General features: G+C 49.6%; 1 protein-coding gene across 1 annotated transcript; it reads left to right on the top strand.

Moving 5' to 3' along the window:
- Positions 1-37,491: 37,491 nt before the first annotated feature.
- On the top strand, positions 37,492-57,388 carry LOC118594230. The gene is made up of 3 exons (XM_036204061.1): positions 37,492-37,545; positions 38,000-38,733; positions 55,878-57,388. Exons 1-3 carry the CDS (start codon positions 37,492-37,494, stop codon positions 55,942-55,944), a joined length of 855 nt encoding a protein of 284 aa, XP_036059954.1. The 3' UTR covers positions 55,945-57,388.
- Positions 57,389-71,578: the final 14,190 nt, after the last annotated feature.

Genomic DNA, 71,578 nt, shown 5'->3' with positions numbered 1-71,578 from the left:
ACAAACTGAGCCAGTTTTGGGCACTGAGGAGAATGCCACTGAGGAGGCCTCAGAAACAGGAGGCTTCCAAGAAACAGAAGAAAGGAGTTTTGGGCCAGGTGTCATTTGAGCCTGGATATGAAGCTAGGCTACGGCAGCTTAGCACTGAGTTCCGACCTAGAAGAAAGAATTACCTAGAAAGAAACCACTGAGACAGGAAGAAGGAAAGAGGGAAAGAGTGCCTCTTGTGGAAAATGTCCTGGAACGGCCCAGTCTGAGGTGGGTGTGGCCCTGGCCCTCCACACATGGACATTGGCTTCCCAAAGCCTGAGGATTCCAGAAAGATAATTCACTCTGTCTTGGACTAAGGAATTCAGGGAGTCCACGAATTTTCTGATACTGTAAGCAAAATTCTTGCAAGGGAGAGTCCCTGTGGCTGTCCTCTGTTCTCCTAAGAGTCATTCCATGAGGCTGAAAAATGATGAGCTAAAAGTGAACACAAAGGGGACTCTTGGGCCAGCCAGCATGGAGTGAGTAATGTCTGTCTGAACCAGCGGGGTGAATCAGGCTCAGGCATACGACATGACTGAGGGCCTGGTCTTCACATGTGTTTGTTCATCCTAGAGCAGGTGCAACCCTGGTGTCCACATGATGTGCTCACTGGGCGCAGGACGCTTGTTGCTATTTTCTGCTGGGAACTGGCACACACATCATTCCCCAGAGAGAAGGGACAGCAAGATAATGTAAGTGGAGCCTCTGTCTTCTGGCACACTGGGGATGTGTGCACAGTGGGCCAGGGCCTGCATCTTTCCCAGTGTACACATGGTTCATTAGTGCCAGAGTGAAAACATGACCCACTTTTCAACATGCTGAGCTTATGCCCAGCACCTACAAGGGTACCTCAAGGGAATTCTGGGAACATCACCAATGCCAGGGAGTGACTGGGAGCAGCGCAGAGCAGCTTGGCAACCAAGCAACCACCATTCTGGGGTCCCAGTTCCCTTTTGTACTAGAAGACCCCAGAGCATCTGAAGGGCCCTTTAGTGTTGTTATCTTAGGTTTTAAGAAACACCCTTCATGTCATTTCTCTGGAGCTCATTTTTGTGGGGGTGTAATGTGAACATCTCAAAATCCTGCGGGCTTCCCCAGCTCTCTCCCAGCTATTTCCCAAGACCACCCATCCAGACCTTTGGAGTGGGTCCCTTCCTCCCCAAAGTCAACTTCCCAGAGAATAAGCTATGTGACAGGGAAGATCCTTTTTGTATCTGAGCTTGCTGGTTTGCTTGCCTCACTGGAAGTCTCCATTCCTGTGGGGCAGAAAGTGGACAACCAGACTCATTGAGATGTAGAGGAGCATCCTGGCTCTGAGGAGAAGCACATGGAGCTGCCCTCTCCTCTAGACCCTCTGAGGCAGAGACAGACACTGCAGGTGTAGATACTAGGTAGGTCTGCTCTCAGAGCTGGAGAGGTCTAGGATGCTTTCTTCTACCGGGAATGTCCCTGTGTGGTTTGTACACACGCATGGGGGTGCAATAGATTGTACAAATGTAGCTAGGTGGATACGCAAAAGGGCGCATGATGTGGGTGCCATGCTACTGGCCAGCAGCCAAGCCCTACTGTCCTCCCCAGTGGGAAGCTTGGGTGTCTCTCCAGGCAGATTTGGTTTGTCCCTTCCTCCAGTAACTCCTTCCCAACTCCCCAGCATCAAGCTGTCGTCCTCACCAACTCCTCCCTACAGCCAGGCTGTTGTTATATCCTCACTCTTCCTCCGCAGCGCATCGACTCTGAAATCTGTTCCTTTCTTGGTCTCCACCCCCTCCATCAGCACCCCCCCCCCCCCCCACCCCCCGTTGTCCCCATCTCCTTCCACGGCCCCCTGTCTCCTGATCTCTGCCTCTCTTTGCTTTTCACTTTTCCGGCTCTGCGCTTTGCCCGCCTCACGGTTCCACTTGCGTACTGATTTTGTGTAGAGCCCTGCAAGTGTCTCCCACGGGTGCCTTTACATCTCTCTGTCTCCATGGCCTCCACAAGTAACAGAACCAGGAACTTCCTTTGGAGAGGGAGAATGCCTAGCCCATTTCCATCCCAACTGTGTACTCCTATGCCTGCCTGGGCTCTGGGCCCAAGCTAGAGACATCACAGGGTTGAAAAGGTCTCCAAGGCCTGCTGCTGTGTGGAGAACCTTGGGCCTTGGGAAGAACAGCAACTAGGCGGGGGAACCAGTGAAGCAGCCCTGCCTGTTACTAAAACAAGTGTTGGGCCTGGCTCATTTGCATGTTGGGTCTCTTTTACATAAATCTGCATGTCAAGCTGGAGGCCCTGGAGCCAGGTAATGTAAAAGGATGCAGAATAAATTAATCAGCTTGCCCAGCTGCAGGTGCCAGCCAGCCCTGTCTTCCCACTGACAGAACAACCCAGCCAGCTAGTGGCCCTTAGGGTGGGGGTGGAGCAGGGCAGGGTGCTAGCTTGCTCCTGGCAGGTTGCAGATGAGCTTCAAGCTGTGGATGGCCCAGAGGGCAGCCTCCTACCAAGCCAGGCTCAGAGCAGTCCTGCAAGAATGGAGGGGCTGAGAGAAGGCTGGGGACCTGGTCTAGAAAAGGCCAAGGAACCTAACAGCTCTGTGGGGCGTAGGAAGAGCCAGGTGCTTTCCGTGGCCCTGCACCTCAGCTGCCTGGGAGTGGCTGGATAACATTGTTTCATCCGAGGATCTCTGGGAAGACAATCTGTCCATCTTCACCCCAGCCCTCAGTGAACACTGCCTCTCCTCCAGACGATTTGGGGTGCTCTCCAGTGCTTCCTTACCCAGACACCAGAGCCAGCTTCCCTTCTGGAAAATGCAAGGGTGATACAGGTAGTGGGTGTCTCTACTTTAGGAAACTGTGACTCTTTGACTCCCCTGGTATTGGCAAATGGTTCTGGGAGCCCAAGACTCCAGAGAGACCCTTCCACATACAAAGAGGATGGGGTGGGTCACTAGTACCAGAGCTGAGACCTGGCTCCATTTCCGAGGCAAAGGTGACATGCCAAGCCTCCCACCCTCTCCAGACTCTTCCACAGTTTTCTTAGAGGGGATCCCAAACATATACCTGCAGCCAGTATGGCTGCTCCATTCTCCTCTGGCCAGTGGGCTGACCAGCATGACTGTGTTGCTGATGGGCCCGGACCCTGAGAGGAGCACCACCTGTGTGGGGGGCGCAGAGCAGCCCGGAATAAAACAGGAACTCTTTGAATCCCGGGACACTTCTGCCTGGGTCCTGGGCTAGCTACCTCTGCCAGCAGTGTGACCCAGAGCAGGACACCTGCCCTCTCTGAGCCTAGTTTGCTCATCTGTAAAACAGAGTTCCTCCTTATATTGTTCTTAAGAGAGACACAGCATGCCAGCACCCCACAATGCACCGGGTGCAGATAGACATCTCTAGCCATTTCAGCAATCTCTTGGACCCAGGGATCACTAACAGGTGGGCCCGGGGCTGAGAAAGGCTGGTGGGGAAGGTTCTCTCCTACCCTTCCCCTCTCTCTACCACCTGCTCCCGTTCATTCTCCACATCTGCTCCAGGGAACATTTTAAAACACAGTGTCAGGCCACTCCCTGCTCACACACACTGGCTCCCAGGCACAGAGCAAGCGGGGCTTCCCTGGGCTTTCCCGGGTCCAGTTAGTTCCTGGTATCTCCACAGTCTCCCATCTTGTCCTGTCAACCACCCGGCTTGTCATGCTGTACTGCCCATGGCGGAGTGTCCACTTACCTCTAGGTCCTGCACAAGCTGCTTCCCGATCTTGGCCACTCTTTCCCCTCAGTGGTACAGAAACGGCTTCCAGGGCATCCATCTGCCTTTTCATGAAGCCTGACAGAAAAGTCTTGAGGGCTTTGCATCTCAGGAGACTGCTTGTAAGTAAAAGAAGAACCCCAAAGAACCTAGGGTGACCCCCCTTCCCAGGCTCCTGGAAAGGATGTGGCTTCCTCCAGGCTCCTCTATGTGTGCAAGGAGGAACCAAGCCACCTTTGCCACGGAGGGTCTCACATTCTTGGCATTAATCACCTCTCCAAATGAGTGTGAATGGGCAGAAAGACTTGGGGATACCGAGGAACGACTTTCAAGCCACACAAAATAAGTAAGCCCCTACCATGCAAATATTTGGGGGCAAAGGCTATCTCATAACACCACTTACCCCCTAACTTACTGGCTCACTCTGTAAGACACTGACCTGTAGTATCTTTTAAGAGGGCAGGGCTTGAGCCTAGCATTTTGGGCATCAAAGCAGGGGGCCTCTGGGCAGCTGCAAATTGAAGGAACAGTCTGGTGAAATCTAGTAAAGGTCACCATTGACCTAAAGAGAGCACACACATTGTGAAGTCTGAACTACACAGCTTAAGGGCCTTTTCCTAGCCTAGCAAACAGGCACCTCCCTCAACAAAACAGCTCCCTCCTTTGGGCAAACACAGGCTTTGGGAGGTGATGGGTGTGAGGTGCCTCCTAACCGGGTCAACATGCAAACATGGGGACTCGGGGCTTTGCTTTTGTTGTTTGGAGACTAGGTCTCAAGTAGCCCAGACTGGCCTTGAACTTGCTGTATAGCTGAGGATTGCTTTCTAGTTCTGCTCCTCCTGTATGCACAAGCGGTTCTGGTTATAGACAGCGGTGGGGATGGAACCCAGAGTTTCAATGGTATCAGGCAAGCGTGCTACCAACTGACCTGTACCTCAGCCTTGCAAACTGTTTTTCGTTCTGTTTTCTTGGGCACTGCAGTGTAAACCTGAGCTCCTCTTGAATGCTAGGCAAGTACTCTAACACCAAATTATATCTCCAGCTCTCATCTTATACTTTGAGGCAGGGTCTTGCTGAGTTGCCCAGGTTGGCCTCGAACTCACTCTGTGGCCCAGGCACACCTTAACCTTGTGATCCTCCTGCCTCAGCCTCCTGAGTAGCAAGGATCACAGGGCTGAGCCTCCAGGCCAAGCTACACATGTTCTTAAGGATGTGGGAGGAATCCAGGAGTTCTTTTTTTTTTTTTTAAATTGAATTTATTTAACTTTATTTTATGTGTGTTGGTGTGAAGGTGTCAGATCCCCTGGAACTGGAGCTACAGACAGTTGTAAACTGCCATGTGGGTGCTGGGAATTGAACCGGGTCCTCTGGAAGAGCAGTCAGCGCTCTTAACCTCTGAGCCATCGCTCCAGCCCCAGTCCAGGAGTTAATGAGGAGGTGGGCAGAGTCCAGTGGGTTGTTCTGACTACCTCTGCCCTTGCTCACATTCTGTGTTCAACCTGCTGTGGACTGAAAGGTGGCAGGCTTACAAATATTTGTTCCTTATGGCCCGACTTTCATAAGTGCTATCAAGCTGGTTGATAAGATAACTTCCCTGCTGGCTGGCACTGGCACCTGGTCTCCTGTGTGGCAGGTCACCTTGTGCGCCACACTCTTTAATACCCAGAAGTCAATACATAGATTCTCAGTTACTGGTGGGAGAGGCACAGCCCAGGGGCCTCTGAAATTAGTTCTCTTTGTTCTGACTGTGATGTCTAGAAGTGACCCAAGATTCCAAGTTAGCACTTTTCATGCCAGGTGGTGACTAGCTCTGCACTCGCCCTGCAGAGCACTGAACCAAAAGGTTTTGGAAAGACTTGAAGTGACAGTCTCCTTTAATTATGCACAAAATCTCCAGATCTATTTCAGCCTTTGAAAAGTGAAACCCAGGAAGGCAGGTTCCCCAGCAGAGGGGAGGGTTCTGCCATGAAGTTCCCACCTCCGTTTCTCCAGTGTAATTTAATGAGCTGAGAAGGCTTATCAGTCAGGCTGCGCTGGCTCCAGACATGCGGCACCCTTCAGTCAGCAAAGGTCACAGTAGAAAGGCTGGCTGGTCAGCCAGCCACTGGCAAGGTGAGCCAGGTCCAGGTGAAAAGCGAGAATCCTGTCTCAGTCACCCCTCTTGTTCAGGTCAGACCAACACGGGGGTCCCCTGCATCTCCTGAACTGTCCCTGCCCTCCTGGCTTTGAGTCTGGGGCTCCAGTGGAAAGTGGGGCTCACTGTCTCCCACCTCTGATGGCCTCAGACTCTCTGACTATATCTCTTCATCTCTTCTTCTTCTTCTTCTTCTTCTTCTTCTTCTTCTTCTTCTCCTCCCCCTCCTCCTCCCCCTCCTCCCCCTCTCCCCTCCCCCTCCCCCTCCTCCTCCCTCCTCCCTCCTCCCCCTCCCCCTCCTCCCTCCCCCTCCTCCTCTCCCCCTCCTCCTCCTCCTCCTCCCCCTCCTCCTCCTCCCCCCTCCCCCTCCCCCTCCTCCCCCTCCTCCTCCTCCCCCTCCCCCTCCCCCTCCTCCCCCCTCCTCCTCTCCTCCTCCTCCTCCCCCTCCTCCTCCCCCTCCTCCCCCTCCTCCTCCCCCTCCTCCTCCTCCTCCTCCTCCTCCTCCTCCTCCTCCTCCTCCTCCTCCTTCCCTTCCTCCTCCTCTGGCAGTGTCTCCATACCCAGGCTGGAGTTGAATGTACCACAACTGAGAATGACTTTGAACTTCTGACTCTTCCAGACCTCAGAGAAGAAAGCCCGCTGCCTGAACTAGCTGGCTCCCCAGTGACCCCCGAAGATTCTCCCCAGCCAGCACCCCCAAAGCATGCTGAGGGAGTCTGATCACAAACAGCACAGTCTCATTCAGTCAGCCCCACTTGAGGTCTGTGAGAATGCTTCCTGGCTGGGCGGTTTGCCTTTCTCAGTGTTTGCCAGCCTCGTATCTGGAAGATGTACTTGGTAGACACAGTGGACCCTAATAAAATAGATTTTCCCAGTTGTCAAGATTCTAAAACAAAAATAAATCGCAGAGGTCAAGTAACCCAAACCCCTTTCAAATTAAGAAAAAAAAAAAAAAGTTGGTTTTCAAGACAGAGTCATATCATGCAGCCCAGGCTGACCTCCAAAGCACACCTTTTCTGTCTTATCTTACCTTCCTGAATGCTGAAGTTACAAGCCCACCTACCATACCGACCTGAATTTTTTGATTTTGGGGTGGTGGTACAGAACAGGACTCGTGTAATGCAGGCTGGCCTCTGGCTCACTTTATAGCCAAGGACTTGTTTAGTCTTCCTTCCTGTCTGCCTAGTGCTAGGACTATGTATGTGCCACCTCACATGGTTTATCTAACCCAGGGCACCTGCATACTAGGCAAGCATTCGACTAATCCCCACCCCCATCCACCCCCACTCTTTTACTGGGGGCTAGACCTGGAAGGGACTTGTGGACAAGCAGTGATCTAATCAGTTAAAACAGCTAAGACTCCCCAGTGAGGATATACGTAGGATGCAAAGAGTAGGGGACAGAGCTCTTTGGCTTTGGGAGGGATGGTTTATGGCAAGATGATGTAGGAAGAGTGCTCTGGGACTTGTCCCCTCTGTGGTCAACTCTTTCAACAGCTGAGCAAGGTACTGCTCCTGTCAAAGTGGAGGGAGGTGCAACTTTACATTATATCAGTTAGGAAGGAGCAGGGCCCCTGAGTCCAGCCTGAGTTCAAACCCAGTGTGGGAGAGTCAACCACGGTGTCCCGCCTTCTTTGTGGCCCAGTCTCATCAGCTGTATGGAGACAACAGCAGGTTAGTAACAGATCATGCATGCAACCTGCCTGGCAGTTATTACCCTAGGCCATCGGTTTTCAACCTTCCCAACGCTGCGACCCTTTAATACAGTTCATGTTGTGGTGACCCACAACCATAAAATTTATTTCATTGCTACTTCATAACTAATGTTGCTACTGTTATGAATTGTAATGTAATGCAGGATATCTGATATGCGACCCCTGTTGGGGGTTGTCTCAACTCCTTAGAACCGCTGCCCTAGACTCTAGGGCTGTGCTTCACTTCCTGCTGAATCCTGAGGGTCTCAGACAACAAACAGCATAGAGACAACATTCTGTTTGTGTTTATCGTTACCTGTGTCTAGTTATCATTCTTTATATGGCCTGGAGTTTTGCTCACTCTGCCTTGGTCACCTTTCCTGACTTTTTTTGGTCATGGCCAGTTTTGCCTAATTCCCTGATTGCGTCCGTCCGCCTGTGCTCCGGCACCCTGCAGACTCAGCTTGCGGGAGATGCAGGGCTTCCGCCTCTCCTACCTGCAGGGGGAGTGGGAGGACCACCCAGCCTGCCCATCCCTGGCTTCGCTGCCCTTCCCCTTCCCATGGCTATTCCCTTTTCTATATTTTGAAATCCTGGCCATCCTCCCCTGACTGGCTTACTGGGCTCTGCCTAATAAGCAAGGAGTGGCAAGAAAAAAAATCTACATTGCTTTTCCCTGAGAAGGTTGTCCACTTATTTTTGTTTTGTCTCACTCAGAACTTCCTGATGTAATTCCCTTTTCTGACAAATGGGACTCAGCAAAGAAGGACACAGAGCCAAGGCAGAAAGGGAGGGGCCGTGGCGTTCTGGAGGGTTAGGAGGCTCCCACCAAGTGCAGGCAGCTGGACAGTTCTCTTCTGTGTCAGGCAGTCGACCTCAGGAAGACAAAACGCCTTCTTCTGAGTGATTCTGGCAGGGCTGGCCCAAGAGTTTCTTCCCATCTGCCTTTGCTTCCTGAGGGTTCAGCACAGAGAAGGCATGGCTGCCTCCTTCCACCCGTGGTCCAGCACAGAAACAGGCCCTGGGGTATCTCAGACAACCTCTCACCTTGGATTTTCTCAGCAACTGAGGATTTGCATTCACTTTGATAGTGAAAATTAGTAGGATTTAGGAAAATATAAGATAAATAATTCAACTCCTGCAAATTAACATGAAGACTGGGTGTGGTGGTTGGTACCCTTCTGTAACCTAAGGCCAAGGCAGGAGAACTGCCACAAGTTTGAGACCAGCTTGGTCCATTGAAGTGCTTTCCTATATTGTTCTATTAATAAAAATAATAAGAAGAAGAACCTGAGAGTCAGATATTGGGGTAAAACCCTGATAGATCCACAGAGCAGCGGGGGAACGATCAGCTGACCTTGCCTCTCCACACTTCCCACGTCAAAAAGATTTCCAATCTCTCTAAATTCCTCCCTGTGTCTTCCTGTGCCCATGATCTGGGTCCTCCAAAATCTCTATGGCTAATTCCGGTCAGCCAATCGCTGACTCCACCTCTTGATTCAAGGTCAAGAGTCTTGATTCAAGGTATTAGCAGTCTTGGAGTGTCAGTGCAAACAAATATCCTGCAGCATCCTATATAGCAAAGACCCCGTATCAAACAAACAAACAAATCCACAGATAGGATAGAAATGAATAATTAAAATAAGAGCCACACCCTTTGCCACACTTCTGCTATCTATATGGAAACTGCAAAGTAAAATTCTCAGTCCTGAACATGTGCGTTGGTCTATGTTCTTCTTTATTCAGACAGGCGAAAACCCGATACTGTTCACTTTCCTGTCTTTGGTGGTTTGAAGGAGAATGGCCTCCAAAGGCTCATATATTTAAATGCTTAGTCACCAGGGAGTGGCACTGTTTGATAGGATTAGAAGGATTAGGAGGTCTGGCCTTGTTGGCGGAAGTGTGTCACTGAGGGGTAAGCTTTGAGGTTTCAAAAGCCCAAGCCAATGTTCCTCCGCCTCTCTCCCTGTCTCTGTCTTTCTGTCTCTGTCTCTGTCTCTCTCTCCTGGCCTATGGACCAGGATGTAACTCTCAGCTGCTGCTCCAGCACCATGTCTGCCTGCATGCTGCCATGCTCCCCACCATGATGACAATGAACTAACCCTCTGATCCTGTAAACCAGCCCCCAATTAACTGTTTTCCTTTATAAGAGTTGCCGTCACCACATTGACATTCACAGCAACAGAGCACTGACTGAGACAATGTCTTTGTAATGACAGTCAAACCAGGGTTCAATGAACTAAGTAAACAGGAATGTCAGGTCTGTGAGGTGCTTTTAACTTTTATTTATTGTTATTTGGAGGGGAGTGGGTGGACACCTGCATCGCAGCACACATGTGGAGGTCAGAGGTTAACTTCAGGAGTCAGTTTCTCTTCTTTTACCTCTATGTAGATGCTGAGGATGGAACTCTGGCCGTAGGCTTGCAGGACATGTACCTTTATCTGCTGATGTCATCTTACTGCTTTATGGTCGGTCTCCTGTTTGTCTGAGTGCAGATCTCCTCACCAGCACCCTGAAGGCCAGCAAGTGTCAAGAATGGCTCTGACCATGACTACAGTTGTGGCAACAGTGTCTCTACCACAGCCGCAGGTCTCTTGTAGAAACAGTGTCTCTACCACAGCCGCAGGTCTCTTGTAGAAACAGTGTCTCTATCACAGTCACGGGTCTTTTGTGGCAACAGTGTCTCTACCACAGCCACAGGTCTTTTGTGGGAAGAGAGGACTAACGTTCAGTCTGGAAGATGAAGAGGCAGGTCTTGGTAGTGACAGGCATGAGGTATTTTCTGAGGTGCACAGCCTCAAGACTAGGGTGTGAAGCTAGGGAGTCCTAGAGCTAGGGCCATCTCCACAGCCAGAGCCCAGAACAGCTTGGGGGAGCTGGCATTTGACTCCAGAATAGCCCATGCGTCAAAGCTCCATGCATGGGTTAACATTTTGTCCCAGGCCCTCTACCTCATCTTTACCTGACGTGGTGTGTCTGCTCTCGGCCTGTTTCACAACTATCTTCGAAATCTAAAAATGACCTCCTTCTCTGGGTACCAAAATCACCTCAGTTCCTGTAGCTGAATCCCACCTAACGCCTAGGGCACTCCAGCACCAGGACTGGTGGCCTGGGGACTGGTGCAGAGAGAATGGCTGGGAATGGGCATGTGAAGAGATGGAGGAGAGTTTGGATGGATCTTAGATAAAACTATACTCACCGGGCAGTGGTGGCGCACGCCTGTAATCCCAGCACTCAGGAGGCAGAGCCAGGCGGATCTCTGTGAGTTCGAGGCCAGCCTGGGCTACCAAGTGAGTTCCAGGAAAGGCGCAAAGATAGACAGGGAAACCCTGTTTCGGAAAAAAGAAAATACTACACCGTGTGCTGCCACACAGACAGCGTGATTGAGACACCTTACCGGAACTGGTTTACCCACCCTGTGGCATAAGCCAAGATGACCAGCTGTGAGCTTCAGTGCCCCCCCCCTTCAGTTCTTTTGACTTTCAGTTCCTGTGAGGAGTGAGAGCAGGAGGATGGCTCACAAAGAAAAAGCGTTTTTAGTTCTTCAAACTCTCAGCAGCCCCAGCCCGAGGCAGCCCTGACATTACTCCTCCACAGCCTGACTCCCAGGGGCCTTTTTCTTGCTTCTAGGAGGCTCAAGGCTCTGTGATCACCATCAGCCGGCCATGCTCTGACCTGGGAGTCCTGATACCTTATCACAATGGGCATTGCTGCTTTTTTGTGACATTCACTGTTCCGTCCAGGATCATTGTCACTGGGGCTGCACAGAAAACAATAGGCTCTGGTGACCTGAATGCTATCACTATTTGCCTTCCCGCCTGGTCATGGGTGGCAGACTCTGACACACAGGGACACTGTGTGGATCTTCACCTGACTACCCAGCCACTTATATCCCAGAAAGCCTCACCCTCATCTGCTCTTATGGATCCTAACAGAAAGTTCCCTTGGGAGTCCATTTATCTTTAATCCATCTTTCTGTGCAAACTGGGCCTCAGAAAATCTGCCAAGCTTCTAGAGACAATTGTTAACCTACCCTTGTAGGCACAGTCATCCAACTTCAGGTGCTACGGGTCGCAGTGCAGCTCCATGCGTGAGACCCCGGCTCCCACCCCTAGCATGGCAAAATAAAGTAAATATAGATTTTGGATGGTAAAAAAAAGTTTGTAGAGCCAAGCAATGGTGGTGCACCTTTAATCCCAGCACTTGGCAGACAGAGGCAGGCAGATCTCTGTGAGTTCAAGGCCAGCCTGGTCTACAGAGGGAGATCCAGAGCTACATAGAGAAACCTTGTCCTGAAAATAAAAAAACCTTTTTTTAAAATGTTGTAGAGAATCCTTAAGTAGGACCAAAGAATAAGATTTCAAGTCATCCTTAGATTGGAACAAGGAACTGAAATTCAAATCATCCTTAGATTGGAACAAGGAACTGAAATTAGCAAAATGAGATTTACTGCTGGCAAATATGAACTTCTGCCTTCAGATCAAACCCCTAACAATACAGCTGGGGTGTGGGGGTTCAGTATTTGGAGGATGGAACTCAAAGACCGCAAGCTCGGTGTGTGCCGGGAGTGTGACACACACTCAGCAATCACGGGGAAGGGGGGCTGGTGACGTGAAGTCCCCGCGGAGGAGGTGAAAGAGACAGTGTCCTCGGCACTTCTGGACCCAACATGGTGGCATCCACATGACCCAACCATGCATGAGAGAGTCGGGGGCAGGAGCGTGCGGGAATCTAGAACTCTGACAGATGCAGGCCATGAAAGAGCTAAGAATGTTTAGAGACCGAATTTAAAGACAAAGAAAATATTTAAAGGGAACACCAACACTATGCTTAGTGCTGGAAGGGCTGTCCTGTGCAGGAGACAAAGCAGCGCCACTCTAGAGGACAAAGCAGGCCCTGGAGCAGAGAGGAGGACTCTGGTGGCTAAGTAATGAGCTCCCTGTCACTGGGGGCATTCAAGCAGTCCCCAGTTGGGGGTGGTGCAGAGAGAACACTGGAGTTCAGTAGAGAACTCAGATACTCTGATTCAGGGGTGTCTGTCACAACTGGTTCTTCCCTACATGTGAGTGTCCAACACCCTTTGGAAAAGCAATAAGGCCACTGGACTTTGGCAGTATTTCTCAGCTGTTTTTAGACCAAGCTTTAAGATTTCAGATAAAGGGCTGGGGAAGACATCCCAGTAGGTAAAATGTTTGCCATGCAAGCCTGCAGAACTGAGTTTTATCCCCAGTTTTATTATTGTTAATAATAAAACAAATTTAATAATTAAAATAAAAGCTAGGCACAATGGTGAGGAGGGAGACAGTGGATCCCTGGGTCTTAAGGGCCAGCCAGCCTAGCCATATGGGTAAATTCTAGTTTCCAAGAGGGGTCCTGTCTCAAAAAAATAAGGTGGAGAGTGATTAAGAAAAACATTGGATGGCAACCCTTGGCCTCCACACACGAATATACACATGTTCACACATGTGTACACACACTCAGACATGCACACATACAAAAATAAAACAAAATTTCAGATAAAGGACACAGCTCCCAGGGATAACAACCAACCTGGGTCCAAATTGTGGCTTTGTTATTTTTTTTAGCTGTGTGACCTTGAGCAAATCACTTAACCTCTCTGGTCTCCATTTTGCTAGTCTACATGTTAGGGATAATTATAGAGATGTTATAAGGATTAAATAAATTAGCCTTTGGGAAGCAGTGGGAACACTGTGGGAACATCATGTTGTAAATGTGCTAGTTACATCCAATAGGCATATATAATGGCTGAAGACAGATGGTTCAAGGTCTTTGCTCTTAACTGGCTCCCTAGCATCAGCTCTAGCTGTAAAGTCAAGAGCCCAGAGGCAGCAAACAAACAAACAGACCAACTCCAGAAATCACAGGCACAGACTCTGCTCGCCCTAGAAGCAGAGTGACCCTCCCTGCTGTCAGGGTGGCCGACTCCCCTCCTTCCTCCGGAGCTCAGAGCAGCCTGAGTGCACCGGAGGGAGACATGGGGTCTGTGCCTCTCCTCCATTGTAACTGTTGTCCTGGCTTCTCCACATATTAGCCCAAATTAGTAAAAGGACTCGTAAAAGCGTTTACTAGGCCCAGACTGCCGCTTTCTCTGGCTGCAGGGCTTGGCAGCAACAGCTGCTGGTGCTGAGGACTGAAGGAGGTGCCCATTGCACCCTGAACTCAGCCAGGTTCCAGCCAGCCAGCCAGCTAGGCATCTCACCTGAAGGACCGTTGTGCGGGAGGCCCTGCCATGGCACATTGGGATGTGTCAGGCAGAACTCACACTGACTACAGGCTGCGCAAAAGGAAAAGGCCCTCCATCGGACTTGAAGATGCAAAGGGAATCATCGGGTCAAGCTGAATATCTGAGGCAGGACCTCTCTATGTATGAGCCTGGCCTGGAACTCCTCATCTTTCATCATCTGCCAGCTTTTCATCTTGCAGGATGTCTAGCCCATTTTGCAAAGAGGGGGAAAGGGAGCATGGGGGATTGGAGCTGGCTCACTTAGAGAATGTAGGGCACACGGCCGGAACTGACCAGAAGCCTACATTCCCCCCAACCCAGTCCCACAGGATTTGGGTATAAAAAGAATGGGTGAGGCCGTCCGTCCCCATGGGGCGGGGAAGAGCGTGATCATTGCCATCACCTCTCTAAATTATTATTGTTGTTATTATAATAACTAGTGGGTTGAGTTGAGTGGGTGGTGGATGCCAGATAATTACCAAGACCCCCAAATTAAAGTGTGGAGTCTTGGCTTTTCCACGGCTGCTCAAAGATGAAAATGAAAGCTGGCCTCAGGGAGCTGGGGAGGAGCCCTCATGGGAGACCAGGGAGCAAGACGGGAATGGCTATGAAGAAGGTCAGGCCCAAGGACTGGAAAGCTAGAGTGAGACCTTAGGATCCTGGGCTACAGAGTGTCTGCCCTGCCCTGCGATCCCAGGCTGCAGAGGGTCTGTTTTAGGAGCACTGAGAAGATGGTCACACCACCCCAGTGTCCTGTCCTGCATCTACTCATTGCCTGAGTCTTAGATTCCTTGGCCATGATGTGGGGACAGGAGTCACACCTGCCTTGAGGGGCTGCGGCCAGTAAGGTGAGGTTGGAGGAGGCCCCGAGAGGTCAAGAAAGGTGGGTGTTTGTCTGCCTCTTCTTCACTCAGGACCCTGACCGACTCCCTTGATATCTGGGTGACATTAGGCGGCAAGGCCCTGCTCTCTACCGAGTTCAGTAGAAGTGCTAGACTTAGTTTCCCTTTGTTTAAGACAGAGCAACGAATTCTCTTCTGTCTTTGGCCCCTCCCTGGCCCTGAGGACTGTGAGATGGATGGAGATATGGTCCTGGGAGGCAGGGTGGGAGCTAATGACAGTGGGCTCTGTTATTATTGTCATTACTGCTCTGTCCAGCAGGCAGCAGGAGGTGACTCACCGTCTGCATTCTGAGGCCTGTCAGGACCTGCCTGCCAGGATCCCTCCCCCACTGTAAGGCCTCATCATTCCTAGCTCTCTAGCAGCTAGCTCTCTGGGGCCCTCTGCTCTAATGGGTAGACAGAGGCATCAGTTTGGGGGAATCAGGGTGTTCAGCTTTGAGTCAGGAGCAGCAGCAACAGCAGGACTCAGGCAAGAGCAGGTTGGGGGGGACTGTGACCCTAGCTCCTAGGGAGATGGTGACTCCTTCCAAAGAGTCAGGGCGGGATCAAGAACCTGGGCCTGGTGGGGTCCTCTCTGTGGGGAGCCCATGCAAGGGTCAACCCTGCCCTGGCCTCCTGGCCCAAGGAGCCTCTAGACCAGTGGTTCTCAACCTTCCTAATGCTGCGACCCTTTAATACAGGTCCTCATGTTGTGCTGACCCCTACAGCCATAAAACTATTTTGTTGCTACTTCATAACTATAATTTTGCTACTGTTACGAATCATAATGTAAATATCTGACATGGAGGGTATCTGATATGTGACCCCCCCCCCAAAGGAGTCAAGACCCACGGGTTGAGAACTGCTGCTGTAGAAGCTGAGTAAGATGGTTCTTACCCTGTTCCCCTTGTTTCCTAAAATCCTCTCTGCTGCAGGAGGCAGCCCCCAGCCCCCACCCCTGAACATTAGGCACCCCTGTAGACACGGAGAGGACAGGGTTCCTCCTAGTTGGTGCTTGGGGAGGAAAGGTCTCAGGGCAAGCATCCAGACCATGGGTTGGGAGTTCACAACCCAGGAGCTCTATCCCCTGAGGGTCAAGGGGAGGGGGAGGGGAGGGTTGGTGCTGGGTTCTGACCAGATACACCTCTCCCTACCCCCCAGGTCTCTGCTGTGGTCCCTCAGCTGTTAGAAAACCTGACTTGAGTTTGCTTTTAATTGGAGCCAGAGGGATCAAGTGGGCCTCACCCCTGTACACAAGAAAACCAAGTCTGGAGAGTCCAGGGCAGAGTGCAGGTCCTGGCACAGACCCCAGGGTCTTCCCGGGTACCCACGTCCATTTTGATTCACTGAGAAATAACAATGGTGTCTGTAACTCTTTGCTGATGAAGTGGGGGAGACAGAGGAGGCTCTGGGCTCTCCTTCCAGGCTGAGGAACATTTCCTCACATGCTTTCCTGTCCATGGCTGTTCAGGCAGCACTTGCTTTATCTGTTGGAACTTTGTTTGTTTCTTTTTTCGACACAGGGTTTCTCTGAGTAGCCTTGGCTGCCCTAGAACTCTGTAGACCAGGCTGGCCTCAAAACCACAGAGACCTACCTGCCTCTGCCTCTAGAGTGCTGGGATTAAAGGCATGTGCCACCACTGCCCGCCTTGATCTGGTACTTTATACTGAGATTTTAATTAGGTCCTAGGAATCCAGAGACAGACTACAGCAGGATCCTTGATGGCTTATAGACCAGTGATCAGGGAGACAGAAGGGAAAGAAATGCTCCTGGAAATGGGGAAGGCTTCGATACAGTGACATTTAAATGGGTGTGAAGGGTAAACAGGAGTTTGCTAGAGAAGGCTGAAAATGACAGAGATGAAGTAAAAGCAGAGAAAACGACATGCAAGAGTTGGTAGAAAGAGGTCTACATATTCGGGGATAATTAATAGTTTGACAGGTTGGAAAGACAGCCTCCCAGTTAATCAATTATACTTGCTATACTTCCAGAGGACCCAGGTTTGATTCCCAGGACCCAAGTTCACGGCTCAGAGCTTTTTATCTCCAGCTCCAGGGACTCCGACACCCTCCTCTGGACTCTGTGGGCACCAGAACACATGCGGTGCACGCACACATACAGATACATTAATAAAAATAAAATAAATTGAAAAAAATTGAAAACGGAACAGTCCAGCTAGTGTCAGATGGCGTGAAAGAATGAAGGAACGGTGGGAAACAAGGCTGCAGGGTGGACTGAGACCAGCCCAAGGAAGGAGCAAGTCAAGCTTGGGTCCTCCTGAGGGTCTCACTCTTAGGAACAGCACTGTGTCATTTGCATCTAATTTGCATATCCCCCCCCATTGCCCACCCCTCCCTACCTGAGAACATGCCAGTCCTCTTGGTCCTCTTGAGACTAACGTTAGGCTTCTGGAGAGGCTAACTACCAGGTGTGGTCACCAATGCAAACTCTGCCTGCACAGGGGCCTCTCCCATACCCTTGGCCACCCCTCTCACTGTGTGGCTGTTATGGAGCCTTCTCACCCTGGCATGCAGCAGGGTCAGGCTCTGAAGCTGGGCACAGGACTACACACCAATCTCTTCCCTCCCCTCTCCTGCTCTGACCCAGCTCCTGGCCTCCCAGCTCCCTCAGCTGGCACTCCAGAGTGTCTTTAATCTCTCTCTCAGGTCAGCAAGCCTCCCTGTTTTCTGGCTGGTGGCTTGGCACCCCTCACCTTAGCCCCCCACCCCATTCTGGGAGCCTGGAGTATGGCAGCATGCTTCCTTTATGCCTAACTAGGAAAAGGGGACTCTCTGGCAGAGGACTGAGGTACATTTGGGGAGTGACAAGGCTTGAACTGGGGTGGGGTAGGGAGGGTGGGACTGGGAGACATTTTTATAGTTTCACCTGCAAAATGGGGACATCAGGCTTCTGTGTGCAGGGGCTAAGGGGGGGTCACACGTGCCAATCAAGGTAGGGCAAGAGTGGTGAGACACAAAAGCAGGAACACACTTCTGAGAAGGGACGGCTTAGCTTCCAGCTAGAAAAACAGAAACAAAACCCAGCAGTGTCTCCACCAAAGCTCCACACTGTGTGCTAATGACTCAGGAGTGAGGCAGGAGGGGAAGGTGTCCCCCCACCCCCACAGGTGGGAGGAGAAAAGCACTTCCAAGCCGGAAGGAAGGAAAGACTGCCATGTGGGAGGTCCCCTGAAAGCCTCAGACAGGTGACTCCTACTGACCTGGGCCCTGCCGACCTGTTTGCAGTCTTACTGCCCAGCCCGCAGGGTGGCTGTGGAGCTGGTTGGTGGAGTTGGCTCAGGAAGAGTCTTTTGTATCTGGCTGCTGGAATGACTAATGAGTGAGCTGGCTCCACTGCAGGAGAATTATGCCACTTAAGCAAAACTCGGCCGGGAGCTGGGTGGCTCTGAGATAGCGAATAGGAAACGCCTGTCAGGCTGATGCTTCAAAGCCAAATATACCCTCTGCGCGGCTCTCTCTCTCTCTCTATTTGCTAAGTTTACTTTATGCAAAATATAACTCAGCTGAAAATATGTAGATGGCAATGAGCTAGCTCCCTCCCCCGGAGAAGCCAGAAGGAGGGGAGTAGAGCAGTCCCTAGACAGCCTGTGAGCCTCAGGGAGGAGCAGCCAGGCTCTTCTCCAGAACCAAAAAACAGGACCTCTTCGATGTGGGACAAGTACTAGAGGAGAGTTAGGGAGCTGGGTTCAAGTCCAGCTGCTCCCCATTTTCCAGGTGTGGCCTCCAGTCTTTGGCCCAGAAATGGGGGGACTGGACTAGGCCACATCTACCCCCCCACACCCGCAGCACACAGACACAACAGAGGCAGGGGTATCTGTGGGTTACTGAGAGAACTGGGCATAAGGATAAGATCATCTCGAAAAAGACACAGATTTCTCCCCCCCCCCCCCAGCTGAGGACCTAACCCAGGGCCTTGCACTTGCTAGGCAAGCGCTCTACCACTGAGCTAAATCCCCAACCCCAAGACACAGATTTCTTAGTCCTTAATGCAAAGGATGTTCTGGGGCACCGAGCAAGAAATAAATGCAGGTCCTTGGTGAAGAGTCTGGACACAGTCACCCTGAGGCCCGGTGACAGCTCATCCCTTTTCCATTTCGGCTCATCCTTGGGGATGGGGCAGGGATATAGTGACTGCGGCTTCCAAGAAGAGCTGGAGGGTGGGACAGGACTCAGCAATCCTAGGAGGGTGTGTGAAGGTACAGTTGAGGCAGCTCAGCAGCCCTCCCAGAGCTCCCTGGGCTGCTGCACTTGTAGGAGACTGGAACAGGAACCCCACTGAGCTGTCACAGTGTGAGAAGTCCCAACAGATAGAGTTTTGGCCCTAGTCTTAAACAGGGACAGTGGTTGCCGGTCTTAGTGACAAAGGGGTGACATGCACCATGCCTGCCACAGTACCCAACATGCTTTATCCCCGTTAAAGGGAGCCGCTATAGCTTTATTTCCAGGGCCTACAGGAGAGCTCTTGACAGGTACTCCATGAGCTGGGACTAGATATAGCCGTCAACCATTTTATTTGCTCTTTAGGCTACTGGCAGCACCCCCCCCCATTTAACCTCGTGTGTCCCCCATGATATATAAAGATCATAAGGAAGGGTTAGAGAGATAGCTCAGTCAGTAGAGTATTTAATATGCAAACATGAGGACCCCACTTCAGACCCCCAGAGCCCATGATTTAAAAAGAGCATATAGGAAAGTCCTACCTCCTCTGCAACGGGAGGCTTCAGAGCTCAAGGACTCTGGAGAGCGATGGGGAGGAGGGAGGCCTGCTGTGGAATGAAGAATCACAAGCCTGGCAGTGGTGGCACAGGCATGCCTTCAGTCCCAGCTGGGAGGCAGAGGCAGGCGGATCTCTGTGAGTTCAGCCTGGTCTACAGACTGAGTTCCAGGACAGCCAGAGCTGTTATATAGAGAAACCCTGTCTGGAAAAACCAAGAGAGAGAGGGTCACGGAAAATGACAAACACAGAGCAGGCACAAGAGTGAGGTGTTCAGCCTGGCACAGGGGGTAGCCGGGGCTCAGCCGCTGTGCAGAGCTTGCGTGTGGACCCCAGTGCCTGGAGCCGCTGCAAAAGGAGGAGAGCCCCATTTCAAGAGATGTCGCAGGGAAGGCAAATAGTGTCCCCTGAGAGGGGATGGGCTAGGCAAGGCTTAAGGCTTGTGAGACAGGTTGAGACTTAGGAGTTCATACTATACAAAGGCCACAGCAAGCAAGCAGAAAATGGCAGGAATCGGGGAGGCCAGTAAATGGCTGGATCCTCGGGGCAAAATGGGCAAGACTCTGCCCCAGATTGGGACTAGCAGGGAAGGTGGACCCAGTCACAGGGATGAGGCTTCTATTCATGGCTGGAAGGAGGCAGGAGGAAGTCAGGCAGGAGCCTGTGCAAGGGGAATGGAGACAGGGTGCTGGCTGCCAGGATGAGCCTGTCCTGGAGTGAAACAGCTCTGCTAACTGGGCCAGCAAGAAAACTTCCAGGGTCTCTAGTGCCCGCCTCTGTAAGATGAAATTACCGTGTGTGCCATGCAGGGTTGCTAGTGACTATTAGGTGCTACATGGGAATCTGTCCTCTTAGCAAATGCCTACGTATGGTAGCTCCCATTAATAAGAACACCCACTGCAGAGAGTTGGAAGGAGTGGCAGAGCTTGGGAAAGATCGGAGTTGACATGTGGGTACCATTAACAAGGTTGAGGATCTTCTGTAGGTTTTAGCTAGGAGCTGAACTGGGAGGTAAGGGGAGTCAGATCCTGCTGGAGGGGGAGCCCCATATCACCCAAGCAAGGGATGCAACTCAGTTGAGGGGTATCTAGGTTAAATGTTTTCACCTTATTTTCTCCAGTATCTTCCCAGAAAGATGTTGTATGGGAATTTCAGTCAGAGCCAGGACATGCCAAGGTCCCCCGTGGAAACACACACACACACACACACACACACACACACACACACACAACCACCAGTTCTCTCTCTCTCTCTCTCTCTCTCTCTCTCTCTCTCTCTCTCTCTCTCTCTCTCTCTCTCTCCTGAGACAGGGTTTCTCTGTAGCTTTGGTGCCTGTCCTGGATCTCGCTCTGTAGACCAGGCTGGCCTTGAACTCACAGAGATCCGCCTGCCTCTGCCTCCAGAGTGCTGGGATTAAAGGTGTGCATCACCACCACCCGGCTACCACTAGTTCTCTTAATAGAAAAGAGCTGAAAGTCTCAGGAAGCCTCAGAGGATGCAGAAAATGCAGCCTGCATGGCCAGCCAGAGAACTGCCCCCAAACCTGTGCCCACCACATCTTAATGAGGCAAACTCCAAAGCCGCTTTCTCTGTAATCTGACAGTGAAGAGGAGATGATGCTAAGAAGCCCCTACTCCACCCTATGGGTTGCTATGACTACCCAACTTCTTAAAACAAGCAGGAGCTACCTCAGCATCTCATTGTAATACAAAATAGAATTACTGCAGGTCTACAGGCAGAGAGCTCCAGGAAAGGGAACCTGTTACTAGAACAGATTCTTCTGAGTGGCCAGAGATGAAATTTGAGCCTGGCTGGATGGGCCTTCTGCTCTCCCCAGCCTGCGGAGCCCTGCTCTGCCTGCCGTCATTGCTGGCACTCTCTCCTCAGCTGGACTTCATTTGCTCGTGAAATGATGAGCAGTAAAAGAAAACACATCTCCAGTCCATATGAGAGGCCAAGGGGCCTAGGTCATAAAGCAGTAGAGCCCCAAATGAAAGCAGAGGCAGCTGCTCATGGGGGGACCTGCGGAGGCCAGAGATCCATGCGGCACACTGCAGCCTCCCTTTGTGACTGTGGTAGGAACTGGTGTTTCCAGAGCAGGGACACTGTGAGGTCACAGAGCAAGCCTAGAGGAAGCCTGTCATCTAGGAGCATATTTACCTGCAGTGCCCAGGCCCATGCCATTGGGCACGAGGAGGGAGGGAGGGGGTGTGTTACTTCCTTTTTCAAGAGCCCTACTTCCTGGGGAGAAATGGCCATCCTCCCTTATCTAGGGGGAGATGGTGGAAGGGCCTCACCTTGAGCTTCAACCCTAGCAAACACACTCATTTATTGAAACTAATTACTGGAAGTCCAGGAGCTGTGCAAAGGACCCAGCACTGCTTCCCTGAATGTCCCACCAAACCCTCCATTCATTCACACATCCAAAGTTATTTGGGGTCTGCTCTGTGCAGAGAACTACCCTTTGATATAGTCTATTGAAATTCTGTCCAAAAGGAAATGGCTGTTTCCCTCTTTCCAAGGCTTTTCCACTTTGTAAGAACCCTGTAGGAGGAGAGTAAAGAGGACTCTAGAAGAAAGGCCCTGGGGCCTTGGGTGAGTCTTGGGAGATGGACATATAGGTGTCTTCTTTACGTTTCTATTGATGTGCTAGAATGCCATGATCAAAAGAAACTTGGGGAGAAAAGGGTTTATTTTGTTTTATACTTCTATATCATAGTCTATCATTGAAAGAAGTTAGTGCAGGCACTGGAGGCAGGCACTGGAGGCAGGCACTGGAGGCAGGAACCGGAGGCAGGCACTGAAGCAGAGGCTATGGAGGAGCACTGCTTGCTGTCATGGCTTGCTCAGCCTGCTTGCTTATAGCACCCAGGACTAACAGCCCAGAAGTGAGTCAGGTCCTCCTACATCAATCATCAATCAAGAAAATTCACCATAGGCCAATATCTGGTGGAGGCATTCTCTCTCTCTGTCTCTGTCTCTGTCTCTGTCTCTCTCCTTTCTCTCTCATGTAATTTATTTATTTTACGTGCATTGGCAATTTGCCTGCATGTACATCTGTGTGAGGGTGTCAGATCTTGGAGTTTCAGGCAGTTGTGAGCTGGGTTCTTTGGAAGAGCAGTCAGTGCTCTTAACTGCTGAGCCATCTCTCCAGCCTGGCATTTTCTCAGTTGAGGTTTTTCTCTTCCCAAATGCCTCTGGCTTGTGTCAAGCCTCTATAAAACTAGCCAGGACAACAGGCATACCCAAAAGGGGGAAGCAGACTCACGCCAGTGAGGGGAGAGGGTTCTCAAGTACCAGCTTCATTCTTATCTAGATATGGAAGCTCAAGCAAGTTACCATACTATTGATACTCGGTTTCTTCCTTCGAAATACGCTGCGAACAATAAGAGCAGCTCAGGGAGTTGTAAAAATGAATGAAACAAAATTTTCTCCAAGAGGTTGTCTAGAGAAGTGCGCCCCAACCATGCTAGACCAGCGAACCCTTTATACAGAACCCTTCTTAAGACCATCTTCACTATTCAGAAATGAAATATATGGGTACCATAACATATGCTTTACAAAAACCAATACAGTATCACAAGTGGAAGGCAGATAACTAAAGGGAAAATAACAGAGTGAAACAATACACATATACACATTGTAGTCAATGAGTGAGCTTGAGTCTACCAAAAAAGCCATCAATGCAGCCAGGTCAGATGGGCACACCTTCCTGCAGTCAATATATTTGAATGAAAGGAACGAAGCAAAATTTATTGTATGAGTCTTTGTATTTGATGTTCTGAAACAAGATTAAACACTGTGTATTTGTAAAGATAGTTAACTAACCACTCAACTACCAACAAAGAGGAATAGAGGTGTGTTGTTTGGGTAACTCAAATACTGTAAACAGTTCGCTGTTGGTAGTGTTGTTTTCTGAAATGGTGAACAAATCCTGTTAAAGACAAAATACAGTGCTCTCTTGATTTGTAAGATAGTTCCAGTCACAAAAATTATGTACTCAAAAACTATGAAAAGTATGTCGTGTTTACATACAAAACAGAATTAGGTTCTAGGCACAGGCCAATATAAAGCGGTTTTCCATCTATTCAAACAGCTGGTGAGGTACTGAGATGTCACTCAAGGTGTAAGACAAGACTGGCCCCATTTATTTTGCTTATTTTGTTTTTGTTGTTCTTGTTGTTTTTTTTTGTTTGTTTGTTTGTTGTTTTTTTTTTTTTTGAGACAGGGTCTTACTATGCAGCCTTGGGTGGCCTAGAATTCTCTATGTAGATCAGTCTGGTCTCAAATTCATAGAGATCCTCCTGCTTCTGCCTCCCAAGTGCTGGAATTAAAACCATGCACCACCACAGCCAACTCAAGAATGTCCCATTTATGACATCCCTCCACCTCCTCCCAAGTGGCACCTCAACCAGCCACAAACATGTATGTCACACACTTCTAAACTGCCTCTAGGGGGCAGTACTGCCTCCTCTATAATCAGCAAGGCAGGGAGCTCAGGACGTTTCCCATGGTTGACTACTAAGAGAGAGCCACACAGTCTCAGGAACATAGCTCAGCCAGTATTAGGAACTCCATCAGTTCAAGTTCCAGCTCGTGTTGTATCCTGCTACATCTTTATTTGTTTGGCACCACAGGCAATGGCCATATCCTGATGTGAGGAGTCTGGAAGAGGGGAAGGGAGAAAATAGAAACAAATAGTGTGTCCCAGAGCACCCTGGGCTACAAAGGTTAGACTGACCCCATTCCTCCAAACATACAAAAAGCATCACCTGAGCAATAGACAGATCCTATATCACTCCCCTGGACAGTTACTTACCACTTCAGTAGGGGAATCAACAGCATTCTTTACAAGTTAATCCCCCACTTGCTCACCTTGGTTCAATTATAAATCCACACCACCAACTACGCCACAATGGTGGAGCATCTGACGTCTCAACTCAATGTACCTGAAGGAAAACCATTGTCTTCTGTGGAAATAAAATATGCCTCTGACAGGACCAGTCAAGGCGCTGGGTTGAGAGGTCAGCTGGAATGCACCCCAATAATTTCCCACAAAAAGGAGCAACCATTTCTAACCACCCCAGAAAAGGACACACATTTGACAGGAAACGGGTTCCGATGCCAGCACCACAGGGAAACTCTAGCCTTGACCACTTGACTCCTTTACTAAAGTGAGTGAGTGCATCTGAACTTCAAAGTCCCAGCTTCTGCTGCCAGGCCCTGGCTGCTGCTGTCCTGACCATACAGGGGCTGCCCCCACACCGGCAGGGCTGCCCCCACACTGGCAGGGCAGTCCTGAACACGGGCACCATGCCATGGCTTGTCAGGGAGATCTGATAAGGCTGGATTTTTCCTTCAGTTGCTCTTTTGTTCTCTCCAACAGCTGTAAAGGTGGACGGAAGGATCCAGCCTGATCTTAGCTGTGCGTTTTGGGGGGTTGGATGGGGATGTTGGGTGAGAAATCCCATCATGCCTCTACCACAGATTCTCCCTTCTCTGCTTTGCTTGGCGGAGCAGGTTTATTCTTTAGGTAAAATTAGGTGACTTTGCCCTAAATAGCAAACTAGGGAGGTTGTAGTTTTAGACAAATCAGGAAAGGCACTGGGAAGGAGTCTGAGGCTCATGGATTGAACCTACTTGAGAGAAATATGAAAGCCAATCTTACAGAAGATTTGAGGTTCACACACAGCCCCACAGAGCACATTTTGTGTACCCATTCTGTCAAGAGACAAAGCGGTCCACCAGCAGCTGATGTGGGCAAGCCTCTGTTTAGGAGCAAGTGGCTCCTACCATGTATCAGGTGAGTCTGGGCACAAAGCAGGCTCGACATGTGTCACCTGCACATGTCTAGGGCCTTGGGTATGGGCCAAGGGAAAGAAAACAAATCCAGAAACAAAGCAGGAGTGCTGAAGACATCTTCTCTGGGTCACTTCTCATCACAGCCTGTTCTCTGAGGGGTCAACACCAAGGTGGGCTCAGCAAGTCTCTGCAGGTGGGAAGAACTGCATCACGGAAGTGCCTGGGACTTTTGTAGCTTTTGAAGAGGAACTGATGTTTCCTAATGTGCACAGGAATGTGCCTTTCAGAGGTACATGGAGCTGCTCTTCAGCAGAGACAGAAGCGGCCACAACACCCCTTATACGTCCACCAGCTGACCTCCTCCTCTGCACAGCAGTCTCCCCAACTTGGGGCACACTTTGGGAGAGACCCAGAGGGGCAGAAAGCTCACAAAGCCAGTGTGTTCACGGGGGGCTCTAAGTCCTGCATGTTCATGAGAATCACCTGCCAAATATTTAAATGTCCACACTTGGTTGCACGGGTAGGGACTTACTTTGGTTTAATTGGTCTGGGCCAGGCCCGGGGCACAGGTGTGATATAAAGTTCCCCCAGGAGATTCTGCTACATGCCAGGGCCGGGAATCACTTGATCACAATAGGAGAGGTCCTCGGCTTTGCATCCAGATCTCAGCTACCTTTCATTTAACCATGCTTCTAACAATCCAGTGGTCTGCTTTCTAGCTGGTGTGAGATTGAAAGCCGTATGTTCAGAGGGAGAGAAAGATCACTAATGGTATCAGTGAGGCGCAGCAGGAGAACACATCACGTCTGATTATAAAGATAGAAACCCCATAAAAAGCAAACAGAGCATCCAGCACCCCCCCCACACACACACACACATGCACGCGCATGGGCACGCACACTTGCATACACATGGACTCCAGTAGATCCTATTTACAGTAAGGCCAGAGAGCAATCACGGGGAGTCAGGAGAGCAAGGGTCATGGTGTCTCGAATGAGTGACACACACACACTGTCCGTGAGGTGTAAGGCATGTGTAGACAGGTGGTATCAAGATGACGTCACTTGATTCTTACCACAGCCCTCTGACACACATATTAGCCCATTTTACAGATGAAGGAACTAAGACTCAAGGAGGATGCCTCCTGACTTGATCAAATCTGAAGCAGGAGCAAGCTTGAAAGCCAGAACTTGTTACTGTTTTTCAAACAGGGTTTCCATGTATACCTCAAGCTGGCCCCCAGCTCCTAACCCTGCTACTTCAAGCTTCTTAAATGCTAGTTTATAGGCATGTGCCATCATGGAGGGCCCAAAGCAGAGATTAGAATGTCAAATGTGGGTCCATCTGATTTGAAAGGCTGTTAGTTTAACCCGGCAATCACATGTGTTTGAATGTGCCGTATCTGTTCTGTGCAATTACTGACAATTCTTCTTGACCTAGTGCCTAGCACCACATTATCCTACATCATATGTCCATCTGCTCAAGATGTTCACTTTAAGAACAGCTACACACGTGCACATGAGCATACACACATACAAATGCGTGCTTTTTTAAACAGTGATGAAAGGACTGGGCATCCATTTGGGAAATAAATAAATAATACAAGTTATTTCCCAGCTCACACCATTCATCAAAATGGATACCAGATGGCTGAAGGCGGAAAGGAAACCATCAAGGTACTAGAAGAAAATATAAGTGAATATTTTATAATCTTAGGATGGGGAAGGACTTTCTAAACATGTCAACAAAAGCAGAAACCATAGAGGAAAAGATTGATAGATTTGACTACATAAAAAATTAAAAACTTATGCACATCAAAAACCAACATAAATTGAAAAAATACTCAACCTCACTAGCATTCAAAGAAAGGCAAATTAAAGCAGCAGTGAGGGCTCTTTTTTCTGTGCTGATCAGATTGGCAATGATTAAAAAGAATGATAGTGCTGAGGGGGGGGCAGCTCTCTCACACTGTGGAGGCAGGGGTCACCACACTCTCTATGGAAGACATTTTGACTTGAAGCATGAAAAGAGCCCAAGAAGGCCACACCTTTGACCTCTCAATTCTACATATAAAAATGTATCCCATGGACAGATTTGATGTACACTCATGCTCAACATGGTCACTGAAGTGTTTTGTAGTTTTGTTTGGTTTATGTTTTTGTTTTTGAATACTGAAAACCTGGAAGCTGACTGTTTAATAAAACTGAGTTAGTCAAATAAATTGTAATATACCACCCACTAGAACACAGGAATCAAGCGTGATACTGGAGAGAATGACAGGCCACTGGCATAGAATAGAACAACCTAAATACAGGTCCAATTCTCCTTTTCCATAAATATCAAACCTGTGAGGCAAAGGCAGATTATTTATTTATTTATTTATTTATTTATTTATTTATTTATTTATTTATTTAGGTGTTTTGAGGGTTTCTCTGTAGCTTTAGTGCCTGTCCTGGATCTTGCTCTGTAGCCCAGGCTGGCCTCGAACTCACAGACATCTGTCTGGCTCTGCCTCCTGAGTGCTGGGATTAAAGGCGTGCACCACTGCCACCTGGCTCCACAGATTTGTAAATCAATGGAGCTTGACTAACTGGGAAAAACCTGGACCAATATTTCAAAGGAGTATGAAGGACTAAACTTCAACTAAAGATATAAACGCAGCCTGGTGTGGTGGCACATGACTTTAATCCCAGCACTCGGGAGGCAGAGGCAGGTGGATCTCTGGGAGTTCAAGGCCAGCCTGGTCTACGGAGCAAATTCCACCCTGTCTCAAAACACACAAAAAAAATTAAAATAACATATTTACGTGGTTCTCATATCAATTGAGAAATAGCAAACTTCAGAAAGATATTAATAGTACTCATCTCTAGTTGGTAAGATTTACAGTTACTTCATTTTAATGATTTATTTTTATTTTCTACTTTTTCTGAGATGTTTGCATTTGTGTTTGTTTTTCAAGACAGGGTTTCTCTGTGTCCTGGAACTTACTCTATAGACTAGGCTGGCCTTGAACACAGAGATCTGCCTGCCTCTGCCTCCCAAATGCTAGCATTAAAGGTGTGTGCCATCACCACCACCCAGCCTACATTTGTTTTTATCACTACAAAGTAAAGAGAAAAACTTACCTTAAATAGGCCTCAAGGTTATTATTTTTCACAGTTACCTTATAAAAAAATTATTAGTGTGGTTCAGGACATGTGAAGATATACAGATATGCATATACAGAACAATGTATGTAAGGTGACTATTTTCAAAACGATAGATGTATACTAAGAAGATTTCAGGAGATATGCTACCAAGTATTTGTTTTGTGTGCCCCGTGTGTCTTTCTTCCTTCCTCTCTTTCATGGTCAGAAGAACCTCTGTTCTCAACAATAAACAATATGGTCTTAATAAAATATTTTTAAAGTTGGGCAGTGGTGGTGAATTCTTTTAATCCTAGCACTTGGGAGGCAGAGGCAGGCGGATCTCTGTGAGTTCAAGGCCCACTTGGTCTACAGAGTGAGTTCCAGGACAGCCAGGGCTACACAGAGAAACCCTGTCTGGAAAAAAATTTTTTTTTTTTTTTTAAACAGATCTCTCAAGAAACATTCTAAACTTTGTACCCACTGGTCTAAGGAAGCAGTAAGCATGCCCTGGGCCTCAGCAGAGGTAGGTACTCCTCCTTCCTTTGGTTCCCTTGAGTAGCCCTGAATGCCAGGGTGCCAGCTGCCGTGATGAACACAACAAAACTTCCTGTACTTGAAAGCCTGTCGCTGAGGCAAGGCAGGCTTCCTAAGAATGGGTCATTTAGCCCTTTGCCTTGCAGCGGACAGGTTCCAGATCTGTTGGACCAAGAGATGTTCAAGAAAAGCATGTACAGCAGATGGCCAAAGGCAGCAAAGGTTGTCTGTAAGAACCCATTACGTGCCCAGGTGCTCCCCTGGGCTCTCCCTGCGACTTCTGCTACAGCCTGCTTGGTCATCCTACTCTGATACCGATTGTTAAAAGAAAGCTGGGGGCAGGGAGGGGGATGACGTGTAGCCTGCGTGATGGCTCAGAGAGTAAAGGCGACGGCCACCAAGCCTGGTGACCTGATTCTTGGGCCCCGCATGGTAGAATGAGGGAACCAACTCTGAAATACTGTCCTCTGACCTCCAGTCATGAGATTTTGCGTTCATGCATCCTCTTCCCCCACACACAAACAAACAAACACTTGATCAAATTGGAGCCAGCAGCAAGCTCTAAAGCCAGAACTTCTTGTTGTTACTGTTTTTCAAACAGGGTTTCAATGGATACCCCAAGCTGGTCCCCTGCACTCCAGGAGAGGCCCCCTGCAAAAAGGCCCAGACAAGGCTGAGCCCTGAAGTCCATTCAACCTCCAGGCTCTTTATTGTTCCCAAGAATTTACAGCCACAGCCTCCAAACTGGCCTCTTGCCCTCCATCCATGCCCTGTCCAGCTCATTCTCCAAGCCCCAGCACCCTCCTGGAAATACAGCTAATTATTTCATTCCTGGGATCAAAACATACTGTCCAAAATGGTATTTCTCTAACTCTACCACTGAAGCCAGCAAAGAGCAGAGGAAATAAATGTCTTCCATTCTCCCAGAGACCCAGCAGCCTGAAGCCCCTGCCAGCAGACCTTTGCTCTCTTGGAGGCCCTGCGTTCTCTTAGGGATTCATGAAATTTTTGCATTCTGTTGCTCAGTATATCTGAATTTCTTTCTTTTCTTTTTCTTTTTTTCTTTTGTGTTTTGTTTGTTTTGTTTTGTTTTTCGAGACAGGGTTTCTTTGTGTAGTTTTTGGAGGATCTCACTTTGTCGATCAGGCTGGCCTTGAACTCACAGATACCCGCCTGGCTCTGCCTCCTGAGTGCTAGGATTAAAAGCCTGCGCCACCACCGCCCTGCCTGAATTTCTTTTATATGAAGCTGTTTAAAATTATTCACCTCAAGGAAAATGGATGCTTCCGAAGGAAAATTGTGTTTATGCAGAGGCTTCACGTGTCCTCTTGGGAGACTACCAGTGGGATAAAGTTCAAGCTCTGGAAAGCAAGGCTTTTTATGGTTTGACCCTCACAATTCTTCCTGGACTTTTCCTATCACCATCACTGGGCCCCCTGGACCTCCACTTCCTGATACGCCATCTTCCTTCCAGTTCTGAGGGGACATTGTCTACTTGTTGACAACCAATCCACTATCCCAAAAGGCCTTGAGGGAGACCAAAGGACCAACTGCCATGCTATGCCTGTGCTTCAGAAGCAGAAGCCTGGTGTTTAAATCCTGACTCCATTCTTCACACCAGACCTGTTTACCTAACTTCTCCATCACACCTATAAACTCCTTGAAGGGCTGTTACAGGAAGGACATAAGATTCAAGGCCCTCAGTCTGTAACACAGGCTCCCTTCTCCTTCTTCCAGCTCCCACTGCTTCAGCACACCAGGAATGCTTTCCATGTATTCACCTGGCCACTCTTCCATAACTGCCGGTTTCCTTCAGTGTCTGCGCACGTCTCAGAAGCTCCTGTATTGACCTCCAAACCCGTGATTTGGATGTTAGGAAATAAACTTATGCCTCTGCTTGTTGTTTTTGTTTTTTATTTGTTTGTTGTTTTGAGACAAGGTCTATTATGTAGCTCTGACTGTCCTAGAACTTGCAGGCTGGCCTGGAACTTGCAGAAACCCACTTGCCTCTGTTTCCTGAATGCTGGGATTAAAAGCATGCACCACATGCCCAGCCATGAAATATACTTTAAATAATAGCTTCCTTTACTAATGTCACATTCCCTTAAAAAGTAATTAATTTGGGGGGCTGTAGAGATGGTCTACTGGTTAAGAATGCTCCCTGCTCTTCTAGAGTTCAGTTCCCAGTACCCACCTTGGGCCACTCACCACTGCCAGTAACTCCAGCTCCAGGCGATCTGAAGTCCCTTTTGGGAACTGAAGTCCCCTCCCTCACAAACACATAAATCCACAAAATAAAAATTAGCTGGGCGGTGGTGGTGCACGCCTTTAATCCCAGCACTCGGGAGGCAGAGGCAGGAGGATCTCTGAGTTTGAGACTAGCCTGGTCTACAAAGTGAGTTCTAGTACAGGCTCCAAAGCTATACAGAGGGACTCTATCTTGAAAAAAACAAAATAATAATAATAATAATAATAATAATAATAATAATAATATATTTAAAAATTAATTGGTCAATTCAGCCTGTGTGGTATATGCATGTGCATGCATGCATACACAGGTGCACTTGCCTTTGCATGCATGTGTGGAGGTCAGAGGTCAGATTTAGGTGTCTTCCTCTATCACCCTCTACCTCCCTGTTTCAACCATATGGCTGGCCAACAAGCTACCTAGGACTTGCCAATCTGCCTCGCCCAGCACCGGAACCATGCTACCCCTTGCTTTTCCATGGGTGTTGGGGATCTGAACTCGGGTCTTCATGCATTTACTCACTGAGCCTCGTGAGTTCTCATTTCTCAATACTGAGAGTGTTCTCAGCCATTCCTTAGACAGTTGGCTCTGGAGAAGCTGGCTGGGAGCCACCCACCAAGACCATAAACACCTCCAGAGTGCAGCCCCGCCTCCCTGCTTCCCACAGCACCTCACTCAGCCTGTGCTTAGAACACACCTAGTAACTGCTCGTGGCATAAACAAAAGCCCCACATACATGATGTGGGTGGGGAGGGGGGGAAGGGGAGGGAAGCCCTCTCCAAATGAGCCGTTATGCAGAAAGGGTCATTGTTACAGGAGGCAGAGCTGGAGGTAAGCCCTTCACCCATCCACAAGGACCCGCGCCCCCAATTACACCAGCTGGCCTCCAACTTCTGTGTGAGCCGATTAAAAAGCACCCTCTCCCTAGTGTCTGGAAACTCCTGCAAGGAAAGTTTGCTGCCCAAAGTTGGCTTTTGACTAGAGTCTTAATAAGAGGCTTCAGCAGGCTGTGTGGAGAGACAATGTCACTTTAGAGAAGCAGCTGGAAGCGGCAGTTAGAAGAATTATTTTAATGAATACATTTCCTTTCAATTGTATGGGAATATCAAGATCCCATTAGAATGGGGAAGCAATTAGAACTAATAAAGATGAATGCGCAGTGCTCAGTGCATGCGGAATAACAAGCAGCCGACAAAGGGACTCCCAGAGCAGGCTCTAATCCAAGGGAGCCCACAGCCAGCCGAGGGGACAGGCCCTGCGCAGCGCTCAAAGCCACCGTGCCCTGTACATTCTGATCACGGCCTGGCCCACAAATGGCGTGAGTGGTGCCTCCGAGGTGGGGGGCGGCCCCCACCCCCTCCTGGGTCAGCCTCTTGGGGGTTGGGATGGACTGTTGGCAGCCCCTTGGCAACAGTCATTCAAACCGGGGCTCTGGCTCCTAGCCAGCTCCGAGCCTATCCCTTGAACTAGGCCTCATTGTGTCCAGGTGGCAAATGCCCTTCTCACCAACTCTCCTCAGAGGTCTGGAGAGGGGCTGGGACAGTGAGAGGGAAAGGGGTGAATGAGAAGGGGCCCTCTGCCCCTGCCTCTCTCCTCTCCCCTCCTCCACTGCCCACAGTCTGTGCCTCCTCTTAGTGTGGGGTTATGTTACAGTTGGTGGTGAGTCACAGGCAGCCAAACACAGAAGTACTGTTGCTTACACAATTGCCCTTCAAACAGCAACAAACAATTTTCATTACCCAAGTCAGATCAAATCATTCGCCTGGCCATCCCGCCTCAAGCAGAGCCACACAAACGCACCCAAAGCCTCCTGCTTTGCCCACTCCTCTCTGACATCACTGGTCTTCATTTGGCCCGAACAAAGCCCTTTCTCTCCTTTATTTGAGCAGAGCTGCTGCATGGCCGTCAAGACTACCGGGAGAAGCAGGGGGGACCCAGGTACCTCGGCACTGGGGCCCACTCAGCCGTGGACCAGCACGCTTCTCAGCACCTGTGTGTGAAGCAAAGGCCGCTGGACTCTCGCTCCCAGTTTAGGAGGTGTCCAACAAGAAAAGCCTGGCTCACCACCAAGTATTCACTGCCCCGATGCAGTGTCTGTACTTGACATTTCTTTGTTTAATCTTTTTTGGCCAGACATTTTTTTTTTTTTTTTTTTTGAACTAGGAATGTGTAAACTCATTCCGAAACGTCTGTATGAGAGGTCAGTTACACATTCAATTACTGGGATTTTTCTATCTATCACTTCTCTACAAAACAAAAACTTCACAATCTTATTTGAACCTCAAAATAACCTCGTGGGATGGACGAAGCAAGAGTCCCTGAGCCCAGTGACAAGGACACCCAGGCCCTGGGTACGGTGTCCTGCGCAAAGTCACAGGATGATGGGTAAGAACATGGCTCAGCACCCTCTGTCACCTTTCCCACGCCTCCACCAAGTGCCAGGCATTCCAGGAGACTTCACCCTGCAATTGTTTACTTCCGCCATAAGCCCTTACCCCTCCTCAGGCTACGCTGTGCTATGACCCAAGGGCTAGAAGGACTCTCAAGATTCTGATCTACAGTCACCAAGGTGCTTGCTTCACCTACCAAAGAGAAAGCCCCTTCCTCCCTTCCCATAGCTCAGGTAAAGATGGTTTGGAAAGTATCAAGGACACAGAAGGTACAGTAAGAACTGGGGGAAGGTTGATGCTCTTGTTCCTTCCATACAACACTGTAGTGTCTCGGGACTGGCAAGGATAAAACCAAGCCTATCACCTACCATGCCCCCCGCCACCTCCCACATGTAAAAGCCTATTAATTTAACCAATGAGAGTCTTTGTTGTTATAATTCTGGAGTGTAAGCGGTAAACTGTGAAACGCATAGGCAGTAAGTATATAGTTTGGCAAGTTGTAACCAATGCATTCCTATACTGGAGACACAGAGAACGTTCATCGACCCAGAAAGTTCCTGCCACACCTTTCTAATCAGACCCACCCCCAGTCCCCACCGTCCTAACTGTATCACCTAGATGAGTTTACCCTGCCTTAAATACACAGAATCCTAGCGTAGGTATCTCCTTGAAAACATGGAATTCATCTGTATCTTTTTTATCTTTGTCTACTGTAATGTCAGTCAGGTTCACGGTGTCAGCAGTTTGTTCTTGTTCAAAAAGTTAAGTATTGAAAAATGAAATCATAAAATTTTCTGGTAAGTGGATAGAGCTGGAAAAAATTATACCAAGTGAGGTCACTAAGGCCCAGGAAGACAAACACCACGCATTCTCTCCCATAGGCTGATCCCAGTTCCAAATCATCTGTTTTGTGTGTTTAACTCAGCACAAGTGAAGTCAGGGAACTAGAAAAGGACATCTACTTTAGGGGAAGGGAGAGGTTATAAATAAAACAAAAGCAGAGACATGGAGTACTCGGCGCGGAAGGCTTAGGCAGGGAGGGGACCAGGGAAGGGGACCAGGGAAGGGGGAGGGGTAGTCCAAAGGAAGCAGGCATGGAAAAGCCATGTGGAACCCCACTGTCTCACAACCAGTCAAGAATTATAATTGGAGGGGACAGGAGACACATGTGATATGGAAAAAGATGGTGGGCAGGGGTGGGGGGCACTGGAGGTTAAGGTTTGAACTGGGACAGGGCTGGGGGGGAGGGGACAGGAGTTCACCACAGTTAAGGATGTGTGGGAAACCTTGGTGGAAACCCACTAGCAGTAAGGTAACTTAAAAATATATTTTCAAAAGGCGTTTGAATGGTAAGTATCCGGCAAGGATGGACAACGTTGTTCCCAGAACCCACGGGTTATTAAATAAAGATGGCAGGACAAGAGGCACGGCATACCTCCCTAGGAGCATTAACCAGGAGGAGGCCCCAGAGGTCTCTAAAGACCTCAGGCTATCGCCTTGCCCTTGGTTATCCATCATAACTACACGGGAAGAGCCTGCTGCTGAAGACACAACACACTTAGCTGCGGGACATAAAATCAATGGCCAATGACCTCCTTGCTGACCAGCTGGAACTGGAAGTTGCTAGGCAGGCTGCCGGGGGATGGGGGTTGGGGTTAGGGGGACATCCGTGGTCTTACCCAGCACCAGACCCTGCATGCTATAATCCCAACCTGATGGACAAGATGGGCCCACTGGTGCCCAATATGACTGCTGTGTGGTAACTAACTGCTGTGTTTGGTTTGGTTTGGTTTGGTTTGGATGGTTTTGGTTTTTTGAGACAGGGTCTTTCCACATGGTGTTGTGTACAGATGTTCCAGTACAGTAAGGCCACCCACGGCTCTGTAAGTAAACCTAATGAACTCACTGGTGTCCCAGAGTGAATGCTGGTGGAACTGTACCTTGGTTTTACTGTTGAGATCTTAGGAGGAAGAGTGGATTTCATGTCTCCCCTGCAGGTAAGGAATTTTAGAACACTGGTGCACGGGTGAACTTACAGCACTTGTGGCTACCTGCACAAGACCGAGACAGGCAAAGTTCCAGTATGGATGGGGGAGGTGCTCAGAGGCCCCGCCCCTGAGGTGCTGTGGATAGTTGTTAGTTGCTGGGGGAGAGGGAACCATTCTTCTTTTGGGGTGCAGGGAGGGATAGATTGCCCATGTTCTTTCGGATAACCCTATACTCTGCACACATGGGAGAACTAATTTGACTTAGTGGTTATTTAAAAGGAGCAGGAGGAAGAGGAGGAGGAGGAGGAAGAGGAGGAGGAGATGGAAGAGATGGAGGAGGAGGAGGAGGAGGAAGAGGAGGAGGAGGAAGAAGAGGAGGAGGAGGAGGAGGAGAAGGAGGAGGAGGAGGAGGAGGAGGAGGAGGAGGAGGAGGAGGAGATGGAGGAGGGGGCCACCGAGAAGAGGAAGAAGATGAAGAAATTAAACAGGAAGGGTAGTGTTTTGAGAGGATCCAGAGGGAGGCAGAAGAAGTAAATGGGAGGTGGGTATGACCATAATTCATTGTATGTGAGTGTGAAATTCTCAAAGAATAAATTTTTAAAACTCTGTTCCTTGAATGACTTGAGAGATACAGTAAGGACAACATTGAAGTGAAGCTATATGTTAATTTGGAAAGTGGGATGGGGGGACTTTGGGAAGATTTGAAGAAAATAGATTTAAACTAGCTGATATTTTTATAAAAAATAATAGTTCACCTGACATAAGTATTTTTAGTAATTTTTTTTTGGTGGTGGTTTTTTGAGACAGGGTTTCTCTGTGTAGTTTTGGTGCCTGTCCTGTAGACCAGGCTGGCACAACTGCTTCTGCCTCCCAAGTGCTGGGATTAAAGACCTGCATCACCGCCTCCCAGTGTATTGTTAGTATTTTTAAAGCCATCTAAATTATTGCTAATTTGTCTTTTTAACATGCTTTCCATTCATCCTATCCCTGCATGCTCCTTTCCCCAGACATCCTCCTGCATCTTTCCTTGAACAATCTTGCTGCAACAGGTGCATTATTTTATCTTCGGCACTGTCTCTTAAGAAGGGCACTAGCAGGCAGTCCAGCCGGTGATCATGAACCTGGAAAGGCTTCAGAGATCTGGGTTTGCATTTCCAGTCTAGCACAGAACAGATGAATGGTTTGAGGCAGGTAATTTAACCTCTCTGTGACTGTTTTCCCATTTGTAAAATGAGGATAATAATACTTTGCTAATAGGGATTTGGGAGGACTAAATTATATTGTACATAAAACGTTTGGCACAATGCTAACTAACAATGCCTCAAGCTAGACTATAATAAACATCTTCCTGCCTCATTCACACACTCCAGTTTTCGTAAGTCATATGATATTAATGGCTATATATTTTTCAAAGTTCTTTTCTTTCTTTTTTTGAGACAGGGTCATGCTACATGTTGTTTTGGTTTTGGTTTTTCAAGACAGAATTTCTCTGTGTAACAGTTCTGGCTGTCCCGGAACTCACTTTGTAGAGTGGGCTATCCTTGAACTCATAGGGAACCATCTGCCTCTGCTCCTGAGTATTGGCATCAAAGGTGTACGCCACCACTGATGGGTTTATTATACTTTTTTTTTTTTTAATCAATAATGCAACTGAAGGGCAAAGAGTTTTAGTTAACTTGTCCAAGATTAAGCAGTCGGCAAATAGCAAAGGCCACAGGAAAAATACAACCATTTGTAAAATGTAGGTGATAACAGCAGTGCTTTAATGAGAATAGAATACAGGAGAAAATGCTTTTAGAACAAAAGCCAGCACACGGATGTTAAATAAATGTAACTGCTATGGTGATTCAGAAATAGCAGTGAGTACTGAGTACTTGGATGTTAAACGGGCATAATTGCTGTGACGACTCAGAAACAACAGCAAATAAATTCTATGCATGACCTCCACAGAAGACTTTGGAAAGGCGATGTTTAAGCTTAGCCCTGAAGAGTGGATAGGATTTGAAAAGATGGAGATACTGGTAGGAGAGGGAATTTTCGGACTGGGGAGGAGGAGGGATGCGAAGTGGGAGACAGCTGGGGTTGGGAGGTTAAAAGGGGGAGAAATGAGAGTAGTTTTGATTGGGGGGAAACGTTTCCTTTCCTCCAGCCAGCCAGTCACCAACCGCTGCTGCGCGTGGTATGTGCTTTCTCGGTTGATCTCTCATCACCGCAGTGTGCTGTCCTCACCTTGCAATTAACCACTGACCAGTATTGCGGGCTGCCTCCAACATGCTCTTCCGCACTCTAATAAGCATCCTCTCCACATGCCACCGGGGCCGGAGACAAAGACTGCAGTCTTTCCCCGGGTGTCCTGATAAAGTTTAATGTCCCTAGCATCCTCTCAGAGGCCCTTTCCTAACTTACCATGCCAGCCCGGTCTCTATGCACGCCGCACGTGAGCCTCAACATCTCAGATAAGCACTTGGCGGGGAGGGGGGTGTGTGCCCGAAACTCTGTGCTAGCTCTCGCACTGACAGGCAGCTTCCCCACCATGAGTGGCTGTTTTCGGCGTTTACCCCCAGGCACAAGCACACACGGCCCGCGGCGCCCGCACCTGCAGCAGCCGGTGCACGCCGCCAGCCTGGGAGCCAGCAGAGGGGCTGCGCGCGGCGCCCCGGCCGCCATCTTGGCCGAGGAAGCCGGGAGCGCGGACTGCGGCTGCGCGGCCGTGGGCGGGCGTGGAGCTCGCCGCGACCTCCCGGTGCTCCCGCCGCCGTCTTCCCTGGCCTGTTCGCGCAGTCTCTGGGGTGGCTCGCCGGGCACCGCCTGCCCGAAGGCGTGTGGCAGAAGCCCGAGAGTGGGCCCGCCCTGCCTCCTCCCGCCGAGGGCGAGCAGGATGGCCGGGACTCGAGCCCAGGCCCTGGCCGCCTCCCAGCGCCGACTGATCGGACGGCCGCCTGCCCCGTGCAGTTTCGGCTTGTGGAGGACGCGGGGAGAAGAGCCTCGTCACACGCTTCCGAGACGGTGAAACGTGTCCTGGGAGACCGGAGGATCTGCACCGCAAGATCGCCCCCAGGGCCGCAGAACGTCCTTGCTTTCCAGCTGAAACCACGCTCACACCTTGACCAACAGGTTAAAACCTCTCGAGGGGTTGGAGGAGGCTCTGGGAAGAGATGGCTCCAGATTAGTTCTCTCAGTGATAATCACGGGCCTTATCTACACGGAAGGTAATAGCACCGGGGAGCTCGGTTCTGGGAGACGCTGAGTCGGCTGGGGAGGGGCGTGTGTGCTTCCGTGAAAGACTTCTCTCTGGGTCCCCAGAAAGGCGTGTTAGGGGAGGTTTTGTTCAGCAGCGACACCTTAGTTACAGACAGGTGCCTCACACCCATTCGTCGGAATAGGAATGCTCTTGGAGGCCCCAAAGCTACCTGGAAATCACCGAGATGAAAGCCCAGGTGTTCGCGGCCAGGCTTCAGAAGAAAGAACCACGGTGTTGTCCCGAGCAGTACGAGGTCAACTGGGCCAGTGCTGGTGAGGGCCACTCTCCCCCCAGTGCTGGTGAGGGCCACCCTCCCCCCAGTGCTGGTGAGGGCCACCCTCCCCCCAGTGCTGGTGAGGGCCACCCTCCCCCCAGTGCTGGTGAGGGCCACCCTCCCCCCAGTGCTGGTGAGGGCCACCCTCCCCCCAGTGCTGGTGAGGGCCACCCTCCCCCCAGTGCTGGTGAGGGCCACCCTCCCCCCAGTGCTGGTGAGGGCAGCCAGTGAGGACCCAGTAAGTGTCGTTTTCTGAGAAAACTGGAACTTTAGTTTTTAGATCTTGTATCTTGCTAGGTTTTGTTACTTTGAATATATTAAATTGCTGTTTATAAGTGAGCCCGTTTGTTCTTTTTCCTATAGAGTTTTGTTGTTTTTGTAAAATGAGTTGAAAAACATTGCATTTTATTCTGTGATCCTGAATGCACTGTGCAGCGCCGTGATGCTGGTCCTTGATGACTTGAAGGAACTCAGCAGGTTGACCTGGTACCGGAGAGCTTATTTGATGCGGAGCCTCTAACATTTTTTTGTGTTTCATTAAAAAAAAAAAACTACTGGTATGTGCTTCTATTTGCTTAGTTATTATAGTGATCTAGAAAAAAATAAAATGCAGTAAATGAGAAGCATATCCTGGCACACTTAATAAACTTATTGAGCATCTTACGTTTTGTGCTACACCGTTTCGGGCATTTGGGAATAGAATGTGTCCTATGTTTGGTGGGAAAGGTAAATAAACTGGAAATTATGATACAATGAATGAAAAGCTACAAAAAGACGTGTAATCTAACTGAGGTGGTTGAATGAGGCGAGCATGAGGTAACCATTAATAAATCCCCTTAGGTTTTGGAGGAGGCAAGGGGAAGGACTAAAGGAAGGTGGTGGAGGGTTGGGGTGGTCCAGAAAATGTAATAAGAGCACTGATGATTCTCAGTAACACAACAATCCCTGGAGTGCCTGTTCCATAGCAGTGGGTTAGACAGCACAATGATTGTGACCGTGACCAGTTTGGCCCTGGCTACCTTCCTGCGCTCAACTCTATAAGGGCCTCTCTTGTATCGAAGCCTTCCGAGGCCAAATAATGCCTGAAATATCATATAGATAGCGGGAACACATATCTCTTCCAGCCAAGAAGCCCCACTTCAAGACCTGTCTCCGGCACCAGGAAGCCCCATGCTTTTGTTCTGTGTTCAGTCTGCTGCTTTCCCACTTAGTGGGGACGCGTAGACACCCATGGAGATTAGAGATCAGCCCCTGGCCTCTGCAGTGTAGACCACCCACCTTCGCTCTGGGAATAAATACTTTAGAAAATACAAACAGGGAACCTCAAAGGAGTGGGACCCACTAGAGATGGGCATTAGGGAACTGTGTCCTTATGTCCTTAAAGCAGCCATACTAGAAAAGCTTTCTACTTATCAAAACTTTTCTGATACCAGTTATGTCCAAGTAACATTAAGTATGGTTAGCTTGTCAAGGAACATATTTTAGGACTTCAGCTCAAGGATTCAATGAATCAGATCCAAATCAGAATAAAATCCGCCAGTAGGCAGTTCGCTAATGATTAAAAATGGCCACCAAGTAGTTTGTAATTCATGTGAAGGTGACCTTGCTGGGTACCAAGTTAATTAAAATGGGAAGAATGCCTTTGCCTTCAAGGAGCAGTACTTTCTCCCAGGCATAGGTCAGAGGCGCTAGCATGCAGGGTCAGGTCACTTGACTTTGCCTGCAGTCACTTGGTTAAAGTGTCAGGACAGAACCCAAGTCTCTGGTGCCCGCTTCAGGGTGTTTCATTCCAGCACGGTGTCCCCATTTCTGCCTGTCAGTATACAAGCGAGTTGTGTGTAATTATCTTCAGCTGCCACTCAGTCTTTAAAGGACTCAGGTAGAATAAAAGCGCTCTGAATTTTACTGGTGACAAAAAATGGCTTTGCTCAAGGTCAAACGTGTAAAGACTTGGCAGAGACAAGACTAACAAAAGTACCATTCATTAAACATATTTTACAGGCCAAGGGCATTTTCCACTACTTTTTACAAGCACACTGCAAAGTATTGCTAAATATCTACATTCTAGATACACTAATGACCGTAACACCACTTACCAATTCCCCAGACAAACCAGCTCTTTTATGCTCTCCATGTATGTAACCATCTTAAAGGGAAGATAGGATCTTCTATTTCACTAATCCCACACATTCGGAGACTACGGAGCTCTCACAGGTAGCCTGACAGGACAGGGTTAGAGCTGAAGTCTTAGTCAGGAGTTTGCGCTTTACATTATTGTAGATTTTCTTCTTAGAACTCCTTCCAGTCCCAGGGTATCGCAGACTCGTCTGTCCTCCAGACAGTGTTTCTGGAGATACAAACAAGGACTCTCTCTCTATGGTAATTACAGTAAGGGTAAAGGCAGGAAAATAAAGATGGGGCACTGTTTATTGGTGATCTTCTATCCAAGCTTTGGGTACTTTCTGTGTTCTCAGAGTGTTGATTCCATCTAGAACCTGTAGTTTTGCTCAGTTTTCACTTTACCCTCATAGACCATGGTTCCTCAGTCTTTAGCCTCCCGTTTCTAGTAAGCCCCAAATTAGTCTCTCATGCTGTTGAACAACAGTAATATTTGTGACCTGGAAACGTGGTTCCCAGGGTTGCTTCCAGATGGCAGTAGAAAAGGCTGGCAGAATTTGTACCCTTGCCTCAGGATGAAAGACCTCCCATGTCACAGATGCCATCATCAACTTTTCAGGACTAAGAGATGGCCCCTGGGTCCATGTGTGCAGCAGATACTGGCCGTGGTAAGGGCAAGAGATGAAACCCATTGTTCATGGTCATTCACGTGAGTGGGAAGAAAGTCCTGCCAAGTACAGCTAGGAAGCAAAGCCAACAGGGGAAACTGAAGACAGTGCCTTCTATATTGGACAATGGGAAGATACCTCAGCTGTAAGAACACTTAGCAGGGATTTATTTGGTAGTGTTGGACATTGAACCCAGTATCTTGGGCATGCTGGGTAAGTATGCTACCACTGAACTGCATTCCCAGCCCACAGAGACAGCATCTCAGTATGCAGCCCAGCCTGGCCTGGAGTTCGCAATGTAGCCCATGCTAGCCTCACACTCCTCCTTGGTGTTGGGATTACAGGCGCAGTGCAACACCCAGCTCTTCAGGGATTTTGATGCCAGAGTCAGGACTCATGACCTATTGGAACTTGCATAGCAGGTGTTTGGAAACAGCCTCGGGTTGACTGCAGCTGTCCCAAGATCCAGCAGGCACATATTGCTCCAGAAGTGGCAGCTCATTTGTAACTCACACAAGTCAGGCCTCCATTCATAGGCCCAACCCCAGTTTCCACTTGAGGTAATTATTTTTCATGCCTTGGTCATGGTGGCAATTGATACTTATGTAAATTATACCTCAAATTGTGCAGCCCAGCAAAGATGGCAACAATTACCTCCCGGCAGAAACAAGCATAATAAGGAAGTTGGGTATCCTGAAAAGTATCCTGATCAAGGCCTTTTAGAAGTCCCGGCCATGTGACCTTGAACAAGGAATCCTAGTCTCAGTGCAGATCCAGGAAACAGTTTAGTGGATGATTGAAACGGGTCAGTGAAATCCATACCCCATACTCCAGTCTACCAACTGAAATCAGACGTTGGCCACCTCCCAGTCAATAACTATAGCAGCTAGCGTCCACTAAGCCTGTATGCCAGGCATGGTGCTCAGAATGATAACCACATGGTCTCATGCATCCGCACAACAGCCCTGTGAGACAGATTCCACACTGTCAACATTAAGATCCCATAAGAAAACCACGGGAAAGAATATTTCTACCATTCTCTCAATACTCAAGTTGAATGCCTTGGCTACTCAGCAGGGTACTGCTCATTGTATTACAACCTGAGCATCTGGACTGGACTGGGAAACAGAAACATTGAGCAGATGGCTTCATGGTTGAGGATTCTGATGGAGAGGGAGGCCCACTTTTGAGGGATGATGCCCCTGACACACCTCCAGACCTGCTGTTGGAGCCTTGTGTTCATGTTGTGAGGGAGGAGCATCCACACCTGAAACCAAAGTAAAACGCAGACCTCTGGCCCCTTGAACATCTATATCTACATGCCCCCCACCCCGTTTTACCTGTGGACAAGTTGGCCTCCATTGGGTTTTTAACCTCTCCCACTTTGGGGTGTCGTCTTTGACAGTGCTACCTACCTGAAAACACGTGGAAGACTAGCCATAATAAAGGAGCTACCAAAGCTTCTCCCCCGTCCCCATATCTGCTACATGGTGAATATTGTTAAGACATGTATCACTCACTCAACAGATATGTATTGAGCAACTTCTAGATGGCCAATGTGCACACAGGTGATAAGACAACAACAGAGAGCAAAATGGATAAACATCCTTGTCCTCCTGGAGATCGTGGGCCAGAGCAAAGAGGAGAGGCTTCCAGAGCTAGCATGCGGGGCAATGCCCTGTGTGGTGAGGACTTGGGGAGAGTGCTGGAAGATGGGCAGTCTTAGAGGACTCAGCAGAGAACTCCTCACTGGGAAGTGGCATTTGAATCACAGTGAAACAGGAAGCAGAAGCTGACTACAGGTGTGTGTGTGTGAGTATGAGTGTGTGTGTGTGTGTGTGTGTGTGTGTGTGTGTGTGTGTGTGTGTGTGTGTGCTGGGGAGGGGGGGGGCTTGTGCAGAGGAAATGACAAGCCTGAAGGCCAGGTGTGTGGGGAGACAGCTCCAGCAGAAGGAGTCAGTGGGAGGGGTGGATGGGAGAGGTTTCCTAGCTGGGGGCGGAAGGCTGATGTGGCAGTCTGCACTGACTGCAGGTCCAACCTTGGCTGAGAGTTCCTGTAGGACACACTGTGGGTGGGGCACAGCTTCTGCTGAGCCCAGAGAAGAAGGGAAGGCGAAATATTCGCTGTGAATTTGGCTGTCCTAATTCTGGATGCTTAATGGTGGGGAAATTGGAAGGTTTTATAAAAATACAAAAAAAAAAAAAAAATGGTGTGGGGTGTGTGTGTGTGTGTGTGTGTGTGTGTGTGTGTGTGTGTGTGTGTTGAATTATCTCTACTGACAGCACTGGGAAGCAGCCATAGATTAGCAGTGTATGATGGTTTTTGCTTGCCTGGAGTATAAATGACCTGTGAGGTTTGGTTTTGGTTTGCTTGTTTAGATTATTTTTAATTTTATGTGTGTGAGTGCTTTGCCTGTGTGTCTGTGCACCACCTGCATGCAGTGCCCTCAGAGGCCAGAAGAGAGCATCAGATCCCCTGGAACTGGAGTCGGTTGTGAGCTGTGGCGCCTTTGTGAGCTGCTGTGTGGATGCATGGAATCAAACCCAGGTCTCCTTCAAGAGCAACAAATGCTCTTTACTGCTGTTCATCTCTCCAGCCCTTGACTTGAGGTATTAATTGTGAGCTCCAATTCACAGCGTTATGTCATAGAATATTCTCTCAAGATTTCTTGAGGCTTATCGTTGGGTTTAGGTTTGTTTGTTTAGTTTCTGAGACAAACCACAAACCTGTATGTAGCTGAGGATGATCTTGAACTCCTGATCTGCTTCTCTCCACCTCCTAAGTGCTGGGACTAGAATGCCTGGTGATTCCTTCATTATTTCTGAGAGCTCCCAAATGGGGTAGCTTGCCTGATGCCACAAAGTCATCTGTACACTGCAGTTCTGAGTTGGGTTCACGGGGGTCGCTCAAAGGATCCTGCTGGGACTTGTGAGTCTCCAGCACTCATGGATGATGCCTCCCTGTTGGCACCACATAGCTCTTCTAGGATTCTAGGAAATTCAAGGACTTCAAAGACACGTTAGGTTCCATGCAGCGATGGACACAGTATTCTCAACACCCCCTCCCCATGTCACAGTATGTCATGGGTCCCTCCCACCTCCCCAGGAAGGCCACTTGTCTCTGCTTGCTATCTCTTACAGCAACACACCAAACTTTAGCAGAAAACAGCCATTTTCATGGAAACAGATTCAGGCTCCCTCCCTCCCCAGCTCTCAAACTCCAGGGAAGGGGAAGAGAAGAGAAGGCAGTGTCCTCTCCCCAGGCTTTGCTGAGCCAGAGCCATCAGCCTCTGCTCATGCCAACAGTGACTATTCAGTCATTGGTTTGTGACGATTTTTCCAAAACAGCAACTCACCTCAGAGGAGAGTTGAACTCACTAGTTCTAACAGACTGCTTGCAACTTTGAGCAGTTCTTGGTCCTAATTGTCCTAAGTGCCAAAGCTGGAAAAAGCCACAGGAGGTGGAAAAAAGCCAGGGCTGATCTCTGCTTAAAGACTGGGGATTTTGGTAAGAGCCTGGGATGGGAGGAAGGAATTCCAGGCAAGAGAGACAACTTTATCTACTAAAGTTAGCATGCTGGGGTGGTGCTCCATGTCCTGGAAACAATAAGGACACCCCTCAGGACTGAGTCTGGGGATGGAGAGAGTAGCTGGGAGGCAGTGGAAGAGGAGAGCACTGGGCATGCGATGGCGCTGGAGGGACATGGATGGGCTGATGGATGGGCTGGAGGTAGGAAGGGCAAGTGGAGGAAAAGAGGTGACAACGTCACCAGGGTAATTGTGGCAACAAAAGGAGGTGGGAGAGGGCTGGTGGGGGCAAGTAACTAGAAACAATTTGATAACTGGTTAAGTGTAGGACATGAGATGGGGAGTTGAGGCAGAGCCCAGTGTTTTCTAGCCAGGGTTACAACAGGGATGCGGCAGTTATTAATCACAAGAGCCCTGCTCAGGGAGAGCTAGCTGGGGACAAGGAGGTGGCTATAGTTGTAGGTACATTGCCTCACTTGCTCACCTGGACATCAGTGAACACCAGGAAGACAGACAGGGGAGGGTTACCTAGGATCGGGGGATGCCAGAGTCATCCTGCCAGGGGACATAACCCAAACCATGGCTCTGTCTTAGGAGGGCATGGAGCACAGGACAGCTCCATTCTCTTGGATGCTCTTAAAGAAAGCAAGGGTCTTGGGGACACCAGGGTGCTCACCAGGCAGTGTGGTCCTGCTCCCTGCCTGTTGGGGCCTAGACCGCCTTCTAGATTGACTCCTACACATCGGGGGTTCGGAGAAGGTCTCAGAAGGAAGCATCATGGCCAGGGCATTGTAGGACTGGGCAAGAGAAGCTGGGTTGTTTTAGGTGGGTATCAACAGGGGGCTGGTCAAGGGCTATTTAAGGGAATGAAAAGCAGAACTGGAAGCTACCAAGGTTCATCTCAGCTGGAAGGATTTCCCAGGCCTGTCAGGGCTTAAATGGGTCAATCCTGCTGAGTCCAGGGAGCCAGGCTTTCTCCCTCATTAGTTACCATCTTTGCTTGAATGGGACCTTTAATATTGGATATCACAACAGCACCCGATCTATATCCAGAGGAGAGGAAGTTCTCACTGGAGAATAATGCACATGTTCCCACCCCATGGACACACGTGGCACCTTACAACGCACACACAGAGAACGGTCTCCCCTCCAACTCTAAAGGAAACCTAAAGAGAACTGAGCATTTCGCAGTGGCCATAGCCAGACACTTTGCCTGGAGACGCCTGCGAGTCTGCACATTTAGTCTAGCAACAGTTATGAGAGTGAGAGATGGTTTTCAGCCAATGCTTTGCCTCAGATCACCTGGCTGGAAGATGGCAGATGGTTCCTAACCCAGGCTGCATGTTCACACCCATGCTCCTCTTGATCCTGTGTGTACATGGGCACAGTGGACTCACACATGCAAACAAATGTCTATCCCCTCAGACTGCAAAATCTCTGCAGACTGTAAGACCCTGGGGTCTTCATTTTCTTCTTGTGTGTATCCCAAGCCACTAGGACAGGGCCTGGTATGTAGTACGCGCTCAGTAAATACATGGTGGTTGTTAAGCGGATTAAGTGAATGCACACAGAGAAATATTCATCTGTACCTGTGGGTGTTTCCATGCACCATGCATGTGCTCATGTGTAGATCTAACCTGCCTGAAAGGTACTCTCGGAGCTGTCCCCACGGGGCATGACCTGGTGCCATTAGTCCCATGGTGGTCAGTCTCCTTTCCAAGAAGGCGACTGGCCTACCAGCCCTTCTCTCAACCTTCTCACAGCATGCTTCCTTCTTTCTTCAGCTCAGTCAAAGCAAAGTTTCTAAAAGATCTTGACCGAGCGAGAAAGCAAGAAAGCAGAGAAAAACAAACCCAGTGATTCCCAGCTCCTGCTTGGATACATTTGCAGAGCCGGCTCCTAAAATCTGGCTGAGCCAGGCTTTGAGGCACGCTGCTCTGTCTGGGAGTGGTCTCCCTTCTTCCCCATCCTGATTCTGCTGCTGATCCCAGGACAGAGACCTTCTGCCTTGCTGGCTGTGAGTGAGCTGTCAATTTGTACTCTCCTAACCATCTACTGGGCCCTCAGCTTGGACACCCTGCTGCTTCTGCCCAGATCACTAGGCTGGACCATGCCCCTCCATTTCTTAAAGTTTCAACAAATCTTTTCTGTCATCCAGCCCCAAGCCATGCCTGGAGCAGCTCCTGGCCGCCCCTTGGCCTTATACCACTCTACTTTTTAGGTCTCTGGTCTGTTTGTAAAGCCATATTGAAGGACGTGCCAGAGCCCAGGAAACAACTCAGTCCTTCCCAGTCCTAGTTATTCATACACCTACCACCTTCCTCCAGACCACACACCACCACCACCACCACCACCACCACCACCACCACCACCACCATCACACCACACCACACCAACAATAACTCTGATGACTCCACAGCAGACTCTGGGCCAGCATGTCAGTATTGCTAAGGACTCCAGATTCAGATGTCAGTTCCTAAGCCCACCCCAGACATGCTGAGTCATAATGTCTGTGGGTGAGGTTCAGAAACCAGCACTTTCAACAAACAGTTCTTACATACCAGAGTCCAAGAAGCACCACCCCAAATGGAGATTCCTTGCCTTCCGTACACACATAGTAGCTAAAACATTTATTGAGCATTTACTATGTGCCAGAAAGTACTTTCTCATATTTCACTTGTTTAACTCTTAAAACAGTCCTGTGAAGGACTGGTGGGAAACTCAGGAATGGAACCAAGAGGTCTTGGAACTTCTGAACCTGTGCCACACATCTGTAGTATGCAAGTGTTTACTGACTCCACTACCGGTTACCACACTCAGTATCCCACTCTATCTCACCAATACGGAGTCTGAGACACTGTTTGGGGAGGGCCTTGGTGTCTTCTATGCCCAAAGTCTGTCCTACACATATGTAAGCTAAGAGCCAGTAGCCATAGCCAGCAGAGCCAGGCACTTGGCAAATAGCCGCACTGGGGCTCTGGCAACCTTCAGGCCCATGAGACCTAACCCTGGCTGCTGTGGTGAGCATGTCCACTGCAGACCTCACCACCAAAGGCACTGGACCCCGCCCATAGCCTCCACAGCCCAGCACATCCAACCCTGAGACCTAAGACCCCTAACAGGACCTTCCTGGAATGCCACAGCCAGAGAGCAGATGTGCTCAAAGCCTGCTCAAAAAACTAGTCTTCTTAGGAATCTGCCGCGGGGGTTGGGAGGGATGGAAAAACAACCCAAATGCCATAACACAGAAAAGTGATCCAAATAAAAAGCAGCAACTGTGTATCTGGAAGGAATAAACTGAGGAGGAGAGGCGCAGAGTTGTGCAGCGTGGCCATGAGGCTGCCAACCTTGGCAGCTTGAGGCAGGGGCTGGGTGGCGCCACCAACTGGCCACAGGGCTGCCCCAGCTAGGGCTGGGCTATGGGAAGAACAGGCCTGGGCGGGCTTAAGACAGGGGTCTTTCTTCCCAGGGACTCCGCACAGGGTTTTCTGCAGCATCCAGAAGGCTGGGGAGGAAGTAGGATTCAAGAAAGGGTTTCTGGAGCCCCAGATGCCACATAACCTGCCTGGAGGGTTCTCCACACATTTCACTTAAAGATTGTTGGGACCCAGCAAAAATGATGCATGTGTTGACCACAGTTTGGGTGATAGGTGTGGGCATTTTTCAGATTAGAGCTGGGGAAACAGTGAGGAGACAGGACAGATGGATTCTCCAGGCCACAGGACATTGTTGAGCAGGCCATCCTTAGGATCCCGATCTCCTGGCTGGAAAGAGAACACGGTGTGCTCTTCCTGGGTTCTCTGGGCTCCCAGAAGCAGTGTTAAGTTGTGGAAAGCTGCATCTTGGACTTCCCTTCTCTTCAGAGCCAAGGTGCCCATGCAGAATAAGGTGTCTGTTCACATCGGTGTGCCTCCCTCAGGTGCTCAGCGTTGTTACAGAGAAGCAAAGCAAGGAGTCGGGCACTAAGGAACTCTGAGAGCTGCCAGCTAGAGGACTTGAACGTGTTACAACGAGACATGACCAGACGGACATTTTAGCCCAGTGGGTAAGGATGGGCAGCATTATGGTGGATGAGTCCAGTACAGCGAGGATGTCTAGACATCCTGGCAGAGACGACCATACATAGACAGTGGCTGCAGGTGGCAGGCCCCCAGGCAGAGCAGGAGGCTTGGCTAGTCCTGAAAGAACTGAAGCCCTCGGGGCCTGTGACAGCCCAGAGGCCAGAATGGCCAATCAAGAGCCTGGGGGTGCAAAGGCTTGTGATCCACCCTGGGGTCATAATTTACACCAGGCCTGGGGGACTGGCAGGGCCTCAGAGCACACAGATGAATTTGGGGAAGACACTGGGCGGAGAGGCCCAGGCCAGCCACTGGGGTGGCCCGAGAATACACAGTCATGTCCGAGTCCTCCTCACCTGTGACCCAAATGCTGGCTGAAGCTCAGCGGGGGGGGGGGGGGGGGGGGGGGGGCTTTTGAAAGGCTTGGCTTGAGGCTAGAGATTTAGTGTTCAAGAGCACTGGCTGTTCTTCCAAAAGACTTGGGTTCAGTTCCCAGTACCCACATGGCAGCTCACAACCGTCGGCAACTCCAGTTCCAGGGGATACAACATCCTGGCAGATGTACATGCAGGCAAAACACCAAATGCACATATAAATAAATAGTAAATGAACACACAAACAGACGCATAAAAAATGGCTTGACACAAGCGTGGAGAGAGAGCTGAGGAATGGAGTCCTTAGGTATCTTACAAGCTGTGTGACCTTGGAGTAGGCACCCACCCTTGCTCTGTTCAAGAACCAAACTTAGGAGTAGGCTAGAGGGCCATTCCCAGGCCAGCCCTGCCCTGGTACTCCCTCTGTAAGCCTGCTTCTCTAGTGAGGTGAGCAACTCCCTCCCCAGCGCACTGACCCCTGTGCTCCCTTCCTTCTAAAGACCAGCAGGAGTGGCTGCTGCCCTGTAGGACTGGGGGCTTCTTCTGGAGCTGACAGAAGGGCTGGCAAGTGAGACATGAAGTCCTGAAAGAATAAACCCCACCAAGACGGCTTCCTAAAGTCCAGCCCGGCCATCTGGGTCTTCAGGAGGGCGGAACTTTATCGTACTTTTCCTTTAAGGAAATTAAAGCTTCCCTGGTCTCGCAATGCTCGGGCCTACCCGTGACAGTCTCCAACAGTATTGAAAGAACTCTGTCAGCCTCCGCTCACCCATCCCATGAGTGTTTGGTGGCTACAGACTTCGTGCTCGGCTGGAAAGCAAAAGCTACGAAGACATGGGTGTCCTCAGGTGTAATTGTGAAGTGGACAGACCTGAGCATAGACAAGCACGTTACTGTTCCGAGGCCATCAAGAGGATTCTGCAGATGTCGTTGAGAAGTCACCAGCTCAATCCAGGGAGGAATAAGGAAACACAGACTTGCCACATGTAACTGCGGTCCGTGTGCTACACAAGCCAGCGCGCCTTGTCCTCTAGGCCAGCAGGATCTGTGAACCTCGTGGCAGGCCCACTTGCCAGCTCCAGTCAACCTAACTTGTCCCAGAGAATCTTTGCTTCTGGCTTCTCTCCTACCCACAAATTCCTTTGTCCAGCCTTCCAGAAGTTTCTCCAGGAGAGCTCCCCATGAGCTCTTGCTCTCCCCCTCCCTCCTGCCAGCTCTATAAAGCAAGCTGACTCCTCTCAGGGGTTTCACGTCTTAGAGAAGTGTGATTCATGGAGAAAGAACTCTTTCTAACCTCTGCTGTGACCCCCAAAACCTGTGGCTAATACTGAGTGATCTAAATCTCACAAAGCTAATAAAAGCAAGAGCCGCGCGGCATTGAGCCGTGAAGAAGGCCTCTGGCCAGCCAGCTCCTGCCTTCCCGCTGGCACCAGTGGCCTTCCCCGAAACCCTGCACTCTGTTGGCAGCTCCTTTTGGGACCCACAGCCCTGGTGGGTTGCTTGCCAGGGCCTCCAGTGGCCAGCTAGTCCATAGCCGGTTCTGGAATCTCTCCTGGCAAGAAAGACCTCAGTTGTTGAACAAGCAAGGGAAATGCCGAGAAACAGGCATCTAAAAAGGCACTCTTGATGGGAAAAATAGTGGAACAGAAGGACACTTGTGAATTATAGATGACCACTCTGGAGAAGTTATGTCTACTGTGGACATGGCTGCCACAGGTCTAGCTCAGACTGAGGCCTCTGGAAGTTTCCCTGTAAAATATATACGTAAAATCCATTTCTGCCCCCATGAAAACAGTGTTTGAAGAGCTAATGTTATCAGCAAGAAGCACAATATGCTCTTTCCCTACCCAGCACAGCTCTCCTGTGGGAACCAGCGATGGACTGCCAATGTACTGCCAATGCCTTGCACGGCGCCTGACTTATAGTAGACATCCACAAATACTCCCTGTGAAGACACGTCTCATTTTATGAGTAGAGTAACGCTGGGATAGGAACCAGCGGGGAGAGAGCTGTGCACGATCCAGAGCCTTGTCTGAGGGTCTGCCTGTTGCACCCCGGGGCCCAGAAGACCTGGGGCTAGGGTTTCATGTCAGGACCTTGGCTGGCTGTGCTGGGCATTTGTGCTGCTGCTGCTCATGCTGAAAATAGTGCCTCTGCACAGCTGGTCTCTAGGCGAAGGGAAGGGCAGTGGCAAAATTTAACTGATGGTGGCTTCAGGACACACAGCCCGGGTACACCCACCCCACCCCCGCTGCCGCCATTCAAGTAAGAATTTGGAAAATCCAGGTTTTCAGCACAGGGTTTGCCCTCAACTCCCACCCCACCCTCCCCACTCCCCCTGAGTAGGCAGCCCTAAGCAGGAATGTGGGGATTGTGCTAGGCCATCAGCACCTCTGGTCTTAGCCAGCCTGCACCTGTGCCACCCATTGTATCAGGGAGCCAACAAGGTCCCTGGGCTCCAGACTGAAGAGGGAGTTCCCTTGGTGTGCCCATGAGTGTAGGTGGCTGGGAGCAGCATCTTGCTTCCTGGAAAACCTTTCTGGGGTTTCTCTTCCCGCTGTGGCTGGACGACATAGAAGAGAGATGAGGCAGGGAACTTGGGTTTCTTTGTCCCAAAGGTTGAGGCTGACTTTTGGAGAGTACTGGATCGTGTCCTGCTGAAAGCCACCTTAAGGTGCAGGTGTGGAGCCAGAGAAGCTCCACACTCTTGAACCGCTTCCCTTGTCCCAAAGGCCTCTCCAACGGACACCAGCGTGTGTGACAGCGACCTGCTTCTCTTTCGCCCAAACGCTCACTTTCTCTACTAAGAGAATCACGAGGAGCTGCCTGGGGTGTGTACAGGGGTTCATTCAGAGGGCTCCAGGGACTCTGCATAGCTGGGCCCTACTACATCTTTATGTGTTCTGGTGTTTTTATTTCGTTGCGGACGATGGAACCCAGGGCTTCCACATGCGGGACAAGCATGCCACCACTGAGCCACATACCCCGTGCTCTCGAATTTAATTTCAGGATTTGGGGTTCAGGGGTAAGGTTTAACCACTCACATTGTGTCATCCTTTAGCCTTTTGAAACCAAGTGGTCTTTTGAGATACCACTCACAGCATGAGAACGTGGCTTTCCAAACCATGGAGTGCCACACGACAACCATTATTATGATCACCACCGTATTGTCTGAGTGTAGAGTACACTGCCAAGCTCGTGTGTGTGTGTGTGTGTGTGTGTGTGTGTGTGTGTGTGTGTGTGTGTGTGCTTCAGAGAACCACCACCAGGTCAGGAGCCTGGGTCTGATGTGATCATGGTCACTATTCACTCTTTTGACCACCAGTGGCCAAGAGAGAGGGCCTGTGGGACAGTATCACAACCTTCACCCAGGAAAGAACGAGTTCCCTTCCCCTGGAAAGGATGCACCTTGGTCCTGAGGAAATAGAAAACATCCCTCAGAGGCAGGTTTTGAACCTTTGGTCTCCAGCTAGTGGCTCTGTTCAGGGAGGCTGTGGAAGCTTTCTCTGGAAGAAATGGGTCATGGGGGGCAGTTCTTAGGGGCACATTATCCGGGACTGCTTCCTGTCCTTTTTCTCTGCTTCCTAGTTGGACACCAAGTCTCTAGTGACGCACAGTCTTACCAGGAAGTTCTGCCAAAGCACATGGGGACAAGACACTATGGGCTAAGTCCTCTAAAACCATACACCAAATAATCCCTTCCTTTCTTGTTTCTGTCAGATTCTTGGTCAGAATGGTTAAAAAAAAAAAAAAAAAAAAAAAAGTAACACACCCCTAGAGCCAATGACACAAAATTCGGAGAAGAATGGCTGAGTAGCCAGCCTGAGTTCACATGGCTCTCCCAAGAGAGGCCAGCTCCCAAAGTTGAGTCCAGGGTCTTCTCCTGCCCCCCGAGAGCCAAGGCAGGGGGCCAAGGAGACTGAAGGTTTGTTGAACCTGTGCAAGGCCCTTTACAAATGCTGTCTTTTGTGTCTTCCTTATCACAGCCCTGTGGGACTGTTATTAAACTCTTTCTTGGATGAGACACCACGTGATGTGATTTCCCCAAGAGTCCTAATTCAGTTAGTAGTAAAATTGGACAAGACTCAAACCAGAGTCTGACCAGGTCCAAAGCTAAGAACCACTCCACTTTTTTGTCAGCTCTACTTGGGGACTGGCCTACTTGGCAGATTGGGTTGGGTAGCTTTGAGACGAAGTCACCAACCACCCCCAAAAGAAGAAAGAACCACAGAGGAAAGGCGTGTTTACTCTGGGAAGCTGTACTTCTGGACACCTGCCACTCCTGCACACTGCAGAGGAGGCCCATAAGGCTGCCCTGCCCTTGGACCCATTAAGGAAGTGTCAAGGTTGGTGTGCTCTAGAGCTTGGGCCCACAGGGGGACAAGGCATCGGCAGTGGGGGCTTCCCACCTCCCTTTTGCTGCATGCACAGCGACAGGGGCCTGCCTGTGAATTCATCGCTGGACGAGGAGGAGGCCAGCGCCAGATTGGCTGTGGGGAAAGCCTGAGTCACCACCACAGGGCTGGCACTGTAAACTCTGCAGCAGATCCATCGAGCTGGCCATCTCTTTTCTCGTCATCACTAGGAAAGCACAGGGCGCAAGGAGAGCCGGCTGTCTCAGAGGACGGAATATGGACAAACCTTGTGAGTTTTATTAGAGTGGACACCAGAGGAACTTGGGAATATTTTTATATTGCAAAAGCGAGTATAGAAAATTCGGCAAATAGAAAAGGAATGCTGGCAAGATGATCAGAGGATACAAATGCCAAGCCTGAGTTCTGTCCCTGGGACCCACATGTTGGACTGACAGATCTGACCCCAACAAGTTATCCTCTGACACCCACATGTGACGGGGCACATGTGCCACCCATACTTAATTAATTAATCAATCAATTGATTGATTTTTTTTCCAAGACAGGGTTTCTCTGCATAGCCCTAGATGTCCCAGACTTCACTCTGTAGATCAGGCTGGCCTTAAACAAGAAAGGATTCACTGGAGTTTCCTGACACCCTGGCAACATTCTCACATCCCTCCCTTGTCTCCTGCTTCTTTTCCTTCTCTCCCTCCCTCTCTTCCTTCCTTTTTATTTTAAAAACTATTCTAAGGGACTGGAGAAATGTCTCAGGGGTTAAGAGTACCATCTGTCTTCTAGAGGACCCAGGTTCAGTTCCCAGAACCCACATGGTAGCTCACAACTGTCTGTAACTCTGTAACTCCAGTTCCAGGGCACCCGACACCCTCACACAGATATACATGGAGGCAAAACACCTGCCAGCCCTGTGGTGGTAACTCAGGAGTCCCCAGCTTGGGCACACTGTGCTCTATGGAGCCCCCAGACGAGGCTCACTATGTGCATGGAGCCCCCAGCCTAGGCACACTGTGCTCTGTGGAGCCCCAGCACAGTCTGTGCTCATCAAATTTAAAAAATCCATAGTGCCCACTCCTTTTATTTTTTTGTTTGTTTGGTTTGTTTTTTGTTTTGAGACAGGGTCTCATTGTGGCCCATAGTGGCCTGCAACTCACTATGAAGCCTAGGATGACTCTGAATCTCTGATCCTGTGGCCTCCATCTTCTGAGTGCTGGATTTACAAGTGTGCACCATCTGACTTCAGTGATGCCGGGGAGTGAGCCCAGGGCTTTGAGCTAAACCAACCACTACCTAAGCTACCTCCCCAGCTCCCCACTTCAGAATCCTGCTGGTGACACACTCCGTCATGGCAGGGGAGAGAAAGTCCTCATTTAAGAGCATTCTCACTTGATAAAGTCTTTGAAAGCAGAATACTGAATCACACAGACCTCTCTTGTTTTATTTTGAGGTGGGGTCCTGTGAGGTCCAGTTTGGCCTCTCAATCCCCTTATCTCAGAGGCCTCCTAACTGGTGGGATAATGAGCATTCGGCACCACCTATTCTGACAAGAATAAAATTACGTGGACTCAGAGCTGGTCCAGAAAACCCAGGCAGCGCTTGGTTGCAACAGAGTAGGGGGAAGCCTGGGGGGTTGGTGGGAAGCACAATTAATGTGGGGTTGGGGCCCCTTCCACCCACCCAGGAGCCCCAGAAGCATGTCTACTTGCTTTCTTGATCCTGCAGGACCTGGGGTGCCAACAGAGCTCGTCCAAGGAACTGTCAGGAGAACCTGGCTGGGAAAGAATGTTAGGTTAGAAGCCGTGGGAGCTACTTTGTCATCTGCCTGCTGTCCTTTTGAGAACCGTCCTGCATCTGTGAGAAAACTGGAGAGGCAGCCTCAGGCTGTCCTGGCCACCTCTGAACCATGTCTCCATCCTCAGCCAGTCTGTGCCGTTGGCCACCCCAGGTGCTCTGAGGCTTGTTCACGACTTGTCAAAGCCTGCTGACTGGATTGGAGACCTGCTGCAAACAGGAAGGGTCCACCTTTGTTTATATTCCATTTACTCAAGAATTTCAAGGCGGCAGCAGCAGCAGCGGGTCTGGTGACCAGTGGCTCACACTCTGGAGTCAGAGTCACCTCTGGTGAGCTCCTCCCTGACTCCTCTCCACAGAGTGAGTCAGTCAGCCCTTCTACCTTCTCCAGCCCAGCTTCCTCATCTTCAGAACAGGGCTGTGGTGAGGAGCCTTTTGAAAAGCATGAAGTACCACGCTTTGGTCAGCTCTCAGAAATCCTGCTTATCCTGTAAAGTGGCACAAAAACTGTGCAAACTTCTAAAGACCCCACATGGAAAACATGTAGGCCAGAGCACTAGGGTGAGAGCAAACGGCATTTCTAGGACGTTGAGGTTCTCGCTCGGCTCTGCAGTAGAGCGTTAAGGTTTGCTGGTATCCAGGCCTACCCTGACCAGAAGGGGCCTGGGCATGGGAACATTTTAAAGCCTACCCAGGTGACATGCTGTCACCAGGCTCAAGAACGACTGCATAAGGAAGTTGGAAATTTGATTTGTGAGAAAAGGCAAGGATGCTAACCAGTGTTGACTGGCTTATGCTGTCCACTTTCAACCCCCTGTTCCCCTGGTTCTCCCAGTGACTAAAGTTACTTTCATCCAGTGTGAAAGGGAACAGATTTGCAAGGTGACACACAGTATTACTGAAAGGGAGGCCCCAGATCAGGCTCACTGTGCTCCATGGAGACCCCAGCCTAGGCACACTATGCTCTGTGGAGCTCCAGCACAGGCATACTGTGTTCCATGGAGCCCCCAGCCTGGGCACACTGTGCTCTGTGGAGCTCCAGCTCAGGCACACTGTGTTCCATGGAGCCCCCAGACCCGGCTCACTGTGCCGCATAGAGCCTCCAGTTCAGGCTCACTGTGTGCAAGGGGCTCCCAGTGCAGGCTCACTGTGTGCAAGGGGCTCCCAGTGCAGGCTCACTGTGCCTCATGGGGCTCCCAGTGCAGGCTCACTGTGCCGCATGGAGCTCCCAGCCCTGGTACATTAAACGGCATGAGCCCCAGAGCACAGCATCTACTAGAAACACACTGCAAGCTACCAAGGGAAACCACACTATAGAGCTGCTGCATTTAAAAAAAAAAAAGTGAAAAGAAACAAATAATTTTAAATGATGTATTTTATTCAGCCCAATCTATCCATAACATTACCATTTTAACATGGAAGACACACACACACACACACACACACACACACACACACAATTTCATTTTGAGTTTTTGAGTCAGGTCTGGTTATGTAGCTTGGGCTGGAGTTGAGCTTACCAACCCTGCCTGGCTTTGAACACACGATCCTTCTACCTTAGATCCTAAGTGCTACCCTTGCAGACAAAATAAAAATTAACAAGCTATTTCTCCAAACTCTGGTCTGTGTTTTACACAGCACATCTCAACTGAGAATAGTGTCTGGTGGCTGGCCATACTGAACTAATAGAGTAGCTGAACTGGCATGTGGCTGGACAGATCATTAAAGAGCTGGGGAGGACCCATACACAGGGACTGAAGGGTTTCAGGGTAGCCAAGTGGCTGCAGGAAGTAACCACAGGTTCTTGAGATGGTCCTGTAGCAGCCTCCCCCCGCCCCCGGCCCCCCAGGAGGCACTCCAGGCTGAGCAGTTCAGAGGCAGCCTGCAAGCACAAAGCTTTCCAGAGTAATGGAGACCCACGAAGGAGACCCTGCCAGGGGGCCCTGGGAGCGTTGGCCCCTGGCCTCACCTGAGACTAGAGGCCTTACTAGTAGGGTCTACAAGTGTGAATTCCCAGTTCTGGTTGGAAGAAAGCCGTGGGGACCCTGAGGCTGTTTTCTGGTTCTTCTCTCTCTCTCTCCCTCCGAGGCCGTCACACCAGATCCCTTCCTCTGCTCCCCCACCACTCCCTCAGCCCATAAAGAGTAATGAAGCTGATGTTAAAATAGTTACATGAAACCCATTCATTTGAAAGGGCACCTGCTTTAAAGGCCAAATTTCCTGAGCCCAGGTTTATACATTAAGCTACAGAAAGCCCTAATTAATTCAGACCCCACTCACTCTGTATTTGGGAGAAATTCTGCCTCCGGCTGGTCTGGAGCCTTCCCTTTTACACTATCTATGAAGAAACGGTTTGCTAAGCAAATAAATAGTTCAGGCAGGATCACAGAGGAAGGGCTGGCTCCCTTCACCGTTTTCTAGAACTTAAAAAGTCACTGGAGCAGTCCTATTCCCAGAAAGTTAATGAGGTCATTACAGCTGGTCCCTATCTTTAAACACTTCTGTTTCCCAAACTGGCTGTGAGCTGATGTGGCCCTTGGAGAGAGTCCCAGAGTGCTCAGCTTCCAGCAAGGGACTGAACATATTACCCAGCACATAGTAGGTGTTCAGCGTTTGCTGCATGAATGGAGGTAGGCAAGACAAATAATCTCATATTTCAGGTGAGAAAGCTAAGGCTCAGGGAGGTTATTTGTAAGGAACCCTGTCAATGCCAAGGGGCTCAGGGCACCCCTAGAGCTGAACCAGCCAGGCAGCCAATAAATGAAGAGTCGGGAGTTTGAGGCCGTGCTTGGTGCAGGGGACCCTTCCACTCTGTTATTTTATTATAGTGTTAACCCAGCAACAAAAAATTGGCTGAGTTCTTAAGGAGCAACACCAAACCCCCCGATTGTTCTTTTATAGCTAGTCTTTCCGCTGGGTACTGGAATCAGCCCAGTTCCTCTCCTTGAAGTCCCTGACTGTGACCCCGCCTCCAGCCACGTGTAGACTGTGGGACGTACAGGTCGGTTTTAGAGCTGGAAGAAAGGAAGGGTCTGGACCCGGTTCCTCCAGGGTCCTGGTTCCCCAGGAAGGCTGGATTCTGTTCTCCAAGCCTTCGCTGGCCCCAGATCCGGGTGGGGGGCGGCTTTTGTCGGCTTTCCTTTTCCCTGACGAGGGGCGGGTGGGAGAGAAGGGAGAAGGGGAAGACAGCCTGCGTGCTCTCTCTGCCCTTTGTTCTGTAGGCTCTGCCCGCCTGGAACGCCGCGCAGGGAAAATTCCCTGACCGTGAGATCTGCAGGCTGCAGGGTCCCCGGGGAGGGCCAGGCCTCAGGCTCTTTGGAGTTGCAGCTGGAAAGAGGGGTTGGGTTTCAAGGAGTGGGGCTGGGGGAAGGCAGCCTGCCTTCCCGGCGGTGAAGGAGCTGGCCCTGGGAGCCAGCGGTGCCGACAGCTTCCTGTCGAGAGCTGGCGGCCCACGTGACCGCTCCCCACTCAGTGGATTAGGGGGTGAAAGGCCCAAGAGGGAGGGAGAGCGGGAGGGGCGCCCAGGCGCTATCTGCGCTCGTCTGGGGGAGTGCTTGCGGGGCAGAGCACCAAATCCGCTTTTGCTAAATGAATTCGGCTGCCTCCTTGTCACACGGTCCAGCGAGCTGCCTCTGCCTAAAGAGGGAAGGAGGAGAGTCTGGGCACTGACTGGGGCTACGGGCTGCTAGTTTAAAGACCCCTCCTCCCAACCTGGCCACACACGTCCCCACAGTGCCTGTCAGGGAGGAAATGCAATAGTCACAGATCTGCTGGTGTTGAGGAGATGGGATCCGGCTGTGACACAGGGAAAGCTGTGTAGTTGGCTTGAAGGGTTGGCTTGTGTAACTCTGACCTCCTGACCTCCCGACCTCTCTGACCCCCCCCCCCACCCCCCCCCCCCACTGCCCTCCTCTAGGCCAAGTGCAGCCACCCTGACAAGGACATCAGGCCTGATCTTAGAGCCCTGGTCTGTGCAGTTTTTGAACTCCTACTGTGTGCGGAGCTGGGCACGGAAATAAGTTGGATACTGATCTACCTGGAGGAGACTTGAGGTGCAGTTTGAGCGTGGCAGGGTACCCCAGGGTGCAGGCTTGGAGTTCAGAGAGAAAATAAGGGTCCAGTCTAGTAGAAGTTTGGGGTGACAACTGTAGATTCAGCCTGATTGATAGTGTTTCTCTTCCTATCATCGTCCCAGAGCAAAGAGGTGGGCTAGAACCCCACTGATCTGTGGGGCTATGCAGAGGTTTCTGAGTCAGCTGAAGTCTCTTCTGGTTGTCATGGGGGGCATGCACCATGCAGCTCATACACAGAGCTGGTATTCTCCAAGGAGGACAGACAGCCTTAGGCAAAAGTTCATTCACCTTACCCTTCAACACCTGAGCCACTGCTCCCACCCCCCCTTAAAGGCTGCCCAGGGCTGGAGCAGTGGCCGCCTCTCCTTAGAGATCTCTAGTATGGCTCCATAAGCCCTGTGGGTGATTTTTTGCTCCAGGTTCCATATCTATTGTTTATATAGTTCAGAGTTCTGGGAAGTTAGAAAAACATGCTATCCTTTCCACCCAAGGTGATAGGAAAAGGAGCTGGGGACCTGGGGGCGGGGCGATGGACAAAGGTGGCATCAATCACCACTTCATTTTGATAGGCATCTGCCCCATAGAGATCTCTCAGAGAGATCCTGATTCTCTGCAGGAGCCAGGATTATGGAGTTCTAACTGGGTGAAGTATCTTTAGGAGTTGGATTGTCCCTGAGGGGAGCCCTTCAGACCTGGGAGTCTTCTTAAAAATCAGCCATCAGCTCCCCCTTTGTCTGAGGACTCTGAGGAGATAAGGGCTGCAGCAGAGCAGGCTGGAAAACAGTGACTAGGACTGTGGGCACACTGCCACTCTGTCACCTTGAGGGCTGGGAACCCCCCTAGCTCCACCCCCCCACACTTTGGATCAGCCTTTGGGTTTTCCTTGCCGCAACACCCCCTACACACACACACACACACACACACACACACACACACACACACACACTCAAACAGGAGAGCTATCACACACACTTGCTTCATTTAGCAACTGCTCAGGTGCCATGGCAGAGGTTTGGCTGAGGACTATTCAGAATCTCTTAAGAATTTGCTCAGTGCTGGGCATTGAGGTACACATGTTCAATCCCAGCACTTAGGCAGAGGCAGAGGCAGAAGCAGGTAGATCTCTGTGAGTTTGAGGCTAACCTGGTCTACATAGTGAGTTTCAGGACAGCCAGGACTAAGTGAAACCCTGTTTGGGGCAGGATGGGGACGAGGGGAAGAAATGTTCCCTTTGCATCTTGGAGTCTTCTCCACTCCCTGGCCGATGCTCGCTCCTACCCATCTACCATCCAACAATAATAGGTCAAGTCATTCACTTCCCTGGAACTCAGTTTCCTTGTCTGTAAAATGTAGAAAGTAGCGGGTGAGTGGGGCTGGCTGCCAGTCTTGAGAGCAGCTACAAGCCTAAGACCAGAAGTGCCTGTTTATGGATGTCTTGGTGCCTGGTGGAGACCCCATTCTCCCAGGCCAGCCGGCGGACAGGAGTGGCCCCCTTGATAGTGACTGCTGCAGGTCACATACAGGGTGGGGCACAGCACAGCAGGGGGGGGGGAGGAACCTCAGTGGGAAGAGGAGGAACAACTGGATGGAATGAACCTCCTACCCCGCCTCCCTGCCTTGACTAGTCCAAATAGTCCCAAGTGCCGAAAAATCCCCCAAATGTTTCTAAGCAGAGAATCTCCCAAAGGAGTGGTTCAGTGTCTGGGGTTACAAAGACTTTGTTACTTCAGCAAAGCGCACTACAAGCCATTTACTGGTTTAATTTAATTATTTATGATAACACTTCAGAGTAAAAACTACACTTGTCAAAATAAAGGGGACTTTGTGCTGCAGTGACCCAGATTTTATTGTTGCATTGCCTAATGCCCCAAAACGTAGTAATCGGTACCAGATCTCCCTTCACCCGGGCAAAGGAGCGCCAAAGGAGAGGGCTGACACAGATTGCCGCCTCCTGGGGGAATGATCTCAAACTATCCTAACAAAAAGGTACTTCAGTTCTGTCCTCCTACCTAACTACATCTTCTTCTGTTCCCTTAGCCATTTCCTGCGTGCCCTTGGGTCTCTTCCTTCCCTTGTACAGGCAGACCATTTGGTAGCATGTTTTCCCCACGTCCTCTCCCATACGTGTTTGCAAGGCAGACACTCGGATAATCCATGCCCCCGTTGGGATGCCTGGGACAGTCTGAGGAACTCCCACTAAGCTTAAATGTCACCCATGCTCCAGGGCCACCCCACTGTCTCCACCTGGTTGGGCATGGCTTCTCTGCAGTCCTCACAGCCCTTGGCCCCTTTCCCAACAGTGCTATCCAGTGTCTGCCTCCAACCTCTGTGTGCTCAACCTTACTCAGCCATGTGGAGGGTCTGCCTGGGTCAGAGCGCAGTGAAGGACAGCTGGGTGGGACCTCGAAGAGCAGAGTTTGCTACAGGTGTGCAGACACCAGCTCCTAACCTCATCCAGGGTCAAGTCCCATTCCTCCCATTGGCGCCCATGGAACACATTCTGCCTTTAACAAAAATGATCTGTTTGGACAAAAGACTTTTGAGGATGAAGCCTTCCCAGTCACACTGTGTGATGGCCACAGAGAGCTGAGAAAGCACAGTAAAATATAATGAGTGTGGGATCTGACCTCCCTGTGCACAGCTAGGTGGCCAGGCCCAGCCTCAGGTGCTTCTTTTGTACTAATGGCCCTCCCCAGGATCCCAAGGCTAACACCCTCTGACTACCTAAATGCCTCCCTCAGCCACTGCCCTCTACTCTTCACAGCGGTGACAGAGGTGGTGGCAGCCTAGATGACCCACAGCCAAAAATAGTGATTAGTACCAAAGACAGAGGGTAGAAGACTCTGTATATATATCTATGCACGTACACACACACACACACACACACACACACACACACACGCACACACCATACACAGAGATACACACATGCATATACACACACGGCACACAAACACACACATAGACACACCATACACACACACACCATACACAGAGATACACACACACACACACACACCACACACACACACCATACACAGACACACCACACACACACACACACACACACACACACACACACACACATACCATACACAGAGATACACAGACATATACACACACAGCACATGCATACACACACACTGCACACAAACACACACACAGACACACCATACACAGAGATACACAGACACACACACCACACACACATACAGTACACAGAGATGCACAGACACATACACACAACACATGCATACACACACACTGCACACAAACACACACATAGACACACCATACACACACACACCATACACAGAGATACACACACACTACACACATACACACACACCACACACATACAAACACACCATACATACATACACACACCATACACACACAGACACACATACGTACACACATACTGTATACAAACACACACAGACAGGCACACCATACACACACACAAACACACACACACCACATAGACACATATACACACTCATAGACACACAGACAAACACACCACACACATACACACACACACAAACTGCCCACAAACACACACATAGACACACACAGGCAAACCATACACACACACACAGAGATACACACACATACACACATACACACATACTGCACACAAATACACACAGACATACACAGGCATGCCATACACACACACACACACACACACACACACACCACATATACACACATACACACTCATATACACACACACCACACACATACACACACACATAGACACAGACACATATACACACAGACACACATACATATACACATACATACACACAAACAGTTATTTATCAGTAAGTGTACCAGAAAAAGAAAAAAGAGGTGGTCCCTGCCCAAAAAGGATTTATAAATTAATTGGAGAAACAGAGAGCTGTTATAATTTTGATCTTATTTTATCTAGTCCTCAACCAGCTATCTATAGTAAGAACAGTCTCTCAGCTGTGCGGTGGTGGCACACACCTTTAATTCCAGCACTCACTCGGGAAGCAGAGACAGAGGGATCTCTGAGTTTGAGGCCAGCCTGGTCTACGGAGTGAGTCCCAGGACAGCCAGGGCTGCATAGAGAAACCCTTTCATAACTAATTAATTAATCAATACTTTCTTATACTAGTCCCCAGCTTTGCTGTCCAAACTGAGTTGTACCAGGTGTGCCAGGGGCGCTGCCCGCTGTGCCCAGGTGGGTCTGCTTAGGAAGGAATTCCTAGTAGAGAAATGTTAGGGGCCCACAGTCTGGAAATTGACCCAAAGCCACTTCCTGAAGGTGTTTCTAGGGACCCAGGCATTTTCAAGGCAGATTAATGAGCCACAGAGTCAAAGAACTTTGGGAACCACCCAAATCCATGTCTCCCAGACCTGGATACACATTACAACCACTTCAGGGCTTTAGGGATGAAATGGACGTGTCGGGAACTCAACTGGGTCTGTTTTTCTTCAAAGCCCTTCAGGTGCCCATTTCCTGCAGCTAGGGTGGAGAACCACTGTGCGGACACCAGTGTATTCTGTGCAGGACGGATCCGAGGCTAGGGGCAGCAGAACTTGAGCTGAGACACACAGAAAACAGCAGGGACAGATGTCACATGGCCAAAGCCCCACTTTCCCATGATGCCAGCTGTTCTTCATGCCTTCATAGACGATTAGCTCTTTTCCACCCACTGTCAAAGATATGGAGGCCCCGCTGTCCCCGGAGATTCTACTCTGTCCTTATTCTGGGAATGCTTAAAGCTGCCTGGCGCCCTGATGTGTCCTTTCCTAGTGTTCAGAGGCAGAGGGACAGTTTGGTGGCAGGTGACTTCAACTTTCCTCAGAGTAATTTGTGTTTGTCCTACACAAACGAGAACTTGTTCCCGGAAAGTGTTTGTCGGCATAGGGTAGGAGCCCCATTCATCATGACGGCTTTGGGACCAAGAGCAAGAAGGTAGACTTTCAGGGCCCTGACCCACAATGGAGGAGTTTGGGGGTAGCTCCCCCAGGACCAGCCAGGAGGAGATGTCAGGAAAGCTAATGAGGGACCAGACAGCTGCAGCTTGTTAAAAACGGTGCTCGGGGCTCATTGTAACTGAGACCTTTAAATATACATCCTAGTCAAATAAACAGCATCCTCCCGCCCACTGGCTGGTCCCTCCAGGGCCGTCCAGGGCTGGGCTGGTCCAACACAACCCAGCTCAACATAGCCCACCCAGCTCCTCTCCCGCTTCCCATGCGTGTTCCCATCCCCATATGGAGGGAAACTCCCTCAGGCTAACCTCTCTCCTTGGCTGGAAGTGAGAAGTCACGCCTGGAAGAGATGGATGCAGCCAGCTTCCCAACCTTCCTCCTCCAGCCTCCTCTAAAGAGTAAGACACCAGAGACCCAGTGATTCAGAAAACTGTGATGGTAACTGTGGGCCACTGAAGGTTCCACTTCTACAGAACATAGCCCATTGCAGGCCCAAATCTCCTAGAACCACTGAGAGCCATCATGGAACACCTCACTAGTTGCCTCACCTCCTCACACAGAACTCCACCTTGTTATTGGCTTCTCATCTTCACATACTGTACCCCTTGCCAATGACCCCTATACACTGTACCCCAGCTTTTCATTAGTCCCTCTCCTCCCCACACTCTATTCCATTTTGCCACTAGTTCCTCACCTACACACACTGTATTCCATGTGGCGCTGGTGCCTTAGTTCCTGTGGTAGTTTGAATGAGAACAGCCCACTTAGGTTCATATGTTGGGATACTTGGTCCCCAGTGGGTCAAACTATTTGGAATGGATTAGGAGATGTGGCCTTGTTGGAGGAGGTCTGTCACTGGGGGCCAGCTTTGACATTTCAAAAGTCTCCCACCACCTCATGCTTGTGGATCAAGATGTAAGATCTCAGCTACTGCTCCAGGGCCATGTCTGCCATGCTCCCCGCCATGATGGTCATGGACCTTGACCCTGTGAAACTGTAAACCCCAACTGGACTCTTTCATCTGTAAGTTGCTTTGGCCATGGTGTAGCTTGAGAGCGGGAAGTTGGTACCAGGAGTGGGGTATCACCAGGACAGGCCTGACCACGATGTGTTTTTGAGAGATGTGGAAGACCTTGAAACTTTGGACTAGAAAAGTGGTTGGACACTCTAAGCAGCTTATAGGCTGTCCAGAGGTTTCAAATAGGACAATATTAGTAACTGGGCTAGAGACCACACATAATATTTTAACAAAATATGTGGTTATTTTGTGCCCTTATCCTAAGAAATTTCCTTAGGCTAAATTGAAAAATACTGGATTAATTTCCTTGGGTAGTCAGCCTAATATTGACTCTGTTGTGTAATCACTCTTGTGCTGGTCTACAATGCAAAAGAGCAACTGAGGCAGAAAGAAATACAAAAGGTACAATTGGGGAGAAGAAGAACACCAGGAAATGCAGTGTGGAAGCCAAGGCTTGAGCTGAAAGAGCCAAGGAGAGGCCTGGTCTGAAGTGGGAAAAAAGGGACAGGAGCCCTCAGGGCAAGACCCCACCCAGCTAAGGTGAAACTTGTGAAAAGGTAATGCCTGAGCAATTTCTGCACCTAAAAAGCAACCATAAGGAATGCTTATGCAAATATGATTCAAGGAGGGGTCATGCTGCATCTCAACTGGACAACCAACCTTGTCAGCATTATCCATACAGTTCTGGCTTTACAGTCATGAAGTCTACAGGAATGAGGGATTGTAGAAGGTTCCTCTGCAGCTAAGGGAACCTGCCAAGGCCAGGCTTGTGGCAGAAGAGTCTCGGCATCCAGGCTTTGAAGCTGTGAAAGTGGAGCCTGGATTGTGTTGGAGACCCCAGGTCACTGGAGATGCCAGAGTCCAGAGATGTCCGCCAGGGAGAGCTGCATATGGGAAGTAGAACCAGCCCAAGAAGAGAAGTGTGTTGCTTTCAGCAAAGCTGAAAGGGAGGAGCCATCTCTCCCTCCCCCCATCAGACATGGAGCTACAGCATTTGGAGCTTGACACAGTAGGCTTCAGTCGCATACTCACCCAGTGTGTCCTCACTATGCCGCTATTATTCCCTTTGGGATGGAAATGCATATTCTGTGCCATTGTATGTTGGAAGAATGTCATTTGCTTTTTGACTTTGACTTTACAGGGAGTTACAGTTAAATGGATCGCCTTGAGTCTCAGGAGAGATTCTGGACTTTGGACTTCTAAACTGTGTTGAAATGTTGAAAGACTATGGGGACTTTAGAAATGTGAAGAAATGCATTTTGTAGCATGATATGGCCACAGCCTGTGGAGGCCAGGGAGTAGAATATGTTGGTTTAAATGAGAATGGCCTCCACAGACTCACATGTTTGAATACTTGGTCTCCAGTTGGTGGAACTGTTTGGGGAGAATTAAGAGGTGTGGCCTTGCTGGGCGGTGGTGGTGCTCACCTTTAATCCCAGCACTCAGAAGGCAGAGGTAGGCAGATCTCTGTGAGTTCAAGACCACCTACTCTACAAAGTGAGTTCCAGGACTGCCAGGGCTACACAAAGAAACCTTGTCTGGGGTGAGGGAGAAGAGATGTAGTCTTGTTGGAAGAAGTATATCATCGGAAGCTGGCTTTGAAGTTTCAAAAGACTTCCATGATCTCCATTTAGCTCTCTCTGCCTCTTGTTTGTGGATCAAGATGTAAGCTCTCAGCTACTGCTCCTGGGCCATGTCTACCTGCTGCCTCCATGATGGTCATAGACCCTGACCCTGTGAAACTGTAAGCCCCAAATAAACTCTTCTGTAAGTTCCTTGGTCTTGGTGTCTTATCACACCAGTAATAAAGCAAAGAAGACACCTCTGTAGATGGATTTTTCTTTAGGCCACCAGCTCATAATGACATGGAGACTTATTAATTATGAGAGTTCAGCCTTAGCTTAGCTTGTCCCTAACTAATTCTTATAACTTGAATTAACCTACAGTTTTAAATCTATGTTACTTTCACTCTATACTGCCCATCCTGCTTCCTCTGTGTCTGGTTTGTGACTTCACCTTTCTTCTTCCCCGAATTCCTATCTACCTAGAAGTCCCAGCAATCCTGCCTAGCTATTGGCCATTCAGCTTTTTATTACACCAATCACCACAATACATCTTCACAGTGTACAAATATCCCACCACAATCTTGTGTGACATTTCCTGGTGTTTTCCATCAATTACCATATTTGTTCTTTATGGGGATAGCATCATTGAACTCATCTTACAGATAAAGAAACTTGAGACTTACCCAGGGAATAGAGCTTGCAATTTGTAGAGTTGGGTTTTGAACTCTCCTCAACCCCCAAACCATTACCCAAGTCCACAGATAACCTGGAGCTTACTGTCTTATGCTGACAGTCAAACAGGCAGGATGTCCCAGAAGCAGTGACAGCCCAGGCAGCATCTGATCAAAACCGTAAAACTCATGGTTGACAACAAATAATGGTACATTTTGAAGGAGACAGTAGAAAGAAATGGTAAACAGCATTAGAAGTGACCCGACTATCCCAGGCTGAATACAAACACTCAAACATCACACTGTAGCTCATAAATACATGCTGTTATTTTGTGCAAATGAAAACACTTTAAAAAAAACTTACAGGATTTATTCCAGGGAGTCTAGAGCTACTCAGCCTTGATCTTACTGATCTGTACACCCAGTGTTTAGAGAGGATTCCCTGCCCAGGGTACTAACCAATCACTCCAGGTAAGGCTTCCTAAGCACCTTACAGGAGGCTACTGGTCTCTGGCCATTTCCTTAGCCAGACTGGGCTCCCTCCATTCCTGGAGCACAGGCCAACCACAGCCACATGGTAATTCCTTCCCATGCCATTTACTCCTTGACTCCTGGACCTGCAATGACAAGACCTGATCTCCATCATTCCTACCATGTTTTCAGTCCTGCATCCGGGACTTAGAGCTTGGCAGAAGTGAAATACACAAGGTTTGAGGCCATACTGTCCACTGGACTGACTGTCTCTGCTCACTCAACTCTAGAAGTATTGGCTACTTCAGAGCAGAGTGTAGATATTCTAGAGCTTGGAAACCTTTGCTCATGGGTTGGGGGCAGGGGTGTAGCACAGTGCCTGTCTGCAGGGCTGATGCACACCATTTGGAGAATTCCTTATAAGGTAGAGGCATCCCACCATGTGGCCAGGTAGGAGTTGAAATACCCCCTCCCAAGAGCCTGTCTGAGCCTTATAGCCCCAAGGCCAGATCTGCCCAGGAAGGAGTGGACAAAGCTTATCCCCTAATTCACACAAAGGTGCTGATGGTCCCAGACACCTAAGTGCCACTAAACCTCACTGAAAAAAAAAAAAAAAAAAGGATTGAGTGGAATGCAGCCTCTTCCAGCTGCAGCAGGAAGAGCTCCAGTGGACACCCATCCCTTCCAGCACCTTTGCTCTCTGTCCACTATTCCCACAGCTCTCTGCTCTCCCCATTGGCCCAAAGCCATTCCCATGAAGCCCTGATGCTATCCTGCCCTCCAGGAGTCTGCTCTCCCTCTTCCCTTGGTGGGGGCGTATTATTCTATTTATTTATTTTTAAATTGGGTAAAATACAGCTGAAGAGATGGCTCAGTGAATAAGACCACCTAATGCTTTCCCAGAGGACCCAGGTTCAGTTTCCAGCTCTTGAGTCAGCTGGTTCACAATGGTCAGTAACTCCAGCTCCAGAGGATCCGACACCTTCTCAGGTCTCCATCAGCATGTGCACACACAGCAGACACTTAAACACACACACACACACACACACACACACACACACACCATACAAATATAAATACAAATGAACAAATATATACATAAACAGTAATATAGAATGAAGTTTACTGCTTTTAAAAATGTACCACTTTAACCAGTTTCTTTTCTGCTTTTCATTTTATGTATTTATATATTTATTTTTGCAGAATGGAAGTCAGAGCTTGCAATGGACATCTCAGTGGCATTAAGCACGTCCCCAATGCTTTGTAGCTGTCAGCCCTGCCCACCTCCAGACCTTCTGTTCACATTCTGAAACTGAACTTGGTAACCATTAAACAGCCAGGTCTACTCCCCTCTGGCCTGCTCCTGGCCATCTTCACTTTCTTTACAGTCTCTATGACTGAACCAGTCTGGTACCGTACGTGGGGGGGGGATCATATAGTCTGTGTGTCCCCTTCTGTGCCTGGCTTCTTTCACTTAGTCCTCAAGGTGCATCTGTACCGTAGCATGTATCAGAACTGTCTCACTTTGTGATGGTTAAATAGGATTCTGTGATCTGTCCATGCTGCTGTTAGACCCTAAATTAACCTGTAAGCAACACTTGCCCAAGGACCAGGTACTTTTCTAAGATGCTGGGAGTTGTAGTTCTTGGAAAATAACCACAAAGCCTCTTGGGAAAGTATGATGGCCTATGGGTTTTGTCCAGATAAGCTCCACCAACACGTGTCTTGAGGCTAGTCACCTTTCCAGGTGATGGTCCTGACCAAATTCCATAGCGGTCAGTATTTAAAATTCAGTCAAAATGGTGGGACTGTTTTTTTCTGGTGGATTTCAGGATTAACGCTAATGCCTATCTGACACTCATCTCTTTACTGTCCTTGAGTTTGTCTGCTGCTGTGAATATGGATACCATCTGCGCTGTTTTTCCTCTTGTGGAATAATGCTGTGTTGCACAGGTTGTCCTCTGATTCCTGGGCTCAAGCAATCCTCCTTGAGTAGCTGGGATTCCAGAGGTATGGCATCAAGCTCCAATCCTATTTTCTAGCCTCTTCACCCACTCTTTCCCCCTTGGACTAGAAATCCACACACATACTCACCCTGGATCCACAAAGCAATTTTCCAGAACCTTCCTAGTTTCAAAAATTCTTTCCCTTGTGATTCTCACAAAGAATATAAACGTCGCAAAAATCCCAATAAATTTTCTCTCTCTTCAATCTAGATAAGATACACACATGCTTTGTCAGAACGTGCTTTTTATACTCAGAAACGGCATCACTTTAAAACTCTCTCCCATACTCGGTCAAAAAAAGACGCTCAGCTGTGGCCTTCCAGGTGCCATCTCTGTCCTTCCGTTTCCTGCCAACCCTCTCTGAATGTTCCGCTCTCCTCTGCTCCCGCACCCCCTGCCATTTTCTTAATGCCCTGCAATCTGGCTTCCAGAGCAACTAGCTCAGACTGCTCCTGCAAAGTCACCGGGAGCTTCTGTTTCAGCCAGCTCGGCCTGTTGTATGCCTGTGTTATCAAATAGATGCTTCCTGTGGGAAGGTCCGGTACACAGGAGCCGTGGACGCAGCGCACACCACTAGGGCCACCGCTGGCACTTTGGTCTATTTCCTTCCAGTCTTTTTAACCCATTCTAAAAGCTCTCTCACTTTTCACCATCCTTGTCTTTTCCGATCCTTCTGGTCCCCGGTGTGACTGAATATTTACTCCTGCGCCGTCTCTATCCACCCCCTCACCAGCTATTTTCCCACCGATCCATGCTAGGGTTTGGATGGCCCTTGAGTTGTCAGAAACCAGGGATACAGTTCAGGCAGGGAATTCATTCCAGCAGACCTTGAAGCAAACAGTCCTAGTGCCCGGACT

Source organism: Onychomys torridus, chromosome 12 (assembly GCF_903995425.1).
Source record: "Onychomys torridus chromosome 12, mOncTor1.1, whole genome shotgun sequence".
NCBI lineage: Eukaryota > Metazoa > Chordata > Mammalia > Rodentia > Cricetidae > Onychomys > Onychomys torridus.
This window is presented reverse-complemented; position numbering and strand designations above follow the sequence as displayed.

Excerpts from the sequence above, each read along its gene's own strand:
- LOC118594230 (XM_036204061.1), top strand. The coding sequence starts at position 37,492 with ATGTTTAAGCTTAGCCCTGAAGAGTGGATAGGATTTGAAAAGATGGAG. Across the intron at positions 37,546-37,999 it reads TTGAAAAGATGGAGATACTG|GGGGGTGTGTGCCCGAAACT; the intron begins GTAGGAGAGGGA and ends CTTGGCGGGGAG. Across the intron at positions 38,734-55,877 it reads GGGCCTTATCTACACGGAAG|GACCTGGGGTGCCAACAGAG; the intron begins GTAATAGCACCG and ends TTGATCCTGCAG.